General features: G+C 40.2%; 2 protein-coding genes across 4 annotated transcripts in view; both read right to left on the reverse strand.

Annotated features, from left to right (window-relative positions):
- Positions 1-30597: 30597 nt before the first annotated feature.
- Positions 30598-53502, reverse strand: adgrg2a (adhesion G protein-coupled receptor G2a). 2 transcript variants are annotated; one of them, XM_037756206.1, is made up of 35 exons: positions 53430-53502; positions 49998-50323; positions 48717-48978; positions 48316-48366; positions 47782-47823; positions 47614-47673; positions 45947-45994; positions 45791-45864; positions 43847-43939; positions 43703-43740; positions 43478-43617; positions 42102-42216; positions 41951-42015; positions 41815-41862; positions 40932-40999; positions 40806-40849; positions 40651-40684; positions 40510-40544; positions 40127-40254; positions 39917-40034; positions 37825-38471; positions 36789-36901; positions 36540-36676; positions 36289-36445; positions 35434-35589; positions 35106-35228; positions 34823-34868; positions 34635-34735; positions 34280-34401; positions 33917-34185; positions 33734-33833; positions 32112-32398; positions 31849-31950; positions 31594-31713; positions 30598-31503 (listed from the first exon to the last, which is right to left on the reverse strand). In XM_037756206.1, exons 2-35 carry the CDS (start codon positions 50241-50243, stop codon positions 31415-31417), a joined length of 4278 nt encoding a protein of 1425 aa, XP_037612134.1. In that variant the 5' UTR covers positions 50244-50323; positions 53430-53502; the 3' UTR covers positions 30598-31414. The 2 variants fall into 2 exon arrangements, with proteins under 2 accessions (XP_037612134.1, XP_037612133.1); XM_037756205.1 differs by having other exon boundaries at positions 47614-47676.
- A 9989-nt stretch (positions 53503-63491) lies between these two features.
- The window catches only part of ptchd1 (patched domain containing 1), an 18198-nt gene continuing 9600 nt past the window's right edge, over positions 63492-72089 (reverse strand). For both annotated transcript variants that reach the window (XM_037757316.1, XM_037757317.1), the window contains 2 exons: positions 66889-67733; positions 63492-65141 (listed from right to left, as the gene is read on the reverse strand). In XM_037757316.1, the coding sequence (XP_037613244.1) occupies positions 64041-65141; positions 66889-67733 (1946 nt within the window). In that variant the 3' untranslated portion in view covers positions 63492-64040. The remainder of the gene's footprint in view (positions 65142-66888; positions 67734-72089) is intronic.

Here is a 72089-nt window from a genome sequence, read left to right on the forward strand (position 1 = left end):
ATTCACAGCTCTCTGCTGAGGTTTAGTTTACTCGGAGGAATTGAATATTTCCTCACAGCCTCTATGAAATTCCCTGGACTAGTGATAGTGAAGGATGCATATATTGGTGTTGTACTGAAGCCTGTAATGCCTAAAATGAAGTTATTCTCTAGATAAATGGAGACAAAGTGACAAAATTGCCTTACTACATTCTCCTAGAATAAGAAGCCTGGAAATCTTGATAAATGTGATCTATTCATTATAAAGCAATATGATAAGAACAAGTACTAAAGTATACCAATACTATACCTACGATAAGGAATGCACTGTAAATTGTATATATTCCACAAAATAAACTTGTATGAAATCCACGTAATCGTTAATTAGGAATGATGAAAAGCAACAAACGTCACTTTCTGAGTTATTTTAAACCAAATCACAATCTTTTCCTAACTATGTAGTTTTGTTGCCTAAACCTAACCAAGTTGTTTCTGTCAAGACGGAAATTGACGTGTTGCTGGACATTTGTAGGAAAAAACACAAAAAATGAGGATTACTTTTTCATAAGATATCGTGAACAGGTACAATGTTTACCGTATTCACCATCAGTTTAGCATCTTAGCACGCTAACATTTGCAAATAAACACTAAATACAAATTACAGTTTAGGCTAATGGGAATGTCATTAGCTTTGCAGGTATGTGGTCATAAACAAAAGCATTTTGGACCTGATGATGGCACTAGATGAAAAGTTAAGTGATCACCAAGTTACAATTCAACATGAAGGGGACATGGATGTGTGTACCAAATATCATGACAATCAATCCAATAGTTGTTGAGATATTCCAGTCTGGACCAGAGTGGCGGTGGAAGGAAACGTGTTGACTGGATGCACAAACTAGTTCAGCCAGCAAGAAGGTCAAGGTTCATCAGTTGTACAGATCACTAGTCACAAAAGTGCAATACATGCTCTTATTGTAAGTTTACACGTGTTGACGTGTATTACAAATGTAATGCAGTACATGTAAATCCGGATGAGAGTGTCTGCATGAGCCCACAGAAATCTCCCGATGAACTATATCTGTAACTAACCATGTGCTAATGCTGCTGCTGTACCCGCAGCTTTGAGCCCGAGGCAGCGTGCTTTATTTAAAAACAAAAGAGGAAGCCCATAGAAGCCAAAGATAATTGTGGTCTCACTAATTAAACGGCCTCAGCTTGATGTATCGGAAAATGCTCAGCTTTTATACCGCCAGGCCTTGCTCGTTAACTAATCCATACCACAGGAAATGCAAATGCCGTTTCCTGTCTCACGGCTGCAGCGGAGAATTGAACGCTGCGGTGGAAACCTTAGCCAGGGAAAGTAGCAATTACATTACTCACATTATTGTAAACTGATCATGTGTGGGGAAAAAAAAAAAATATGTAGGAGGGTGGGGAGTTCAGCAGGAGAGCGGACCGAAGTTTCAGAGTTCAGTTCGATGTGTTTCATTTTCTCCTCTCTGAAAAGGAGCTCTGGCTGCACGATCCATTTCAGCTACAACTGCTTTTCTATAAGAGGGCAGGCCTGACTTCTTTATGGAACCAGAGATGGTTTCACCGGCACAATCTTACTTATAACTCCATTACATGGAAACTCCCAGGCTATTTATAATGCTTCTCTATAGAACACTTGAAACTTGTGCACAGAGCCTTCTGCTTTTCACTGCACCTCACCCTGGTTTCAGCTATAGGTTTTGTAGTCCTGGAATCAATTTAAGTGCATATTATATTGTTTGTGTGTATATATATATATATACAGTATATATATTTACTGATTTAAAAACTGACCTCAGTGTCAGGTCCATTGTCTAAAAGTGCTGTTGATTTAACCGTCAGACTGTCCATACAAGAAAAACAACAGCAGTGGTCATTTCTTCAAACACTGTTGCAGCAAATGGCGTATCAATGACAGTCATTTTTAAGTAATTTCATGTCCAATAACAACTCCTTTGTTGCTTTTGGCGTGTTGTGTATGCCATGCAGTCTGTACTGACTGTTATTTTGAAGTTAGGTTAGTGACGTGTTGACCCTACTTATGTTACATTGTTTATGTACGTATTTTACTTAGTTTACAACTTATTTTAAGCCCAACCGTGATGTTTTTCCTTAACCTAATTAAGTGGTTTTGTTCAACTGGTAGATGACCGAAAGAAGGTATAAAAGAACACAACAGCGACCTCTAGCAGCTGTAGTAATTATGACAGGAGCAGAAGCGGAAATCACACAGGATTTTCACCCAGGTGGCTGGGGTTTACATCCCATGTGAAACCCACAACATTTTCCCAAGCGTTAACTTTCACTTTTACTTTTGAAACATAGTTATTTTAAGCCAAAACACAATGTTTTCCCCTTTACTCAACTAAGTGTCTTTTTGTTTGTGTTCAAAATGTAACATTTCATTAATTTTTACGTATTAGAACTTTTACGTTTCACTTTAACAACGTAGTAGCCGTAGTAGGCCCCTAATGACATAATGACACGTGGGAATGTTGTGCTATACGCATTCCCATGAGATTGGGCTGGTTATGTAATATCAGGAATATGTGCAACCTCTTGTGTCTATATATGCAAATGACTGCTTTCTGCCACAAGCAAAGGCAGAAGTAGCATGGCATTATAACACACACACACACACACACACACACACACACACACACACAGAAAGAGTGGTATCTACAAGACTCAAAGGGGCTGTGAACTCTATTAATCAGCCTCCTGCTGAGATCAACTGCTGCCAGATGCACGCAGGAGAAAGTGTGTGCATGCTGGTTTGTAAAAAAAAAACAATTAATAACAGTTGTTTTAAATTGATTAGGGCAGAGGTAATCCAAAAGTACTCTGTTGTGCAAATGAACTCCCAGCCCCCATCCTCAACTTGGCAGGGAATGCAGGGGGCATGAATCATAAAGTTAAGCATGAAATAGCTTTCAAAAAAATTATATTCAGAATATCTCATTAAAAAATACTCTTTTCAATGTCCAATTCCATTGTAGTGTACCAAACTACATTATCAGTGTGCAGTATTATCACACACATGCTCCTACAATGATCACCATCAGAATGGACCACAGTCTCTGCAGGTGCAGTACTTTCAACACACTTCACATTTTTGCTTCATTAATTCAGAAAATGCCACAAAAAAGCTGTGCAGAGAAGTTCAGTAATAAGCTCATTATTTGTGCCACCAACACTATAAAAGCACCACATTTAAAACACTGTAATATCTGTATTTTTGTCCTCCGGTGATATTTGCTGCCGAGCTTCCAGCTATTCATCGACCAGAAGCTTTCCTCATGAATTACACATTAAACACAGAAACCGCCATTCAAAAGACCTTGTCTTTTTTTTCTTTTTTTTTTAGGAAGCTATTATGTAAATTTATTTCCAACATTTCTGACCCATTTTAAATTCAGTGTAAGTGAAACTTCTTTGATTGGTCAAATATTGGTTCTAAACTGTGATGTGTTGTTTACCGTCTACCGACTCTGCTGAGCCACTTTGGGAGCCCAGCGCTGGGGTTTTTTTCACAGATAATGAGGCCTGTGATTACCATCTTAATAGGCATTAATAAGAAATGAGTGATGGCACAAGGCACATCTGTAAACAGTACACAGAGAATGGAGTATCAAGGAATTAAGCACACTTGGGAAGGGAGCTATAATCTCATGAAAATTCAATTAGCCCACTTTGGAAATGGATTATGCACAAGAAATAAAATTAGCATGATAGGGTGGAAAACAAGCATTTCATGGAATCAGATAGTAGTTGCTACCCTGACATTTACTCATGCAGTTTAACAATTGCTCATGTTTTTCTCATGAAAAGCAACAAAAAGTCCTGTAGCAGGTTAAAGATGCAACCCCCCACCGTCTTGACAAGGCTTCCATTATTATCTCCTCATAATTAACTAATCAAAGAAGTCCCACTCATTTACAGTAAACGCAACACTTACACAATGTTTCATTAAACTGTATCCAGCTGATGCCATCTAGTTCTGATGAGCATATACAGTAGTACAGTTGAATGAATTCTCTGTAAGGTTCATCAGCTATTGATCATTAATTTGAGAGACACAAATCTAATCTTTCAACATTTACAAAAGTTCAGCCGCCATACTTTGCTTTAATTTAACTTTACTGAAATAAAAAAAAAAAAACTAAGTTTAGTCCACAGCTCTGTGAGGCTGTAATGCTCATTGGTAAAAAAAACCAAATTAAAAGATGGATAAAAGCTGAGGCCCAATGTTTGATTTTAGTCCTTGGTAGTAGTGAGGAAAATGTAAAACTGACTGGAGGTGTAGTGTCAGAGTAAAAGTCTTTGGTAACTATATCAAAAGGGTTTATCATGTTGTGAATATTAAGAGATGTGTGTGGAAGTATTACACCATTTTCTTTTGTGTGTGAGGATGATGCAAGCATAAAAATCTGCATTTTAAGACATTACCATATCATAAGCAAAGTTATAACAATGCATCCAGTGGGGAACATGAATGCAGTTACAAAATCAAATGGCATTTCATCCAATAGATGAAAAAATAAGGGATCACCAAAGTCAGTCTGGTTTATCCTCTGGGGACCATGAATGTCTCTACAAAGTTTTGTGTCAATCCGTCCAGTAGTAGTCAATATATTTTATTGGATAAGTGAAAAGATTGATCTGCTGGTGGTGCTAGATAAAAAAAACAAAAAAACACTAAACTCATTCGGTACATCATCTACGAACTATGAATATTTAGCAGACCAATTTTTGTGCCAGGCCATCAATTATCCATTGAGATATTTCACTGGATAAATAGATGTTTTGATCTGCTGCTGAAAAGTCATCAAAGTCATTAAGGTTCAACCTCTGAAGACCTTGAATATCCGTTGCAAATGTTATGGTAGTCCATGCAACAGTTGTTGACATATTTGACCAAAAACGTCAAACTTATTGTGGCGCTTGAAGAAAAAGGTCAGGGAATGACTAAAGTCATTAGGATGTATCCTCTGGGGAACATGAATGTCTGCACACATTTTGATGGCAATCTATCCCATATTTCTTGAGATATTTTCATCTGGACCAAAGGGGTGGTCCAACCGCCAGACCAACCCTTGGCTAAAAAAGGCACAAAGATGTTCACTACATGTCACCTTCATATCACCCTAAATCATACTATGAAATTACCACCCTCTGCCTTTTATATGCTTATAAGTGTTTTACATATTTCCTGGCGTATTTGGATTATTTTATCTAATACTTCAACTTTTAAAAACACATCTAACAGTTCTCTAACTAATTGCAGCAGGGGGCAATTTTGTCTGAAATAAGTTGAATCATTGACCGGACATTAACCCAGAATAATAATGGCAGAGCAACACGTTCCAACAAGCTTTGTGAGAGAATATAACTGATCAGCTTCAGACTGTGCGATCAGCATGTCCCCTTAAAGCCTCTACTTTGTTCTTATTCATTCAAAGGACGTTAAATTTGAAAATTATTGTCAGTGTAGCCACGAAAGAGCAAGGGCAAAAAGATTCTTTTTTTTTTTTTTTTTAATAATTGAACTAGCAAAAATACCCAACTAGTGCTGACCTGTATGCTACGAAGCTTTGAAGCTTCTACTGCTGCCATGGTAATCGGCCTCCAAATTATTATTCCAATACTTCGTTTTTTTATATATATATAAGTATGTAATACTAATAATAATGGATAAATCCCAAATAGCCCATGAAACAAGGAATAATCCAAAAACATTATTCATCATTCACATGCAACAATAATTATCATTAGTTATTCTCAGATGGATATTGCCGTTTGTTGTGTATAGAGGTGCATGTGTGTACAGTAGTGCGGCAGTACCACTGTACCGGGCAATGAAACGGGGCCACGCCGCGAAGCATTGAATGCCATTAAATGTTTCTCACCCAAGCTTCGAAGCTCGAAAAAAGGCATTTGGGACAGCTCTATACCCAACAGAGTATTTGAAGGAACACACATCTTTTCACCAAAATTATGAAATTACATTAAAATGTCTTTATGTTGCTTCTGTGTTGAGGCTCCATTGATTCTTGTGTTTGCTTATTAAGTGTAATGGAGAGGTTTAGTGAACCCAGAAGTGACCAATCATGCTGGTAGTTTATTGTTTAAACCGCCATATAGACCATGTTGGAAACCAATACGAGGGCATCCAATGACCTAAATGGGCAATATATTACAATCACTTATAAATTATTGAACAACAGCTGTTAGGGCTGGGTAATATGACAATATATATTGTCAAAACAATATAAAAATGTCTATCGTATATATTTTTCTATATTGTTTCTAGCGGGATAAAGGCTAGGCCTATATTTACTCCTTTTTACTCTATAATTTCACTTAAAACTATTTATTGCATTACCAGAAAACATGCTATATTGTGATATACATCGCTATCAAGATATGAAATGACCTATATCGTGATAGAAGGTTTTGGCCATATCGCCCGGCCCTATTGTCTGTCAACAAAGTAAACAAGATAAATATGTGTTTCATTAAATATCTGCAGAGCCTCTTGCAGAATCCAAAAATTATTGACTTGACTCCAAATCACAGCGAGCTGATAATTAGGCCACTCGCGGGTCAATCTTTTCAACTGACACTCTGGAGTCAAAAGAAAAAGTCTCCTGGAACGAAATAAAAACAGACTTCAAAGAAAGCAGTTCAGATTTGTGTGATAATGATGTGAACTGGGCATTTTCCCAAATTAAAGTGGTGCAGTGAACAGCAGGCTTGGCTACAGCAAACAGAGCCGTAAAGAGGGCCGTGGAAAATGACTCGTCATGGTAGAACTCATTGGAATTATGGTGCTAAAAGACGCATGTTTCCCTTAGTCTTATTCATATTCTAGACATTCAGTTGTATTTTGTCTTTTGTTTTGTCTCATCTTTTATCTGTTGTCTACTGTCAGTTTTTTGTATTTTGTCTCTTATTTTTTTCTTTTGTTTTTTTTTGTCTCTTGTATTGTCTTCTAACTTCTGTCTTTATCTTTTGTTTATGTTTTTGTCTTGTCTTTTGTTTTTTTGTCTCATGTATTGTCTTCTAACTTCTGTCTGTTATTCTCTAACTTTTGTCTGTTATGTTTTTGTCTTGTCTTTTGTCTCTTGTCTGTTAACTTCAATTCTGCCTGTTGTCTCTTTTCTGTCCTGTCTTTTTGTTTTTGTATCTCTTGTCTTCTAACTTATGTCTGTTATCTCATCTTTTTTCTTATTCTCTTGTCTTGTCTTTTAACTTGCCTTCTCTCTGTTGTTTCTTGTCATTTGTCTAATGTTTTTTCTCGTCTTATTTTTTGACTGTTGCCTTGCCGTGTGTCTGTTATTTTTGTCTTTTATGTTTTTGTCTTGTCTTTTTGTCTCTTGTCTTTCAACTTATGTCTGTTGTCTCTTGCCTTATTTTCGTGTTGTCTTTTGTTTTTTCTCTTTGTCCTTAAACTTGTTATCTCTCTGTTGTCTCTTGTCGTTTGTATACTGTTTTGTCTCGTCTGTTCTTTTTTGTCTCTTGTCTGTTTCCTTGTCTTATCTTCTCTTGATTTTTGTCTTGTTTTCCTTTTTATCTTTTGTCTCATGTCTTGTCGTTTTGTCTGTTGTTCTCTTGGGACTTTCTGGGTGTTGCCTAGAGGCATGATTGTAATCGTAGTCTACTCTGTGTGTTCTCTGCTGTTTTTAGACGTTCAGTCATCCAAAACATATTTCTCTGTCTTTGTCTCTGTCAAAACTAAAATGATCTGTGTACGTTGATGCAGTATGTCTAGTATCTGCAGTTTTAAAATAGTCTTCTCATTTATAATACAAGCTAACTTATATTTACTTACTGTCCATGGTGACCTGCTCTACTTTCCACTGACCAGCACAAACTCCAATTTAAAAATCAATTTGGTGATTTTGGAGTTATCAGCCATGTAGTGAGTTTCAGACTTTTAGGTTTGGATCTTTATTTCAAAAATCCATATTTTAAACCTGTTTGGCACAAAGAAAGAAAGAAATACCGTCATGGTTTGAGGCAGTACTTTCAGAACAATCTGCCGGAACATCTTCCAAATTGGGATAAATGCAGACTTAGGTCTTTATTGTTTCCTTCAGTGACTTAGAGGCACCAGAGATGCACTGAAATCTCCGGGTCAGTGACCTTACAACCAAGCACTGGCCATTAAAACGTACTTCACCTCTCTGAGGACGGCTCTCGGGAAGCAGCTTCACCTCACAGGATTGCTGTAAAAGTGGAAGGGCAATTTTGAGAGTGAAAGATTTCTTAGAAAAATGCTATGATTTCCAGCAAATACGCTCCAGTTAATGTTGTCGTATAGAGCAAAACATCGGTGAGGAGAGGAGAGGGAGAATTTTGTCCTTGCTGTAGTCTGACAGATCAGGAAGGAAGAAAAGGATGCTAAAATATGTATGGTTTGAACTTTGGTCTGAGACCTATGGAGAGACCATGAATAATAGATGGGCTATAGCTCCTATAGATTTATCTGTTTATGTCAGGTTTCTTGTAAAAAGAAGGTATTGGATGGTATTGTGGAAACAACATCAAACCTATTCTAACAACCTAAACCAGCATCTCTTCGGAACATGCATTTCTCCGTGGTGAATTAATACACCCTTGGGTAAGTCTAACCTATTAAAAGTTGTCATGATTTTAAACAAGTATAGTCTGGAAATGCTTGGGAGCCACAACTATTAAAAGTTATTTAGTTCCTAGCTGCTTTAGTATGAAATTGAACTGCTGTAGCCTCATGTCTCCGTGCACAGCTGAGGGGAAATGGATGTTAATGGCTGACTGCAGTCACGTAAGTTGTCATCAATCATCCTACTATTGGGCCTGACAGCGTTTTCCCCAAAGTCAAATTACAAGCCGTTTTTTCTTTTTTCTTCATTTGCATACCATTACGCAGCACTGCAAATTGCAGAGGTTAAACCGCCAATCAAAGAGATTCCTCAAAGAAGAACCTTTCCCTACAGGAGTGCTACGCGGAAATGGTCACCGTTTCATCTTAGTTGATGCAATTTTAGATGGACTTGCACATTTCTTTATTCATGAGCAACACTTTGGCTTCTCTGTTGCGTTAAAAAATGCCAGTGGCGAGCCGACTGCGGGAGTCTTGTTGTCAGTCATTGGATTTCAAGCTTGCTGAGTCGACAAAATGAGTCTAGTCGGCCGTGATGATGGGTTCGTGGGGAAAACATGAATCAAGAAAATGTGGGTGTGTGAATAAGTGTGTGGTACTGCAACCATTTTCAGGAATGTGTTTCTTTTTCAAATAAAAAGCACTACAAGGCAGACACTGGACTTTTTCCTTTTTGTCACAAAGTCTTTAAGTATTCATAATGGAATAGTTCGACATTTTAGTAAACACAGGAGCAGCTGGCCTGGCTCTGTCTAAGGGTGACAAAATCTGCCTACCAGCACCTCTAGAGCTGATTAGTTAACACGTTATATCTTGTTTATTAATCCGCAAAAAAAACAAAATGTAAAATTTGTGATTTTTACAGCTACTAGGCTGCTACAAGGTCAAAAAAACATGCTAATTAGTGAGCTTCTGAGGGGCTGGTAGACTTTTTCTACCTTTGGACAGAGCTGCTGAAGCTGTTTTCCCCAGTTACCAGTCTTTATGCTAAGCTAAGCTAATGTCCTCTAGCCGTAGGGTGCCATACCATTGCTCCAATCGCCCATTGTTCCGAGTTAAAAAAATGCCCCATTGGATCAAAAGCCTATTTTGTCAACAGCCCGTTATCTCCAAAACAAATGCCCATTGTTCCAAAGGCCCATTATTCCAAAAATACATACTCTCCCTGCAACAAACAGAAACATATGGCTAATTATTATGCAGAATGATGTCATAGGATCTTCCTGGTCACATTTTTTCTTACTGTGGCGAAGGCACAACCTACCTTACTCTGCCTCTGATTGGCTTATCCTGGTATTCTTACCCTAACCCTAGCCAATCTCACTCTTCATGCCTAAAACCTAACCAACCAAACCAACGGAGGCAAAAGGTACCAGCCAATCAGAGGCAGAGTAGGGCTGGTCATGACTTCATCATAGTAGGAAAAAAATCAGGAGGGTCTGATGATGTCATTCTGCATAATAATTAGCCACATGCTTCTGTTTGTAGGAGGGAAAGAGTGTATTTTTGGAACAATGGGCATTTGTTTTCTGGATAACGGGCTGTCGGACAAATGGGTTTTTGGTCCAATGGGACATTTTTCGGAATAATGGGCATTCGCCCGGCCGTAGCTTGACATTTAACCACCAGTCATGAGAGTGGTGTCGATACTCTCATCTAACTCTCAGCAAGAAAGCAAATAAGTTAATTTCCCAAAATGTCAAAGCATTCCTTTGAAGTTGAATTATTGTCAGGGCTCTTTAAAAAATCCGAAGCACTTTTGGGTTCCTATTCGACTTGGCTTGAAAAAATAAAAAAAGACCGCAGCAGGGACACAGACACACAACAAAATAACAGATTGCAAAAGGGTGGCAGTGAGAGCTGAGGTTGGCAAACGAAGCACTATATGTTGGCTGTGACTTTAGAGGAAAGTATTAACAAAATATGTTATCTGAATTTAGGATTCTGTTAATACGACCTCTATTTTCACTTTGTTCTGTTTTTGGCCGCTCATAATTCAGCTGTGGTTTGTCGAATAGATATTGAGCGCACAGACACATCTGGCACTTGAAACTGAATTCTGCTTTTATCTCACGCTGACCTCGTCCACACCTGTACTCTCAGTCCTCTGGCCTTCGCCTGCAGCCTCCCTCAGGGACCTATGATACCTGATGAGACGAAGTGTTACCTTCAGATGAGCTTCAACAGATCTCATACAAGGTACACAGTTCATCTTACTGTACTCAATAACACGGATATCCACACATCCTCCCCCAGTCATCAACGGTATTGACCATAAAAAAAGTAGGAAATGGACAGACATGCCAAGACAGAATGATAAAAACAGTCAGATGGAGAAAAAGATTGAAAGAGTACGTATGGTGTTTTTTTCTGGTTGTCAAGAGTTGAAAAATGTTCAACTTTGGGTAAAACTCCACAATGTCCAACCGTCACATCTTGCATGTAGGCTTCAAGTGCTGAACAACAGCAACAATGGAGGATAAATGAATACACATAGACCGGAGGGTCCGTTCTCTCTCCCTACATGCTTCGACCTTCCCTTCATCCAGAGCAAGTACTCTATTTTGTGGCAACATTTTGATATGCTGTATCATAGCAACCAGACGCAACCAAATCGTCTCAGATGAAAAAAACGCTGCACCTCATTGGTCTTCTTTGTTCTGCATTTGACAATAAACACGTTTTTCATTATCTTTACGACTGTCATCATTGTCATTTAAAAAGCAATAATATACCTTGTAATATCCTAACAATAAAGCTTATTTATATAGCACTAAAATCAGGCTAAATAAATAAAAAAAAGTTGCAATAACACCGGATATCACGCTGTTGAGCCAGTCATTATGACTGCAGGGGAAATTCCTTCACTGTAACAGCCCCAGAACACAAACTTGATTAGAGCTAAAATGTATAGTCAGTCAGATAATAACTTTGTGGAAAGTCTGCCTCAACTTCCAAACCTGTGCTCCGTTCAGACTAAGCATACAGAAATATTCTATCTTCGACTGTAATTTTTTTTATCAAACTTATTTTTTATTCAGTAGGACAAAGCTGTTTACAAAGCAATTTGCCTCTGAAGAGAAGCAGAATCAAACGTCAAGAGCGAGAACCTGTAAATTTCCCCGACTCAAAGAAGCTTCCTCTCCAAATTGCAGGTCAAGTGCTCCTCCAGGAGCTGAATCCATTAATAGTAATGTATTATACAAGAGGCACTCCAAAACACAGGCAAACAACGCAGCTTTGGGGGGGGGGGGGGGGAGGGGGGGGAGTCTTGATATCTAACCTCCAGGACATATTGAATGAAAGCGCTGAGGAAACAATAAACTATTGGGCTGTTTGTGCATGCAAAAAATGAAATTATAGCCAATGGCAAGGTCTGAATGATTAGTACATTTTGGCTTCATTAAACCGAAATTAACCTGGAATGTGCCTTTGGAGATACTCAAGTTAACATGATTACTGTGACATTTTTGCCCTTCATTTCAAATTACCCTGTGCTTTTTACTCAGTAATGACAAAACTTTTGTGCAAGACTGACATTTTGAGGGGAGGATGTCGGGTCTTTCCTCCAAAAATGAGACATATACTATAAACGAAGGAAATATTTCCACTTCCACTGCTGAGACGGAAAATGAAAAGAGCAACTTTCACAACAAACTCCCAGAAGTGAGTTTTTAGAGAACACCCACAGACGTAACACACAACCACTTTAAGCAAAATACCTCCCTTACACTGTAAAATGCAGATGAGGGGGAAAGAATATATCACAGTTTAGTGGAAATGTTAAGTCTTCAGTGGGAGTTTATATGCGCAGTGCTGCAGGTATATAGAATCAAATTGTTTCATCCCCTTGAGCAATGAGCCGACGGAGGCTGACACGTACAAGGTTATTGATTTGAAGGAGCAGCATGCAGTCTGCTGACACGCATCTATTCATGCATTTATGGGTGGGTGGGTGTTGACTGGTTAAACTCTTGGTACTATGGAAAAAAGCCAACAGAAAAACATGAAATCTGGGATGGAAAAGCATCAGAATGCATTAAACATAAAACTAGTTTAAATTCCGACCAACAATTCCATTACAGTATTATATATTAAAATGTTTAAAATATGAACCACTCTTCCATATATTACTGTCACTGCTACTTAGGGTCTATACTGTGGGTAAATTATTTGGTTGAGGACATGGCTAGTGTGTATGCCCTCCACTGAAAGGGCACCTTTGGTGGAGGATTCAGAGAACAAAGTTGGACAGATGCTTTGAACATGCTTTTAAATATTTCAGATAGCACTGATCAGATTAGGAATGAGAGCCAATCTGGGTCATATGGATCTCAGGTTGTAACCTCACACCAAATCAAAGTAACATGAGACAGACTTTGAACCTCGCATAGAGCCATCCGCATGACCTTGGGATCACATTTGAAAAGCTCCATTGTTATTGAACATGCGACAGAGATAGCACAGACGGCGAGCGTTTGTAGTCTAATCAATGGCCGGGCCTTTACCGCTTTCTCCTTTCTTTGACATGACGTTTCGTTAGTGCAGATTTAAAAAAAATAAAAAGGTAGAGCAGACAGCGATGTCTGGCAAATCTCAAAAGGGATTTGAAGCAACAAATAAAAGATGTGCGATGTGTTGTGAGGAGAGAGAGAAGGTCAATGTGTTTGCAGAGCTGGGAACTGAATAGGAACCAGTTTGGAATTAAAACTAGCAAGCATGCATGAAGTAGCTGTTTGTGGAGATGTTCTGCTCTACCTTTGACACGTGAACAACAGGGCAATGCAAATGAGGAACAAAGAGATGCAGCGCATACGTTTTCAGTTGATCAGAATACACAGCTCAAAAAATCGATTTCCCTCCTGAATATTTTTGAGCCTGAGAAGAATATCAGTTCTTCGTTGCTCGATTAAAGATATATGGGCTTCTAACTGTGATGTAAGGTGTAATTTATGGGCATATTTTGTCTTTTCCTGTTTTTTTACAGTCTATCTTCAACTTAGTTTGTTAAACCCTTCCTGCTTAGCAATCATAACTAGTAGGGGTGTGCATCTTTCCCTCTTAAGACGATTTGATACGCGTCTGGATACATACAAAAATGATGACAGTTAACCATGTAACAATCCAATACAGTTTGATATAGCACTACTTCGATACGATCCGGCTCAGCTTCGATTTGATTAGACTCTGATCGAATTCAGTTTAATTTATGATGATAAAACCTAAGGAATCCATTGGTACCAACCATGTCATACTAGCTTGTTTCAAAGGAGGTGAAATAACACTCCAAACTATCATGACCTTTTTCAAAAGGGGTCCCTTGACCTCTGACCTCAAGATATGTGAATGAAAATGGGTTCTATGGGTACCCACGAGTCTCCCCTTTACAGACATGCACACTTTATGATAATCACATGCTGTTTGGGGGCAAGTCATAGTCAAGTCAGCACACTGACACACTGACAGCTGTTGTTGCCTGTTGGGCTGCAGTTTGCCATGTTATGATTCAAGCATATACATTTTTATGCTAAATGCAGTACCTGTGAGGGTTTCTGGACAATATTTGTCATTGTTTTGTGTTGTTAATTGATTTCCAAGAATAAATATATACATACATTTGCATAAAGCAGCATATTGCCCACTCCCATATTGATAAGAGTATTACATACTTGACAAGTCTCCCTTTAAGGTACATTTCGTACCTAGATAGATAAATAGATAGATAGATAGATAGATAGATAGATAGATAGATAGATAGATAGATTTCAATATTTGAGGACTTACTCAAAGACGGATAATGACTTGCTATAATGAACCTGACAGCTAAACAACAAATACGATGTGCCATAATCAACCAGTGATGAGATAATTACTTCCTCTTAATGAACAGTTCCTTGACCTAATTTACCGTCCTGGGAAAACAATCAGACACATCCAGAGCATCTCTACAGCACTGTTCTTTATCTATTATCTGATCAGGAGTTGTGATACGTTTCATATTGTGTAACTGATGAGCCTCTTATCGCAAATCACATGCATCTTCAACATCTCTTATCTACAGTATTTCTGGCCCTGGGAAATCAAATCCGAGGTGACTGCATAACAAGCATGACTGCCCAAAGGTAAAAACTTGCAAGACAGAGTGAGAGGGAGGACTAAAGGAAGGGCCGGCGTTGAACTTGGCAATCTGCTGACCTTGGTTTTTCAGTAAAGACAAGCTGAAACACGAACAGACACTAATGGATAATTGCACAGTAGTAACACTTCACTCTCTCTGTCTATTTCACTCTCACTTACTCTCTTTTTCCCAGTCTTGACTAAAAAAGACATTTCTACCCCTAACACAGAGGGAGATCCCAAGTCTTAGCTTTAATGAGGCCTGAGGGTTTTATGTCAGGGGCCTCTGGAGCACTAGACCTCTCTCTATATGAAGCAGAAAGGACAACCACTGTGTGTACAGTTTCTTGTACCAGATACTAGCAAAGGTGCAAGTGGTGAGTAACACGGTATCAGAAAGTTTTAAGAAAAGTTAATAAAGTAACAAATCTGCTGACTGTCAATTGGAAACAAGGAATGAACAGTGGTCTTCCTGGCGGCAAGTGTCATACAATAACTACAGGGCTTTGTCACTTAAATGTCAACATACGTGGGTTTTTGCCGAGATGACTGATGCTCTTGTTAAATAGTCTTGTCGGTCCCGGTAAATATGAAGCTACAACCAGCAGCCTCTTAGCTTAGCTTAGTCTAGCATAAATATTGGAAAGGTAACAAACGCAGTCACAATTTGTGGTTTTACAAGAGGATTATGACTTTTTTTTGGCCAGCACACAAACCCCCGTAAATTATCACCAGTTTTTTGTTTATTTTGCACGGATTAAACAAACGAGACATAATGTGTTAATTAATGAGCTTTAGAGGTGCTAGTAGGTGGATGTTGTTGTTTTTTCTTTGGACAGAGCCAGGCCAGATGTTTCTATAGTCTTAATGCTAAGCTAAGATAACCAGCAGTCAGCTGAGGCTCTATATTAGACATGAGTATGGTATCGAAGTGTATTTCCAAAAATGTTAAACTTCTTAAACTAAAAAAAAAACAATTGTTCACATATCATAAAAACATATCAAGCATTGCTTGGTGAAGAGAAACTTTTTGTTAAGGTCCAAAATTAAAGCCACTTAGTAAGGTCTACTTTTGAAACGAAACATAAACAACACTGTCATCTGCATAAAGATTGGTCATTTCTTATGTGGAGTGAATTTGCTCGTCTGCTTGAGATGGTGACGTTGAGATGTTTTCTAAAGACAGAGCTGTGACGTGACTGCACATCACCTGCTCTGTGCACAACCCTGTCTCCTACAAAATGATGTTCCCATACTACTAAACTGCATTCTCAATTATGTTTTGAGGGAAAGGTATTTTCTCCCACGTTACAGTCGCAGTTTTAAACATGTGGTTAACATTGTCAATTGAAACAAAACAAAGTATTTGGTTAAGTTTAGGCAACAAAGCTACTTGGTTAGATTTAGTAAAAAAAACAAACTGGTTTGGCTTGAAATAACTATATTTGTTACATTATTAAGCTACGGATGTAAATTAAAATAAGTGAATGTTGACTTTTAGTTTCACACAGGACACGGACAGCGGTCTCCTGGACAAAAGTACGGTGTTTGTCGACCCAACCACCACTCCGTCCTCCATAAGCACAAACGTATTTGTGATACATTAAAAACAAACGTAATCTGTGACAAAATACATTTCCCTCAAAATGTAATTCATAATGCAGTTTCGTTGTATGGAAATGTAATTTTCAGGAGACAAGGCTGCACTGGCTCTGTGCAACATCCTGCTAATTTTGCAAGAGCTGCTCCGAGGAACAAAAGATCGTGACTGTCTACTGCTGTATATGCCGTATAATGACGGCTTCACTTCAACGCCTAGGAAACTACAGTAATGTACCGCGAAATTTAATGAAATGAAATGTTTTAATCAGCTCGAGGCTGTGGAGAAGCCGCTCTTAATCAATAGAGCTCCAGCTAATTATATATTCATTACCGTATTCAGCATTGATTAAAAGTGTCTCGCAGACTTGTCAGGTGTGGATTTTATCGGGGTGACACTTGCCTGTAATGGTGCCCTTTTCTGTGTTTTGAAAATGCCATTAGCTATAATTATGAATCCGACTGTTAACATATTGACTCTCTTCTTAATTAGAGACATTATAAACCCCATAAAGACACAGCTCCCCATTATTTTTTGGCGCAGATATTGCAGATTGAACAGAATAAATCAATGTTTCTCTGAGTGACTTTCATGACAATATGGCATAAGAGGCACAGGAGGGAAAATGAAACACTTGCATCATCCGGAGAAAAGAGTTTTGTCTGTCACATTATGCTGTCTTCTTTGGAAAATAATAAACATATAGATCTTAAAAATCTTTGTAACTCAAAACTGTGATATCGGTAATATAAAGAGAACCAGATTCAATTAAAAACAACCACATTAACTCCCCCCTCTCCTCTCCTGACCATCTCTTTCTGTCTGTCGCTCATCTCTCTGCGTTAAAAAAGTAAGACTGTCTGCTGCTAACTGACATGGTAAGCATGTCAAATTGACGGGCTATTTTTATCCCAAAAGCAAAGCCAAGGGAGGGGACAGAGTCCATTTATAAAAGCCTCGCCTGAAGGTAAGGCTTTCAAGGGACAGATAATGCGACAGTTTCCTATAGGAGAGGTTTAAGCAGCTTTTTATTTATTTTTTATTTATTTCAGCTTCCTCGTGTCAAGAGCTGAACTTGGACTCAAGGTTGGTTTAGAAGTCAACACAGAACTGCAAAGCTGCCTTCAGTTCTTTATTGCAGAGTCAATACTGCTGGTCTTCCAAGATATTGGTTTACCCATGTGTATGCTTTCAAGCTTTGTTATTGATTTTCTCTTTTCAAAAACATGCACTTCCTCTTTGATACATATGGAGGAAAATACATCTCCAAATGAGCAACCGTGTCCATTTTCAGTTTTGGGTTGTGTTCCAAAGATTGGACATTTTTCTTTTTAGCTTCCCACAACGCTCACACTTCAAATTATTGGGCAATTATTATGAAATGTTAAATTGTTTTGCTTTTCAATCAGTTTCAAAATGGACTGGGAGATTTTGAAAACGTGTAATTATATAAATGGGTTAATTTCCCCCCATGCCCCTCAGGTATAATATGTTTCCTCACTAATATGAAATATGGAAATAAACTACCCACACACTCTCCTAGATTTACTTCAGGCGTGAAACTTAAGTACATTATGTGTTATGACTGAAGTTTGGGGTCACCTTGAGACAGGTGCTTCTAGGATAACTAATTTTGTATAGGTTCCAGAACACTTTTTTTACTCACAATGTACAGTTTTGCAGTGAAGTTATCAACTCTTATTTCCATGTCGTCCCTCGTATGACCTTCTGTTTTCCTAAGATGGCGTAATGGGTGTCCGAAGGAGCGGGTCAAATATTCATAAGCCTTCATAGCCGGGCTGAGATGTCAGAGCGATGACAGGAAGAGGCTCTCTTTCATCTAAGTGGGGACGTAAATAATGCTGGAGAAAGGACCATTGACATATTTATCACCACGGGTACTAATACCACACTGTAAAAATAGTCCATTACAAGTAAAAGTACTGCATTGAAAATGTTACTTAAGCAAAAGTATGTAAGTATAATCAGGAAATTGTACTTAAAGTATCAAAAAGTAAAAGTACTCCATGCAGAAAAATGTCCTCTGTGACTGATATATTTATTATCTAGTATATCATTAGGTTGTTATTACCCATGCATTCATGTAATAGCAGGATTTTTAACTATTTTATAAAGTATTAATCTGCTGATTATTTTCTCGGTTAATTGATTGATTGTTTGGTACCCATAGAACCCATTTTCATTCATATATCTTGAAGCTAGTATGACATGGTTGGTACCAATGTATTCTTTAGGTTTTATAGTTTCATATGATGCCAGCATCTTCACTTAAAACTGAGCCCGCTACAACCTAAAGATTGCAAGTTGCGTTAATGTGTTAAAGAAAATAGTGGCGTTAAAACAAATTTGCGTTAACGCGTTATTATTGCGTTAACTTTGACAGCCCTGGTCATTAACATTCATTCAAAATAAAATAAAATACTGTTACCAGAATTTCAGGAAATCTCACAGCTTCTAGACATGATCTGCTTCTATAAACTGATCAAATTGTACCACTTTCTCTGTAGCGTCTCAGCCAAATTTAATTTGGTCTCCATGGAACTCGACTGGGTCTGTTTACAGAGCAGCATTCAGACTGTAATATGCTGGCAAAGCACATCCCCACTGTGTTAAAATGGCACTATCAGTGGGCGCATACAAACCCCACAGATCTATAAAACTGATCAATGCACAAACATGCGGTCGGATTGCATTTGCACACGCGATAGATGCCGTTTTAATATCTGCACTTTAAATGTCTCTTTATCATCCTGCCAATGCGGCACATCCCCTCCCCGGGACGGCTGTCAGCCGGCTCTAAGAAGGGTGTAATTTTCCCCTGGTCTCCCACTCCAGTTTAAATGAGCCTGCTTGTCAGAAAACTAGACACTTTCAAAATATGTCCATTAAAGAATAAACTGTTTTGACTTCTCTGAAATGTCAGAGTGAACTATTAAATTGAGTTTGACTGCGGATACAGTATTTAGTAAAATTCTAGCATAAACAGTTTAGGTAATAAAAACAGTGCTGACAAGCGTACAAGCAAGACTAGTCTGGGTCTTAATTATAAGTTATATAGTTATTCAAGTTGTGTTTTGAGTATGTTGCATGTTCAACCTGCAATAATTGAATAATAAATAAACCCACTCACAAACATTCACTACATTTTTGAATGCAGTGCCCTTAAAAAGGTCAGTCTTTCACTTTGGAAACAGGGAAGAGGACAGACGATAAGACAGCATCTAGAAAGAAGGCACAACTCTGATTTGGCAAAGGCAGGAAAGCCGGTCAGACAGAGACAGGCTCAATATGGACAATCTGGCAACTGGGAGTGGCTGATATTTATACACAGGGGCTTCATGAGGAACAGGTGTGGCTTGGTGAGATAATCGGGGACAGGTGTTCAGGATCAGGTGACTGGCAGGAGTGCAAAACACAACAGAGACAACTGGTGGACAGATGATGAAATGTACCCGTATGATGAGGCCTTATAAGGGAAGGAGGGGACAGGAAATAGCATGGGTAGAGCTGTAAACAACCTGCAGGAGCTAGGATGACTAACAGGCTAACAGCAGCCCATAAAGTTGTACATTAAACAGCATTTTTTCAAACATTTTATTGTCAATAACCTCTGTCATTGTCCTTACACTCATAGCCAAACCACATAATTTATTATCTGCTGCTTGTATTATTTCGTGATGCAGTTATAAAAGAAAAATATAAACAAATACTATTTCCTGAATGACCGGTCAGTCCCACCTCCTCTCTAAAACTGGCTGGACATGGGAGAGTCTCACAATTTCCCATGTCAAAGGTCAATCAGATTGAGCTATGCACGAATGGGAAGCAAATTTCAGTCTGACTGCATTATAAAGCTGAAGGGCGACAATGTAAGATTGGAGAATCAGAGTCTAAGAGCACCGTCACACATATATTCAATTTCTTTTGTATAGTTGCAGAGAAAATGTTCTTGAGTTTGGGTGCAGCGAGTACACAAGTGAACTCTTACATCAGTTTTCATTATTATTATTATCATTATTATGAGTTACAGCATAGCTGATTGTTTCTTCAACCTTTCACGACAATCACATCTCAGACAATGTGATTTAAAAAGAAGAACTACAAAGAGACAGATGAGAAAGGGGGAAAAAAAAAACATAGTTATACAAGACAATACATTAGGAGACAGAAGAAAAGAAGTGTTGCCTAGACACAGAGGAAGTCTTATTCAATACCTATTTGTCCAGAATGTTTCTGGTGAAGGGCAGATGCTCATCACCAAGGAACAAAACTGAGAAAAATAGAGTTAGAGATAACGAATCAAGAAATATGTATCGTTAATAACCATGTGACCAGAGCAGGAAGGACACATGAGTGTGTTTCTAGTGCATCTACAATAAAACATAAGAGGAGGAAATGAATGGTCACATACATGCAGACAAATGGGAGGCCTCTGTTGGTACAAGGCCATCCCAAAGAATTCATCCCTGCACATGGCGCAAGGCCGCAATTATAATATATATTGTGGGGAAAACATCCCCCAACATGAACTAGAATTACCACCTCGCGGTTGTATTCCTCCGGCAACCAGTCAAGTTGCAGTTTACATCCATGTCTGTCCAAAATGTCATCACTACATAGTTCTATCCTGTTCGAAATTAGCATGAAATTGTCAAAATTAGCATATGAATTCTTGAGTTATGGCCAAAAACGTGTTTTGTGAGGTCACAGTAGATAATACATGAATATTTAATCCTATATATGCTATTTTGGAAACCCAATAAATCATTATTATTTAAACTATATATCTGAAGATACATGGTTTTCACTGGGCAGCTACGTAATGATGAATACAGTTTTTGTTAATCATCATAAGGGATGATTAATGCACTGTAAAATATGTATGCATATTAAACTGCTGCATTTCTCTATACACACATTTTACTCATTAATTCGTCATTAAACAAATTACATTTTAATGAGGAATGAATGTGGAAAAATTAAACTGTTTTGCAGGTTTTGTGCTAAACTTAATCTTCAGTTAAAACTCTCCATCATGTAAGGGATGTTTTAGCATTTGAATTAATATTTTTTAATTGAATAAACAGAATATTAATAAAAAAAAGTTGGAACAAACAGCTTCTAAGAACATTTCAAAGTATGTCAGACAAGTAACCTTAAAGTCCAAAATGAAAGCCTCAGCAGGAGGTGTGGACAGTTATATTAGCTCTCCTCATGTACTTCATGTTGTAAGTAAACATGTTGAAGTCTTTTATACCAGCTGATAAAAGGAACTCACTGCGGCTGCACATCTCCCAGACAAGCTGCTGAAAGTTTTAAAAACACACTTGGAAGCACCACTTCGTGTTTAGTCAGAAGGTAAAAGATCAAACTATGTTTTCTTCACAAAAAAAGTGTGACAGTTAAACTTCCAGTGACTCAAGCCAAGCCACGGCAAAACAATCCCTCCAGTAACAGCAAGGAAGCTGCTAGATTGGCACTCTCTCCTCGTGAGAACACAACACTTGTAATCAGTGGATGACATTTAAATCAAGCAGCACACTCAGCAGGGGATGTGATCAATGAACTTAGCAGAAACTTTTGGCACTTGTTATAGGAAATAAAACTTGGACAAGCCGGCGCTAATTTGGAACTGAACTCCCAGAGTTGTCTCCGTTATCTCTAATCTGTACTTTTAATGAGCTGAATCTGAACGGAGAGTGTCTAGATGTCACGCAGCACTCTGATCACAAGCTGCTTCTGTGAGCAAAGCAGACTGCTGCGAATGGTCAAGTGATTGATTATCGGTAAAAAACAAACCACTGCCATTTCAGTGGACTTCAGCTCATCTTTAGTCTCAGCCAGAGAAACTGTGTCTTTGGTGTTGCTTTTTAAAGTTTGGAGCCAACAACTCTAAGATCTATAAGTGTCCTGATACATGCACAAACCTCGCCTTTCAGAGTGCCTCAAAGTAGCAGAGTCTTATAATAATGGAATCAACATAAGAAGCATGTGATTGAGCATCATTTCTATAAGAGCAAACATTTTTTCTCTGTAAGAACAGATGGTTCTTGTGAGCATGATTACATATTCAAACATGTCAAATGGCACAGACAGCTTGTATACAAAAACATTTTATTTCTTTGTACATAACTGATTGAATGCACAGACATATAGATCACAAAGACTTGTTTTGCATTCGCAATAGACTGTACAAAACGGACTGTACAAAATGTTACAATTAACTTTCATGAAGTGAAAACACACTGTGAAAGGGTTAAAGTTGAAAGACGAAAACACAGACAACTCCCAGACTGGACAACGCCATGGTAGCGACCTGTCAATCACAAGGTAGCCACACCCTAAAGCATTCCCTGCTTTATGGTCTATTCCAGTGGTTCTCAATCTTTTTTTTGGACCCCAAATTTGATACACGTGAGGTCACGGACCCCCCTTTGAGAAGATAAGTAAGTAAGATTATGCTTCAGGGAGCTCCATCTGAAAAGTTTTTGGTTGTTAGATATGATTAAGACCAGAATTCTGTTGTTGTCAACTACAGTTGAGGAGAAAACCGTGGTTGAAGTGAAATCTATGATCAGAATAGTCACTCTTGATTCTTATTCACATTGGGCTCCCTTCTAAAGTTAATTAAATAATGAAAATAAAATATTCCCCATTTTTCTAGGGGCCCCCTGGATCTCCCTCAAGGACCCCTAGTTGAGAACCACTGGTCTAATTCACTAAAAATGGGACCATCAATTACTAAATGAACATCATGCTGTATTGAAGAAGACTTGAAACTAGCAATCGAGACCATAAACTGATGTTTACAATGTTTACTGAGGTAATAAATCAAGTTTCTCATAGACTTCTATACAATCAGACTTCTTTTTGCAACCAGGACAATGAGTCGCCCCCTCTCGGCTATTAGAGAGAATGCAAGTTTAAGGCACTTGAGCATTGGCTTCACTTTTCAGAACCAGATGAACACACACTTTTCTGTCTCCCTCTGCAGCCTCAGTGTGCAGTCAGACCAGGTGAAGTTTACCAATGTGATGTCACTGTCCTTGCACTTAGTGCAGCCAAGCAGCAGCTTGTATCATTCCGACATACAAAACAAGAATGTAAACAAACAGTATTTTCTGAATGAGAAGGTCAGTCCCACCCCTTCTCTCAAACTTCCATCCTACTCTTGTAAACAAACCTCGACAAAAAGATGAGAGTTATGCTCAGTCTGAAGTGTTTTCGAAAAGACTTTATGGATGAGGACGAAATGTTTGGTTTTACAAATACATCTGGTTAACCCCACTCCACCTCAGTAACTAGACAGTTTACTGAACTTTACTAACCCTAAATGACCATTAATGATAACCATTAGCACTTTTACTCGCCTATGAATTGCTTATGCTAATTGCTACCAATTAAATTAGTCCTTGAACCGTTAATGCTAATCACTAACACTAATTGCTATTGCTTCCAGCACATACACGTATCCCAGCCTTGTATGTAAACTCCAATTCACAGTAGTTTATCGTGTTTACAAGAGTTTATACTGTATTTTGTCACCATAACAGTCCTTACAGTACACACATACACTTAACATCACACACAAAGAATACAGTAAAATACAGTAAAACTACAAAACTCTCAATTTTAATAATCTAATACGCAATAAGTCTTTTGTAAACCACACTATACTATTCTGTTCATCACAAATCCACAGTGTAATTGGACTGTTAACCCCTTGTAGGCCACACATTTTAATACATGTTCCAAAAAAACTCAATCAGTAAATGAGCTAGTTGGGAATCCTCCTGACATACAAGCTCTGGTTTTTCTTGTTACTGAGCTGCGTGAAACTAAACAACCGTTAAATGCAACCCAACACATGTCAACACACATTTTACATCTCCATGAATTTTAAAAGGCCTGTAATAGCTGGAGGACAACAAGCCTCACATAAGCACGACTTTTAAATTCCCAATTTGCTGAACAATAAAGATCCTGCTGATTCAGAGCCTCCCTTCAATCAGCACTTGATTGAGAGGTTTGCCTCATTGATCTGATGGTTCCCGGAGGAGACTTTTATTTCTGCTGATGCCGAGGACTGCACGTGTTGTTAGCCATTCTGTTTGGTTTCAGACAAAATGTGCACTATTTATGCAGGCTGGGCTACAGTTTACAGCTTTTATATTAAAAATTGGTGGAGATGGAACGACGCTGATTACGGCGTCAATGTGTACTTCAAACTTTCTCAAGGCAGAGAAGGAACAGAGAGTTCAGACCCTGACATATTTAGAAAATTGATATCAAATAAAAGATATTTATGGACACAGAAATGAAAGCTGCTTTGCCTGAGCTCACATTCATTGTGTTTTACTGGATAAGTTTATACAGCCAGTAATTCCCTTTATTATACTGCCTCTATATCTATGATAATAGGGCATGGTTGGGAGACGCACATTAAAACGACTCCTTACTGGAAGCAGTTTTGACCTTTATCAAACATCACTATAGGGCCACTTATCATTCACTACCACTACTGTCTCCTAAGACTGCGTCTGGTGAGTTGCCAAATAACAAGGAAGTATATTAATATATCAGTAAGTTAGACCTCCAATATGGCTGCCGGAAAATCTAGTACAAAGAAGCCCTCCATCAAAATGTGTCTTATGAGGGCAGAATGCCAGTAATATTTCATTTTATTTGTTAATAAATAGACGCAATATCTCCACATATCAGTGTGTCAAGTGAGCCGTGTGATGTAAGCGGAGATATTTTGCAATCGGAGCACTGCAGGTTGCAAAATCTCAGAATTAGTAATGTGAGTTCAGCTAAAAGTTATAAATGTTATGGGGGATGAAAAACAGAACTGATGGCACACTTTCCCATATCTGGAGTTACAATCTACCTGAGGGTGCACTTCTTTAAGTGCATATTTTAGGTGAGGTGCATGCAAGAATGTCTTCATTTCCAACTGTATCACTGGGGCTCAGATTGAACCTTTACCTTAAAGGGATAGTTTGGGTGTTTTGAAGTGGGGTTGTATGAGGTATTTATCCATAGTCGGTGATTTACCTAAAGTAGATGATGGTCGACACGACCCCTGCTTGGAGAAACAGACAGGAGTTACCGCACGGAAGCAAAGCAATGTACTGCTGTGGAAGGGGCAGTCAAACAACCCTTTCCGACGGACAACTGAAGCCGTTGTATCCATCTATATGCTCTCGCCAAAGCCACCAGACTCCATTGAAAAAAACTGTAATTTTACCTCGCAGAGCACGGGGGTGGCTGGTCTAACGCTGCCTCAATCTGCTGGTTTGTTTGTGCTATTGTGTGGCTTTGTTGAATTCAAACTAACAAAAGTCAGACAATAACACAAACAAACTCACGTTTTAAAGTACTGTTTTTTTTCCAATGGAGTCTGGTTGCTTTGACCAGAGAACTGATAACAGCTTCAGTTCCCCATTGGAAACATAGACTGTACAGCTGTCTCATAGCAAGGTGAAGCGTTGAAAATATTCTTAATATAGCGTACACTTGAACTGATATTGATTTTTTTAGGTGGGCTTTTCTTTTAGGTGGCTGAAATATGTTTTCCTGCCGGCCCGTCCACAGCAGTACATTGCTTTGCTTCCATGCGGTAACTCCTGTCTGCTCTTTGAAATTGGGATAGTGCTGACTGTCATCTACTGTAGGTTATACACTGACTATGGATAAGTACCTCATTCACTTAAAAACACCCAAACTATCCCTTTAAAAGGACAGACATCCAGCAGGACATAAACATCTGTAGTAAACTAGGTTGTAATGTGAAGTTTTGTGAGGAGTGAATCTTCAGACCAGATGGGAAATCAGAAGCCAGCGCTCAACAAACAGCTGCTTGTGCCAATGAGCAATGCACTTCAACGGTATACAAGCAGGTTGCCTGTGCTCTTAAACTTTGAAACTACATAAAGTAAAAAAAAATATATCAGATCCTTCAAAACTGTAAACTCTGATAGGATTTTATACACTTTTCTTCAAACAAAATGAAAGACTGGTGTGACTTGCAGGAAAAATGCTGGTCAGGTGTTAACCTACAGAAACAACCCTCAGGGAGAGACAGACCTTTCCATTGACTTGGATTAAATATTGATGACCTGCGATAATAGAGGACGGAGCACAAATGTCACAGCACAGTTTTGTTCTTTTAGAGTAGGGGGGGGCGACACTCATGTATGTTTTCCCACGCCCTGAGATGAGCCGTAAAGCGTCCATTTAGAAATAAAACGTTAATCAATTTTGATGCGTCCGCGTATTCCTTCTCCCTCGCCTCACCCTTCCCACACATCCATCGTTACAGTGAGGTGATAAAAGCACGGAGGCCACACTTGCACAGCCGCACTAAAAGTTAACCTTCAAAACTAATTAACATTCCAGACAAGGAAAAAAATGCAGCTTCCCCCTTCACTGATGTGTGATTAGTTAGTAAGATCTGCAAGAAAATGAGTCAAGTGAAGCAGACACATTTCATCTGCATCTCAAGAAGCCGTGAATCTGACAGGAAAATGATTCACGTGCATATATGAATAATCTACAAGGAAATTAGGGATTAAGGATTATGTGAATCACTTGTTTTGGGTAGCTTTCTGCTTATAACAACTGCATTTTTTAAATTTTAGCGATACCATCTTTTTATATTTGGTGGCAGTAACCACCAATTAAGAGAAGCAGGATTGAGTAGTTTTTCTTGTTAAAAAGTCCTCTGCTCAGTCTTCTTTCCCTGTATGAATATGAGTTACTGTGATGGGATTTAAAAAGGTGTGGGTTTACACTGACATCTGGTGGAAGATGTGTGAGCATGCAGAGTATACAGCATTTAAGACAAATTATCCTCCTGTTAATAATGTCATGGGATCGGCTCAAGCCCAACCCGTGACCCTGAATAGGACAGGTGGTTATGGATAATGAATGAATGAATAATAATGTCATTATTCATACAAGACAGGTTGTATTAGATGCCTGTAATGCTGACATAATTTAACCCAGGTGTTTCATTTTCCTTTAACTGGCTAAAAGTCTCTGTGAGATCAAAATCTGAATAGGGCAGCATGAAAGCATTGCTATGACGATAAATACAAAAAACATAAACAGACAACTGCCTCATGCTAAAAAATAGTATAGATGCAATAAAAAAATATAGAAAATATCCAGTTAAGACGCGTAGACCGGTATGATTTCCCAAAACCATCAAAAGTAAAAACAAATACTGTGGCCAAGAATATAATTGAAAATTGAAAATTGACTTAAATTAACCAGTAATCTTACGTTGCTTCTAATAATAATAATAAATAATACAGTTTATTTAGTGGCGCCTTTCTGGACACCCAAGGACACCTTACAAGGATCAGTTTAGATCTCATATTTAGAAGCACAAACATCTGTAGTATATTGTGAGAATCTAAGCCATATGGGTTTTGATTTCCATATACATACTGTATGTGCACAGGTGAGGAGGAACCAGCACATATAAAAGTCAACCAATGGGTTTAGTGATGGCCATAGTGGTGTACAAGATAACCAGCACAATACAGCATCTTAAGACACTGGATATTCATTGTTTGGGTTCCCACATATCACTGCTGTATGTGTAAAAATCTGAGAACTAGAACATCTCACTCAAGTAAAAGTTACAGTTACTTTAAATACATTTTAGAAAAATATGTATATGATGATATATGATAGACCTATTAATTTAACGAAGACATTTAGGCTACAAAATGTGCAATGAAATGTCAAAGTGTGTATACTTATCACACCACAGAGCCCTGATGTCCAAACCAAACAATAATTTCCATTTATGGAACCACCTTCCTCAGTGTAGCTTCAGAAAAGAGGACAAATATTCAACAAAAATGCCCGAAAGGCCTAAATAAAAAGAGCTGTCGACACCACGGCGGGGGCCTTTTTTATTGAATCAACAGCAGAATAAAACATCCCCGAGACAGACAATAAAAACTTCACAGTGGCTGCAGCCACAAACACACATATTCAAGCAAAAAGAGACTGTACAGTTTTTACACAATGTGTAGTGTAGCCTACACATTGGCACATAACTCTTCATGGTATGAGATTTTCAGGGTACAATAACCTTCTCCTGATGTCTCAGAAAATATCACACAGAAAAAAAGATAAAGAAAATATGACAATATCATGGTATTATTATTATTATTATTATTATCAGTTATAATGACTGAGGAATGAGAACATAATTATAATAATAAACTAAATTAGTTAGTTTACAATGTTAGCAGCACTATAGCATGTTAAAATAACTACAAATGAAAAATAACATCAGCTGTGAGCTTTTAAAATAATGTCTAATGATCATCAACAATTAACATTGTAAGCCTATCTGCTGTAGGTGTGGGACAGTGCAGCCAGAGTGCTCCTGTCTGTACCTTTAACTCACTCACACTCATTTTTTGTCAGTTTTTTTTCAATACCATAAGTTATAAAACAAAATGCAGTAAGATAACCGTTAATTTTAATACCACGGTACTATTACAACCCTACAACCGTCACAGTCAGTGCAGTGTGTTGTTGTACTCACCTGTCATTCTGTGAGTCTTGTGCATCAAGTCCTCCTCAATCTGTTCCACGTTGAACTTCTCAAAGCATAGTATAAAACCAGTCAATTTAGCCTCTATCTGTCCCAGTATAACCAGTGCATTCAGTCACTGTGTCCTACTCCTCAAAGTTTTCACCTACATGCTGAGCTGAATGAAGCTCTGCAGTGACATTTTGTAGAGTCCAAAACAGCAGAAAGTTCCTCACACTGAAGGTAAACTTTCCTCAGTGATGGAGTTAGCAATGTATTTAACACCCAGCATGCACCTGTTGGTCACATGACATAGTGGGTGTGTTTGATTTAGGTCAATTAGCTACCAGCTCAGCGGGGTAAACAAAAGAAATAATGAAAAGAAAAGCAAGTAAAATAAATAATAATAATAATAATAATAATAATAATAATAATAATAATAATAATAATAGCAAAATCAACCTGTGAATATTTTCCTTAAAATGTTTTTTTACTTTCCTTCTGACCAACATGTAGGCTAGTAGCAGTAATAAATCATGTTGAAGTTGAAGTGATAACCCTTCCGTTTGCAACAAACTTAACTTGCACATTGAATGGATGTAATAAAATACAGATATATCCATGCACCAAACAAGGAAATATTTCAGATTTTATATGCTATATATTTGTTACACATGAACAAATCTGACAACAACATTTACGGTATGTTATGCTATTCTCATAAAATGAAATAAAAAGTTATGAAGTGCTGTATCTAGCTGATAAAACAATGTTCAGTATAGTTTTGTTGTGCTTTTAAAGAACATCAGAGTTAACAACACTAGTCACACTGATTATTATTTCAAGAAGAACTCAAAAAGTTGCAGGATTTTTCTCATCTGCATGACCTCTCTGCCGCTCCATTATTCACACAGCGTGCTCTCTTATTTGGTTCACGTTAGAGGTCACGCTGCTCCGAGACTTGAACTCATGTAAAACTTTTAATAGCAAATTGCTGCCAGCCTGCGGGGCCGGCCTTCACCGGCTGTGATTGAACCGGCGCTAGGTGGGCGTGAGGCGCTCTGCTGAAGGTTACACAAGGCGGTGATGAGAGGGGGAGTCTGCCGGGATCATAATTGGTGGGTTTGCGTTGAACAGGTATGATTAAAGATGTAGAGATGTCAAAGTAGATGTGAAACTCTCCGGCTCAAAAAAGACAAACTGGACAGGTGATGAGTAGAGGTTTTATTATTTCCTCTTGTATGCACATGTTCTTGCACAAGGACTTTAGGCAATATGTGTCCTCACTCTTAATCATGCTCCAGTACACTGCATGACCACACTTCATGTCTTTTACGCTTAATAAAATAATCTTTAATATAATATATAAACACTCTAACAACTCTAAAATCAACAATGTACTGTTGGAAAACACAGCAATATCTCACATTAAAGGGGCAATACACCCTCTAACAATGACAGTTCTAACGGGGGGAGGCAATAATATTAAGCCTGACATGTGGCCCCAGCCTGGCCCCCCTATTTGAAATGGTCTAGAACCGCGACTGCCCACAAATCCTCTTACAAAGATGTTTATGATAAACTTTTTCTCAATTAATTCCATGTTTTTGTATTAAGATCAAGCAGTAAAGTTCTGGTGTGTGCACTTTTTTCTTTTAATAAAAATAATGGTGATAGACCCATGTCTATGATAAGACCTACTAGTGGCTGTAGCAGGGCCCTACTGACCCACATCTATGATAACCACTGATAGCAACCCCGTTTAATGGACTGATAACAGCCTAATCGGCTGAAAATATAGAGGCAACGGGCAGTGGAGCATTGCAAACACACTGGAAATATCTTTAAAAAAAATATATATACCAACAAAAAAAAATCACAATAATCTATACAATGTTGACAGCGTTTCTTCTACGCTAATAATTAAATGCAAGTTTGTATCTTTAACATGTCTCAAGCTTTTTCACAGACTATAAATAATGTTACCATCATAGTTATTGATTGCAGTAATACCTCTAATAGCTTTGAAACAAGCTATACGGTGTGCACGAACACTAAGTCACAGCTGTAACACTGAAATAATTAAATGATTCAGTCGGAAACACACCTACTGTTCTCCTCCCACTGCTAACAAGTGTCTTGCATTATTTCTGTATTCATATGTTCTACTGTTAAATGTAGAAAAGGCATCAAGTCACACTTGTTGCATTCAAGCTATAATCAGAATCATCCTCGCTAAAGGTATTTCAGTCTCACTTCTTCTGTCCTTCATTATACCTGTAAACATTCATCTTGTGGAACACTGAGGAGTTCTGTGAGCGTCCACTGCTGTGATTAGTTTCTTTGTTTGCTCAGGAGATCAGTTATCTCTGGCCGTGTCCTCTCGCCTCTCTTAGAGTAGATAATTATTGTAACCACAAATGGACGCTTGACACAGTCGTCAGGCCTTCGCCTCACGGTAGCAGAGTTCGTCTGTGAATCTCGTTGATGGGAGAGTCGCTGGGGGAGCCTTCAGATATTCCGCTGTCCGCAAACACAGATTCTGTGGGGGGCCAACACATAATATATTATAATAAAATAATTCTATATAGGATAAAATTGTATAAAAATGCAGATCAGACTGTGAACATACCACTGCTATTGGTGCTATCGCTGGCGACGGAGATGCTTCGGGTGGTGAACTGGGGACCCGGGGAGGCTGCTGTGATACTCGACAAATGCCTGTTTCTCTGGGTGGCCGTCCGACTCCATTCTGCAGAAAAGTGTATATGTCAAACCTTGTGTCAGTTTGTTTAATTCATGATGTTAATATTCATTAACATTCGCATGAAAGCAGTTGTAAATCTCTCAGTAAATCAGAGGTACAAGAACACAGTTTGGTGCCCACCTGAGTTCTCTGAAAGGCGCAGTTTCCCGCAGCAAAGATGAACTCTCCACTCCCTGCGGACACTCTCCTTCACAGCACAGTGGAAAACAAAGACAAAGAATCCTGTACAGGACAAATGAAATGGGAATAAAAATTTACTCATGGGATACATTAGCATATTATAGTTTGGCTAACAAGGATAAACCCTTATCAGGTTTATCAGAAAAAGAGTCAAATTCTCTACAATGTGGAGTACAAAACTAGTACATTTATGCGAGTCTCACCTTGTAGAGAATTGAATATAGAGAAAAGGTAAACGAAGGGTAAGTAGAGGGGTCCCCAGGCGAACAGGGCGAACCCCCAGGTGAGGCCGAGCAGGACGATGAGGCCAGCGATGCTTCGCATATCCGTCATCACTCCCCTGTTGGGGGCCTGGTTCTGGGGGTTCTGCTTCTTGATCCGGGCCAGCTGGACCATAACGACAATGAAGATCACCACGCACAGAACAAACACCACAAGGAAGTAGGCCACCACGCCCACATAGAAAGCGATGTCATTACGCAGCCAACAGCTACAGGGGGAGACAGATAGAGACACAGAAAAACATATTTAACAACCAAAAATAATGCATGCTTGCTGTCTTCTAGGTGGTTGTTCGTGCCTACTAGGGGGTTGCCAGATTTCTTGGTGGTCAAGTAGGTTAGCAGGGTGTCACTAGTACTAGTGGGTACTATGGTGTTTAACAGGACACGGCAAAGTCATTGCTTGGGTGTTCGATGTGGTTTCTATGGTATTTCCAGGTGGTAGCTAAGTGGTTGCATTTACTTTACATGTGATATGTGTGTTTCTGTGTGCTTTCAGCTGGATAGAGCTTTTTCGTACTGGATATTTTGACTTGAACACTTGAAAAGATTTTCGTTTGAATGTTTCAGCACCATAGACAGAGTGCAGTAAAGCGATTGTTTACCTCTCTCACCTTCCGGTGGCCAAATGTGTTAATGACAGATATAATGAGGGAAAACTGTTCAGATGTGTAATGTTTAGTATTCATCTGAGGAAAATATTTAGAAAATCTGAATTTTAGGTTGACACAGTTCGATTTCTTCTTAATGAAAAGGATTTTGACAAATTAAATATTTTTTTTAATTTAAAGTTACTACAAGGAACTCTCATTTTGTTTTGATTTTGGCGGTCCCTGTAAACAAAAGCGGTATTGTTTCCGAGCACCAGAGTCCCCTTAGAAAACCTCTAATTTTACTGCAGCAGGGTCCGACAGTCTGCCTCGCTTAGTCCTGGTTCTGGTTCTACCATGCCTCCCTTCCCTTCCAGCGGGCCCAGCAATACGGCCTGGGCCTCCAGCAGCGTAGTGTTGGTCTTGGTTCCCAGCAGGGACCGGCAGTCGAAGGTGGCAGCGTAGCCGGATCTAGGTCTGCCCGCGAAGGAGTACTCGCTGGAGTCTGAGCTGAAGGAGTTTCCGGTGAACTGGCATGATTTCATCTAATTTCACGTGGAATCCGACCCGGCGGCACCAATGACAAGCAATAAGAATAACTATGTAGGAATAGCCAGTCTTCTCGCTGATGGTCTTGTTTACTTGTGTAGGCCATATAGAGGCATCAGTATTAAATTGAGACTGTTTCATAACCTCTAAAGGTCCTCGTAGTAACTGTAAGTACTGCATACATTTATAGGATGTCTGGCCCCCGTCTAACCACTGTTTTACCCTTCGACCAAAAAACAACAAGACCTGCGAACAGATATGGTTCAAAATGAATGAACGACGTCATGTGCTGATTGCTCTATTATGGGCTGATTAGAAAAACAAACTACAACAGAAAAAAACACAATCTATGTGAAACGTGAATCTGTACTTAGAGGAGGTTATTAAGATTTAGGTGTAACTTACAAGTCATTTGAAGTGCCATTTGTCAATCTTCCATATGTGACCAGACCATAGTTGTCTTTGTCCACTGCTATTACAATGGTCACCACGATAAGAGGAAGGCCTGCAAAGACCAGGATGTTAATCAGCAGAACCATCTCAGTATGTCCAATTGAAAACGTTTTGAAGTTTAGGAGCGTTACCCACCCCAGCCTATCAGGGACATCTTGAGCATGTATCTGCTGAGGTAGGGAGTGAACACCCGGACGATGCTCAGGTACATGTGCAGGGCCTCAAGCCCCGCCCAGGTGAATGTTGTCAGCAGGAAGTAGTGCAGGAAAAAGGCGGTGCTAATGCACAGGCCGACCGCCGGGTAGAGCGCCAGCCAGCCGTCCAGCAGGAACACCAGGTTGAGGAGGAGGAGGGACGTGCAGAGCTGAACCAGGATCTTGGCCGGAATATCCCGCAGCAGTTTACTGCAGAGAAAGAGTTTGTTAGGATACTTGTACTTTTTTAGCTTTGACATAAAGCTCAGATTCAAGTAGTCTTGGTAAAGACATAGATTCTTACTTAAACAAAAGATATGTCAGCAAGGTGACAGCGAGGAAAATGGAAGAGATTCCACAGCCGATGTAGGTGATGAAAGTAAGAATCAGTGCATTCCTTGGGTCAATCTCCTGTCTGGACAAATCCTGTATTCAAGACACACAAATATACAGTGAATACACATTGTACAACAGCAGGCTTTAAGCTTTAACATTTCTCACTTTAACCATTTACAAAAAGACAGAGTCAGATCACTTTTGTTGCCTCTTTAAGCTGTTATTTTTTGTTGTTCACTTAATTCACTATACATGTTGTAATTGTGATGTGAAGCTCTTATTGTCAATATATGACACACGTTTAAACAAATATGCACACGAACCAGCAGTATTGCAAAGGATGTGAGATGGTTGCAGCTGCAGGTTGTTTCCTCCGGTGAGGTGTCGACAAGAAAGCAGCCGTCAGACCTCCAGCCTCCTCCACCTCCCGAACAAGAAAACAAACAGGGACATTAATACGTGTGGAAATTTAACCAACTTAACCAACTTGATTTGGTGTGCACGCACTCACCATTGTGGGTGAAGTCCCAAAATGCACAGGAGGCCGTGTAGTTTCCCTGCGAAAGAATTAGAAGAGGAAAAAACGTCACAGAGGAACTTTGAGTCATCTTTCAACACTGATTTTTAACCATTTATTTCGAATTTTTTGTCTGACTATTGCATTGCAAATTACTTGTGTCAGGTCAACTTTGTCTCCTACACCGGGCTGGGCCTTTGTGTTATGTGTGATTCCTTTCTAGGTGAATGTGATCATGAGAAAAAATAATAATTTTTATGTGTGTGTGCACACTCACAGTTATGGGCTCGATGTTTCGGATGGTAAACTGAATGTTCTCAGTGAGGTTGCTTATTGACAGATTGGCCACGCTGGCTGCCAGGACTGGACTGATAACGGTTCGGTCACCTAATGCTGCATCCTGCAAAAAAACACAAACATGTCACAGCTGTTTCCTTTTCTATTGAACCACACCTGGCTCAGAATTAAAAACAAATGTTGGACTTAACTGAGAACAGTTAAAAATGCTGCTTATAAATCATTAAATGCACCAATAAATACGTCCAAATTCTGTGAAAAAAATCAGTAAGAGATGACGATGAGGCAATGAGATGATGTGAAAGTACCTGGAAGAGGACAGGTTTGGCGTAGTAGTTGAACTGGACCCTGTTGGCCTGGTGCTGATGCTCAGGACTGAGCCCCGTGGTGAGGGAGGAGGGCAGGAACACAGACCCCATAGCAGACCCTGACCTCCTGAACCGGGATCCGCTGCGGCCACGGAGCTGGGCACAGAAAAAGTTAACAAATGGTTAATGGAAAAGTTTCCTCTTTTCAGTTGTGTCCCATCATCTGATTAAAGTCACTTTATGTCACATTTCAAAACATTGGGGCTCATGCAAAAAACGCTTTTACTTTTTTCTGGGAGTTTTGCTCGTACACGTTTTCCAAATTAGATTCACCAAACTCTGAACTGTACAAACTTTAACTTTAATCGCTCGTTTCAACATGATGAATGCCACTTGTTCATGAGTGGGTGCCTCATCCATGAGATTCCATCATTAATTTACATAATCAAGGTCCCTAAAAACCTGTTCCCTCCGTTTGTGGTAGAGTTTCATTCAAAAACATTTTACCAAATAGCAAAAAAAAATATGAAGAATGATGATATGATGAACAGAATATACATTTTGTTTAAAGGTACTAAATGCGAGATCGTGAGCAGCCAGTTTCTATGGTAGCCCAAAACGGACAAACCAATAGTTGGTTCTAGATAGTCGGCCATCGTAGTTCTCCTACACGCTTGGCACACGGGGGAAGTTTCAGTTGGATGCAATCTGCAACCTCACCGCTAGTTGTCGCCAAATCCTGCACACTGCACCTTTAAATCACTCGTACGTGCCATATAATAACTAATCTGTTCGCAAGAGTTCTTGCATGAGGCCCATTGGGCAGTGAGACCAGATGTCTGAATTGAAATCTACCTGGACATTATCAGTGTTGAGGATGTCAATAGTTGATGTCGGAAAGTTGGTCCCATCGACTTCCTTCACTGCCAGAACCAGCAACTTTGCAGAGAGGATCACTTTTTCACTAGTGACAACCACCTTAATACCCACCTCATCTACCAGTCGAATCAGACTGTAAACAGGACAGAACACAAAACATTTTTTAGAAAAAACAAATGGTTTGTGAAAACGTGTGTCCATGTGGCTGAGGGTTGAGTGAGTTGTACCTGGTAGCAGTTATAGCAAGGACCAGTGAGTTGGCCTCCATCAGGTTGCTGATTATGTTGATGATCTTTTGTGCCACTGCCTCAGAGATAGTGGGGCCGTCCAGAAGCCTCCCTACGTTCACCAACAACCGTCTTATCTGCAACATCCATCAAATGATGAAGTTTGCTTTAAAGTATTCCACAAAAGTCACTGTTTTATGCTGATATTTTTTCCTACTAGTGTATACTTTAATAGTTCAGGAGCTTCACCTGAGGGGCGCCGAGCTGAGGCGCGTTCTGTGTTTGATTCAGCAGCTCATCTGCTTTTTCCTCCAGGACCTCTTGGCTTATAGTTGTCGCTGAGGTGGTTGTGGAGGTAGTTCCTGTACCACGTCATATGAATCAATTAGTCATGTATGGTAGTCATTATATGATGAAATAGATCAACATAGCAATGGATAAAGTTTAATAGTTGAGGCTTTCATCAAAAAGTCCTCCTATTCTGCAACACAGAAAAGCATTATATCCATACAGATTATTAAGGAACTATACCAGTAACAAATCTACGTATCCTCATACTACGGTTCGTATGATATCTTACAAAAAGTTTATTCCTCAATTTTCTGTGCGTTTTCCTACAAATGTCCAGCAACATGTGTCAATTTCCGCTCGTTACATGCGTGCTGTCTTTTCAAAATAAACTTCCATCTTCACGGGAGACAACTTGGTTATGTTTAGGCTACAAAACTACTTGGTTAGTTTTAGGAAAATATTGTGGTTTAGTTTAAAAAAAAAACTACAGACGTGGCATAACTTAAGTACAGAAGTTATGTGACAAACAAATCAATGTTTAAATAAAAACGGTGGATTGCGCCCTCCGGGTTGGCCGTGAGTCACTGCCCCAGTCAAGGTAGTTTAAGTATCTCAGGGTCTTGTTCATGAGTATGGGTAAAATGGAGCGGAAGATGGACAGGCGGTTTGGTGCGGCATCAGCAGTTATGCGGGCGCTGTACCGGACCGTTGTGGCGAAGAGGGAGCTGAACAGAATTGATTTTGTGGGATATATGCGAAATGCAGTGCATTATTTTTAATAGGTATAGCTACGAACGGTGTATGAATACAGCCTGAATAATTATATTGTTATGATGCCTTTATTACTACATCCATGGCCTGCACAGTTCATCTCCTTCATGAGTCATTTAAACTTTAAAAAGCTTTCAAAAAAGCAAGCTTATCAAGCCAATTTGATCCAACGTACTGAAAAGCTTTATTTGTGGCTAAATGTTGAATCCTCAACCATACATACCAGGTGCTGTTGTGGTTGTGCTGGTGAGCGTGGTGGTTTGGAGAGTTTCTGTAGTTGTAAAATTGACTCCTGGTTCGTTGGTTGGCGGGTTGAAGTCCGTGGTCAAACTGCTTGTGGTTGAGCTCACATTGAAGCCAATTCCTGCAGTTTGATTGAGACTGACGCCGGTGGCAGCTGTGGTGAAGTTGTCAGTTCCATTGGTTGTTGTGACGTTGTGGGTCACACTCGCTGTGGTGGGATTTCCAGTCTGGTTGCTCAGTGGAGCTGCTGTCGGTTCAGTGGCGTTGTCGAAAACTGTCGTCACATTGTCCGCAGTTGAGTTGTTTGTGGATGCCGTTGCATTGAGAGTTACATTAACTTGTCCAGCAGTGGTAGACGTTGTGTTATTGAAGTCTGTGTCTGTTTGGTTTTGAGATACAGTAGTCGTGGTGATATTTGTGCTTGTTGTTGTGTTACTTGTTGTAATTGTGCCATTGTTTAAATTCCTATCGCTGTCATCTGTTGTGTTATTGGTAGTGTTGTTGGTCACAAATGGTGTTGAGGCTTCGGGAGTTGTAGTGATGTTGCTGTTGGTCATATTGGAAGACTGCGTTGGCTCCGGAGGGCAGCCGTCAGTCAGAAGTACAGCAAGGCTCTCATTTGCCTCACTGAAAAAGAACACATGGCAAAATATTGTATGAACTGAAATACTTTATTAAAGAGTAACTTCAGTATTTTCCCATGATTTTGTGTCTAACTGACTAATAGCGACAACAGTTTGTGAAATTGGTCCAGTATTTAGGGAGAGCGCTGTAGATGGCAGCTGCTCACGGGCTGTAATATGGTGCTATTGGGGCAAGCTGGCGTCGTCATTTACATCCACTAAAAGTGCTTGTTTTTGCCATGATTGTTATTATAAGTGTCTGACATTATGGAAAGAGTCTCACTCAAGGAGAAGTATCGTTCTGAAATCTGGCTAGGTGGCGCGTTGCCGGAAGACAACGGTGGAATAGAGGAATACATCCATGGTGGAAACGTGAGTGTTTGTTGTGTTGGAGTATAGAAAGCGTAGTTTTGTGTTATCTAAAAGATTTTTAATGTCATGGCTGAATATTTAGACGATTTCCACAATGTGGATGAGGTCTTTGAATTTGATGGTATTTATTGAGCCATATTATACAGATATTCAGATTTCACAACGAGACTTCTCCTTGAATGGGACATGGACACAATAACAAACAGACCGGATCAAGCAAAAGGTAAGAAAAAGGTTTTATTTCTCTGTAGGGTCCTTTCCATAATGTTGTCAGACACTTACAATAACAATCTGAGCCTGTCAGTGGCAAAAACAAGCAGTTTTAGTGAACGTAACGTTACATTGACGTTGCTCACTTGCCCTCACGCTTGTTTCGCACCTGTCGGTTTCAGCGTTATCCCTGAATACTGGACCAATTGTTTTTAAATTCCGCTTTTAGTGGACGTAAATGACGGGGCCAGCTTGCCCCATTAGGATTACATTGCAGCCCATGAGGTACTGCCATCTACAGCACTATCCCTCAATACTGGACCAATTAAAAAAATTGTTGTCCCAATAAGTCACTTAGACACAAAAACATGGGAAAAAAGGGTTAAGATTGAAAAATACTGAAGTTACCCTTTAACTTTTTTTGTATGAGGCCAGTGCCTTACGTTTTAGAGATGCTCAATGAACAAAGAAGCTATTTTCCTCAAGAATAGTTTAATTTATCAGTCAGTAAACAATAAAATGTATCCTTCAGTCAGTCAATGTATTTGTGTTCAATAGAACTGTAGTTGTGTTCAGTTTATTTGTTGTGAGTCCAGTATGGATTTTTGATTCTGCAGACTACAGATATGCTGCTTACAATGTTAGGTAACATCCATCTGTTGTTGCATGCATACTAGCAGCTATTTTGTTTTGTGATTTACATCTCCCCTCAGCCTCACTATTCCATAAACAGTTCAGTATGCAAATTCCTGCATTCCCTAGAATTACTAACATATCATCAGAGACATCCTTTGTTTCCCTTCTGCCTAACATGCATGACTGTAAACCCCAAAAAGCCAGCACCACGGGAATATTTTATTAATTTACCATCGAAGCAGAGTTGGGTCAGGTTGGCACACATCAGAGGTCTGTTGGTCACTTTCAACCCAGGTCAGGTTGGATGCCAACAGAGTAGGGACAGTCAAACCAGGAGGACCACACACCACTGAGGACACACCGTCAATAATAAGTTTACACAACAGACTTTTATATATAATAGAGGTTTCATAGGAAAAAAACACAAAGCTGCAGACTAACCCATGCGTGTCAGTGGGCTTTCGGTTGTTATTCCACTGTTGCTGTCGATGAGTTGTTGCACAAATTTACTCAGGGAGCAACCATTGACTGGTCCAGACATCTCCAGTATCACCACGCAGCTGTACAACCTAAAGACCAGCAGGGAAAGAGGTTAAACAATCCCCCTTCAGATACTGATATTTATCATCAATACATTATCATCAGTGGTGCAATATCCTGTATTGAAAGGTCATGATTTTCTGTATCAGTCTTTGTACTTTCTCTTTCTTAATGGGCATAGGAATTATGTTATAAATATGTGTTTTCAGCATGGTTTGTCTGAAAAGCTCTTTTTTATATGCAGATAAGATAATGTAAAAGACAACAGGAAGAAACACATCTACCTCTGTTGTGTCCCATGGCAGTCCAGATGAACACGCTGGATAAAGACAAAAAAAATAGATGAAGTATATTGAACAGCTGTAGATCGATGTGAGTAGAAGGTTTTGAGTTGGTACCAAACTATTATCTGCAGTCAGATTTACCTGGTAGCGCCTTAAAATATCTTGGCAAACTGACCTGGAAACAAAGAAATGTGTGAATTATCACTGCCAAAAACCTTTTCACATTCAGTATTAAGGTAAACTGTTCAATAACTTCCCAACATGTATGAACTGAAAGTGATTCCATAGAGACTTACCCTGACATTGTGTTACACGCGCGGGCTGCATTAGCTCCAGACAACTGTTAAATAAGTTTCGAAAGTCAGTACATAGCATGTATATATGATAGGAAGTATTGTTAAATCATACTGTGCTGTACGTACCAATCCTTGTAGGACGCTAACATTAACAGAGGAATTGTTAATATTGATTGTTGTAGCAAAAAACTGGCCTGAAGAGGAAAAAAAACAAAGGAAAAGTTGTCAGGGCAGTTTAGGACATACTTCTAACAAAGAAGTGAAACTTGTATGTTTCAGTTAAAAGAGTTAAATATTTTGGGAAATACGCTTGTTCACTTTCTTGCAGAGAGAAGATCGATATTATTCCCATGTCTGTCAATGAAATATGCAGCAACAGCTAGGAGACGGTTAGCTTAGCACAAAGACTGGAAACAGGGGGAAACAGCTAACCTGGTTCTGTACAAAAGTAAAAAAAAAAGATCGACCTAGCAGCACCTCTAAAAACTCAGAGTTTACAACTTGTGACGTGTTTGTTGATGTTGTCAGAAATGGCGGAGGCCATGGAAGTTTTTTGGTGCATAATAAGTTGAAATTTTAGTCGTAGCCTAAAAGTTTTTCTTCGTCATTGTATAATATTTCTGAGGGAAATATTGATAAAAAGTTGATTTCCTGCATTACATCACCCGCTTGCTAGCTTGCTAAATTGTTAGCCTCTGTGGCTTCTAGACGGCGACAGTAACGTTAATATTTTCGTTGCCTAGCAACGGTGTTCTCACGACTTAACCACTTGGATGCCAAGCATATTGTGTACACGACTACCCATGTTGTAACCACGAGCTACAAGTTTTTTTGAAGGCAGCATAAGTTTGGTTTCAACCTTTGCATCTAAATCTGGGAGAAAAAGCCAATAAGTGTATTTCCCAAAAATGTCAGACTGTTCCTTTAAAGTCTGTATAACATCCCATACAGTCAAAGTACACACATGCAGTACAATATATGCAGATAGGCAGGAAGACTGTTTTCTTACTTGTAGAATTACAGAAAGCGCTGCAGTCACAAAAGCGAGGCGCTTCTCCTGATACACAGAAAAACACGGTTACAGCAGCAGAAGCAACAGTGAATTCTGCTTCAATATAATGGGAGTCTGTGTTTGTGATACTCACTGGGACTGCTGCAGGATTCTGGGTTACGTCGTGGAGTTGGGTTGGAGTTGGGCTCTATGAGAGAGCTACGTGAAGAAACACTGATAAGATACAAAGTGTGCATGTATACAGATATTCACACTCCATCAGAAGAACAGAAGGTATTTCTCACCATGTAAGCCTGGAGGGTCTGTTTGCTCCACAGATATCTTCCAGGGAGGATGTGGATGTGCAACTCACAAACCCGCCACTGGAAGGTGCCATATCCCCACAAAAATCTCGCCCTGCTGTGGACAAAAATCAACATGAGTAAGCTAAATACACTGTTATACTGTGTGCTTTTCAGGGTTTATGTTAAGGTTAGGCTTCTAGTTATGAGTCATGGTTTGGGGCAAGGGGAATGAATCATGTCGATGAGGGTCCTCACAAGGAAAGAAAAACTAATGTTCTGTGTTTTTGTGGTCTTGTACTTCTGTCTTTGCGAGGGCCATTTTAACATTTTTGGAAACAAACATTTAAACTTATTAAATATGTATGCATCTATGAACAATATGCGTGTGTATTCCTGTTGGTGTTTTGCATGTCTGCACAGGTACAAGCGTGGGTACATTTTGCATGTTTGCAAAATACTGTACAGATATAGATACAGCCACCGCCAGACCATTTAGCCTCCCAGCCTAGTTAGTACTGGCAGGATCCCAGCTAGTTCCAAGCAAAGTTCCAGCTGGGAACTTAGAGTCCCTACTGTTTCTTGACAGGGCGTGTGTAGATTCCACTGTAAACACGCCCATTCATTCAACTGCAGGGTGTCATCATGAGACGGCACTTCCTTCACAGAAACACATATAGCCTATACACCACTGAAGTACACTGAAGATTCCTTTGTTTAGGCCATGGTTTGCGCTGTATGTTTCTTAGATGGGTACCCACGAGTCTCCCCTTTACAGACATGCCCACTTTATGATAATCACATGCAGTTCTGGGGCAAGTCATAGTCAAGTCAGCACACTGACACACTGACAGCTGTTGTTGCCTGTTGGGCTTGTGTTTGCCATGTTATGATTTGAGCATATTTTTTTATGCTAAATGCAGTACCTGTGAGGGTTTCTGGAAATATTTGTCATTGTTTTGTGTTGTTAATTGAGTTCCAATAATAAATATATACATACATTTGCATATGTGCCCACTCCCATGTTGATAAGAGTATTAAATACTTGACAAATCTCCCTTTAAGGTACATTTTGATAAGATAAAAAAATGTGCGATTCATTTGCGATTAATCACGATTAACTATTTTAATCGATTGACAGCCCTATTTAAAACATAAACTAACACTAAACTAATTTAACGTTTTAGATTCTTTACATATATAAACGCAGGCTTATCATTTTAATTATGATCAGTTGAGAAACACAACATGTTTAATTATAAAGGTGGATATAGCTGTAATTTATAGGTTCAAAAGAAGACAAAATGGGTCTTTAAACTGTAATGTGTGTCTTTTTGTGTATGATCATCAGGTGAATTAACTGATTGAACAACGCTCACCGACTCTCTCCACATCTCCAGTGATTCTGGCTTGTATTTGTTGGTCTCCGGCTTGCTGCAGTGCAGAGACTCCAGCACGCTGCACCTCACACGCTGAGACAGCGCGTCTGAGCTGCAACAGCACCTCGCACGTCATTTGACTGGAAACAAAGCATCAACACCATAGTGAGGAGGGGAAATCTGAAGTACATGTAGAAGCTAACAAAAAACCTGACATGATTTTACCTTATGTTACTTTTTGCACTGCAGTTCACCTGTACTGCCTGCAACAACAGAGAGAGAAAAGTTGAAGTCATCTGCCTGCATTGTAGGAGATATTGTATTCTGAAGCGTGAAAAAGGGTGTTGCCTGTTTCTGGGACAGACTGACCTGAAGTTGTATGCCACCTTGACAGAAATCTATAGAGCCGTTTACTCGTGCTGCATCACCTCCGTCACTACGGCAACGAAATGCATTTGACACCTGAGTGAGAGATGGAGAGACAGAGGCAGACACATGCTGATAATGTGTTTGGAGGAGATGGGACATACAGTTCAGTTCAGATCAGATCCACATCAGATGAACGTTGTAGAAAGCATCGCCCTGTTTACAGGCAGTTCAACTCATCTTAGAGGACCAGAAAGTATCTGACAAATTAAATTAATAAAAGAAATCACTCTGATGAGTTATTGTTTGTATAAAAAGAGACAACCCCAGGGGAAGTCGGCGCTGTCTTTGTTTTGATTTCAGCTAATTATTCTCAGCTATTCAGTTAATGAAAGACATTGTCAGCTCAGGTATGCTACTGTACTTCTTTGAGTACAGAGTCAGCCGAAGCGAAAGAGAAATCCTAAGCCAATAAATGTTAATAGGTGGTTGCTAAAGAATACCACAACCTTAATTAACCTTAAAAACAGTGGTCATGCAGATACTGAAACTGTTCAGACAAACAGACTGAACTTCAGGTACTCTGAATCCAAGACTGAACTGAGGACAGACAGAAGCAGCACTTCAGATGATATGAACAATTATATGGTCGCTTTATTGTGATTTATGGAAGTCTAGTCCCTATTTGTAGTAAAATAAATAGATAAATAATAAATGAAAAAAAAAGATAATAATAAATGCTCCTGGTAAGCCAAACTCAAGTGACTTAGTAGGTCAAAATGTTGATTTACCGTGATCTATTTTTTTCTTTTCTTGACAGAAATGGGCTTCCATAGTATGACATCACTTAGCTTAAAAAAATTAACTTAATCGTGACTATGAATCTTTGTACTGAACTAAACAAAAATTATTGTAAATCTGCAACTACTTTGAGTAATTTTATAAGAGGAAAATGACAACATTTTATAGTTCCATCTTAGCCAATGGGAGGATTTGGTGGTTTCCTTTAGTCCTCTACAATCGTTTGTGTTTTAGACTGTTGGTTGGACAAAACAAGACATTTGAAGACATCAACTTTTTCACTACAGTATTTTCTTACATTTTACAGACAGAGCGATTCATTGATTAAATCGAGAAAATAATTGCCAGATTGGAATCAGAAAAGTGAATTTTCACCTCTAGTTCAGCCTTAAGAATGTCTGTATTTAAAAGCGCTTCTACATTATCCTAAAATTATATAATAAAATACAAAAATATCCTTAAATTCATTGTTTAATTTTAAAAGGAGCAGTGTGTAGCATTTAGGGGGATCTACTGGTAGAAATGGAGTATAATGTTAATTTTCTTTAGCGTATAATCACCTGAAAATAAGAATCTTGTTTTTGTTACCTCAGAATGAGCCGTTTATATTTATATATGGAGCGGGTCTTCTTCACGGAGTCAGCCGCCATGTTTCTACAGTAGCCCAGAATGGACAAACCGAACACTGGCTCTAGATAGAGCCATTTTCATGTTTTCGCGTTGGCCATTATAGTTCTCCTACATGCTTGACACACGGGAGGAGTTTCAGTTGGTTGCAATCTGCAACCTCACCACTAGATGTTACCAAATTCTACACACTGCACCTTTAAAACCAATGTGCTGAAGTACAGAGTGCAAAACACATACATACACATACTATGGAAAAACATAGGATGCACAGTTTTAATACTGGAAACCCAGGGAGGGACAGGTTATAGAAGGTCAGTGACTCCAAATGTGAATTAATTTCATGTGCATCACTGGGTTGGAATGTTCTGCTCCTGCAACCTGATCCTGTGCCAGCAAGACTTGTTCGTGACAAGGTGACATTTAAAGCCATTAAGCACATGACGCGATGAAGGAGTGGGAACTGAAAGGTACAGGAGAAACCCAACTAAGTGGATGAGGAGAGATTGTCACTCTCACCAGGTTCTGGACATCTTGTTCAGTCTTATTGCCGCCTATGACCTCCACACTTATGGGCATCCAAAAGTAAGCATCTGCAGAGAGAAATTAAGTTGTAAGGCCTAAAACATGCCTGAATAAAACACTCTGATTGGACGAAAGGTTGATGTTTCTTACTGTTATTGGAGCAGAGTTGGCTGATGTTACAATTTACTGATTGGGATCCTAAGACAATAGAGGAAACAGATGTTTAAAAGCATTAGGTTCAGGTATTGTTTTCTCTACGAAAGTAACACAATGTTATACTAGGTCTCTAATTATACACCCACACAAGTATGCAGCAAATGTGCCAGACTAACTCGATGTAAGTGTTCTTCCAGGCGTGGTTTGGTTGACACGCAGAGATGTGATTAGAGAACTTTGGGTACTGGCTGATGTCTGAATGGACAAGGCGTCAGACGCAGGAACAATAGTGTGACGGGCAGGACTGTGGTGTGAGATGTTGAACGGGAAGCTGTGGTTGGTGTCGTTAGTGGGGTCAAATTTGTTGAGGGTGTAGTGGGTGAATTCTGGAGATTGGATGTTGTGACCGATAGAGGCTCTGTTTGACTGTTGACTGTGGCGCTACCAGTAGATGTTGAAACTAAAAGTAAAATACAGACAGTAGCCACGTCTTCAATTGTATTCAGGTATAATAGTTTCCAAGAAATCATTTAAAGGACAATTCTGGTTTTGAATTGAAATGATCTTTAAATTTCTGTTGCTTTTTTTTATAATTTACTGAAATAATGTTATCATAGTCAACAGAAATTAATGAACAAAACTATTAAAGATAGGCCCAAATATAAATTATCCTTAATTTTCAGTTTTTTAGTTTTTTTTTATCATTTACAGACATTCAAATGTGATAATAATATGATAATCATCACTTATGACCCACTAGAAGTGTGTATCAGCAGAGACCCTGTCCTCTGCCTATATTTTCTTATTTTGCTGTGTTTGGGGTGTTTCTGGGCGTCAACCTCCTAAAATACATATAGCGACCAGGTGCCAGATCGTAAGCACGCATCTAAGCTACGAAAACGGCAGACACAGTGGCGAAAAAACGCAAACACAGCGAGGCGAAACACCAAGCTGATAAAGCTTGTTCCACAACGAGAGTGAATCTGGGGTTGGCTTTCTGGCGAGCCTCTTAAACGCAACCATAGACTGTATATAAGAAAATGGACGTAGTCACCGTGACGTCACCCTTTGGTTAATGGACTGCCATTTTGAAGCCTTAAATTCGGCATTTTGGCCGTTGCCATCTTTGTTTTTGGTTGTCGCCATCTTGGTTATTTGCAACCAGACATTTTTTAGGCAACAGAAATGTTACAATTAACTTTCATGAACAGAAAACACACTGTGAAAGGGTTAAAGTTGTAAGATAAAAACACAGACAACTCCACGACCGGACAACGCCGTGGTAGCGACCTGTCAATCACAAGGTAGCCACGCCCTAAAGCATCCCCTGCTTTATGGTCTATTTGACTCTAAATGGGACCATAATTTACTAAATGAACATCATGCTGTATTGAAGAAGACTTGAAACTAGCGATTGAGACCATAAACTCATGTTTACAATGTTTACTGAGGTAATAAATCAAGTGAGAAGTAGGCTCATTTTCTCATAAACTTCTATACAATCAGACTTCTTTTTGCAACCAGAGGAGTCGCCCCCTGCTGGCTATTAGAAAGAATGCAGGTTTAAAACACTTTAAAAAGGCTCTTCAAAAAGGCACTGTCAAAAAGTAGTACTTTTTATAATTTTCCGACTTGGGACAGTTATTGTCAGCACCACCCACCTCTGACCTGAGTGACAGATCTTGCTATTGCAGGACTTGAGGTAGTTGCAGTTGTCGACACTTCTGGTAAAAGAGAGAAGGTTGTTAAGTTGGCTGATAATCAGAGGGAAGCACAGTTAATGAGATAAATAGAGGTATTTTTTCATTGGATATTATTGTCTTGCTCACCAAGTGGAGTTGAGAATGACCGTGAAACTCCAGTTGTGGTTGCTGAAACAGTAAATGTAAATTAAGCGCTTCAAGAGTATGGTGTACTTCTACCTTCAAATCGATCCCTCTCGTTGTCTATATCTATCTGTTACACTGACGTTTTGTACAGTTGTGTCTATTAGAAGCATTATGGTCAAATTACGGTCAAGTATTTCACCCTTTATTTCTTCCTAACTCTCAACTGTGCTGATAATATTAGCTATGACTTTCTTGAAAATCAGGTTTAAATGTCTGGTATTCTTATTGGTGAAATAAATGAACATTAAAAAGTGTTTTGTTTGTTTTGCAAGATGATCTATTATTAATGTTCTTATGATTTTTAGATGAGCACAAACACAATTTTACAGTCTTGAAAGCCCAATAAAGCTATTCTATTCCCTTTGTGTGTACTTCTTTCTGTCCTCTCTACTTACAGGAACATTCAAACACATATTCAGACGAATACCCACAACGTGCATGTACTGTAAGTGTGCAAGTCACATGAATACACACCATTAGTTACGCTTCTTTTAGGACGTGCCCCACGTCTCAACCGTCTGTGGTCTACAAGACACATGAAAACATGCAACATTCAACATCCAACATGCTCTAAAAACATGCAAAACTACTGAGCGTTAGGAATTAAGACACTTAAAATGTTAAATTGTATGAATAAAATGCATGCTCAAGGACTTCCATTATGACAAATGATAAACATGCCGTACTATGTTTTAGCTAGAATTAGTCTTTTGTATTCATGAATCATGAATTATATAATAAAAAGATAGAAAAGATTACGTTGTGTTATAGATGCAATTAGTTAGGAAAGTCATTCATGCACAAGATCCCAGCTTGACCAACATTTACAAGCAGGATAAAGTAGGTAAAGAAGAGCTTATGCTTGTCTGTCTCACCAGCACACTGAAGGTTGGGGTCTCTCTGTCTGGCCCTGGCATGGGTCACGCCCCAGTACTGAGCGTTCCAGCCAATCACAGTGCCGTCCTCGCAGTGGCCATGGTCGCCCAGGTCTGCCCACATGCGGAACATGTACAACTCCACCTCCCCGAGCGCGGCCTGCCGGGGTCGGTCTCTGGGACGGCAGCCCAGCCACAGGGAGCCGTGGGGGGGGATGGCCTGAGCGATGACTCTCCTCTCTGCCACCATTTCCCCATCAACCTGAAACATTTACGCAGCCTGTGTTGCTAACATCGCAAATAAAGAGAGTTCAGATTTACTGGGCGCACACTGCCACCAAATTTTTGTTTCTAGCTTAAAAGGCTCAGTCTGGTTATGGTTAGTTTGGGCCATCATTTCTGCCGGTAATAATAAGATCATATTCACTAAGTGAATTGCTAAGATCTGGGAAGGTGGTGACATTGCTGAAAATTAATTTGAGGGGGCAAGAAACACGTTGCACTCAGATGATCATACAGGTTTTAAATAAACACTCGGGTAAGCCAAACTTCAGGCTCTATAATGACGATGAAAATACTTTTGATGAGTACAATGTTATCATAACTGATAGAAATTATGGCCAAAACTATAAGAATAAGACCAAAGTTGTAATAAACTGGAGGTGTCCTTCAAGTTGTTGTGATTAGCTTTAGCTTAATGCCCAAAAGGACATGGTAGTACAGGTAGCTGTCAAAATTAGCATTATTTGACTAGCTTTGATTAGTACAATAGGAGCAGCAACAGGTTTAATTAGAGCAGGACTGTATCTGTTTTCATGCAGGCTATGGTACTCTGCGGTGTAAATCAAAAGTGAGATGAACTTCACGAACTTCAGTGAACCGGTCAGAACAGTTTGTTTTTACAGTGCATTGTTTTGTCTTTCATTCCAAACCCCACCCACAATATGTGGTATCTACGCAAGATAAACTGGGTTGTGTAAACAATCTATTCTTGCCAACACTATTTGACTTCGTTTTGTGTAGAGCTCGTGGCATACTCAGTGGTGGAAAATAACTAAGTATATTTATAAGTACTCAACTTAAGTACACATTTGAGGTACTTGTAGTGTTATTTTGCTAATAATACTTATGTACTTTTACCTCAGTAACATTGTTGATGCAGGACTTTTACTTGTAGGCCTAATGGAGTATTTTCTTAGTGTGGTTTTGTTACTTTTACTTTATTTAAGGATCAGAATACTTCCTCCACCACTGAGCATACTAGTACACTAGAAGTATTACCTCCAGGCTAAAGGTCTTGCGTTGTACATCCATCCTCAGACAAATCCTATGCCAGTGTGTTGAAGACAGCCGGATAGGAAATCTGTGTCGGACCTTTAGCAGCCACCCATACAGCGCCTCATCGTCTCCCTCCAGACCCAGCTCGGGCCTGGGTGCGTGGACCGAGCTGTAAGAGAAGGCCACCCAGGATCCGGGGGCGACCACACGAATGTCGACACACAAAGTCATCTGAAAGAGAAGCGGCATGGCGGCCCTGTCCTGCAGGGTCCAGTGGTCCTCACAGCCATTTAATACTGCCTTAGTGTCTCCCAGGAAATGGCCTGATGCTGGAATGGGTGAAAGAAATGCAAAGTTTAAAGTTTTAATCGCACCGTAGAGCTGCACTGGAAGCAGAAGTAATCTCAATGGTTTAGTTAAACCTGAGAGCCAAAGAACTTTTAATGTAAAAACACAACACTGAATATTATCACCTTCAGCTGATGTGGAGTTGCCTATTTTATACATTCAGCCTATATGGAGCAACATTATCATTCGTAGTGTTTCTGGCCACCTGGTAAATTTAAGTCCAATATTCACTCTCGCTTTTTGCTCTGTTTTTGGTCTCCACCATCTCCCCCATTCTTGCCCCAAAAAAATGTTTTGGTAATGTCTGTTGTTTTTTGGTTGGTTTGGCTCATGCAAATATGGATTAACCTGCAAAAAAGAAAAGACTGTGAATAGGGAGCAAAACAGACGTGGTTTAAGCCCGTCAGTGGTGACTCGATGAAAGCTTTTCTGTACTTTATGCCGTCGGCAATTCTCAATAGACTCTTTTCACCGCAGACATTTTGACTTGTCATAGCAGAAAAAGCACAGGTGAAACTGATAACATTAATGACGATAAACTATTCCAGTGAATCAGCATGCACAATAGCAGAACCTCCCTTAAGTGGAATGCAGCCATCATTAATGTTATTAATTATTACACCTTGTGCTTTTCCTGCTGTGACATAAATGTCTGCTGCGAAAAAGGTCTATTGAGGAGAGGATGACATAACTCAGCATGCTTCCACAGATATGCACAAGAAGGCCACATCAGCTAAAGGTGAAAGCAATATCGATGCATTCTTCGTGACATCTACAGCAGAAACTGACTGAATCGCAGCAAGGGAGGCTTCATACTCTATGTGTACTATACGGTTAAACACAGACTCAGCTACAACAGCACCGACTGTTTTGTTAAACTCAACGGTGCTTAGTTTCATGACTCAAATGTTGTGAAGAAAATGCACTGAAAGCTGAGATGATAACAATGAATGTTTTATGACCAAAGACTGTGCGGGATATTTTGGATGATGAGCCCGTGTATTTCTCAGTTGCCACTGCGATGCCAAAAAACAAGGGAAAATGTTCCCAGTGTACGTGAGATATTTCTCTGCGTCTGATGGAGAGCAGTGCAAGTTACTTGACTTGACAATGAAGAAACTGCAAATGGCAAACACCAAGCTCTGATGAACCGTCTGGAAAAGCCTGCAGTGAATATTAGACACATCACAGCATGCAGCAGATAATGCCACTGTCAACTTTGGAAAACACCACTCTGTTTATTGAGCAGTGCCAACAATCGCTTTCTGAAAGCTCACATCATAATAACTGCAAGAACGCCTGCCACCAGCTGTCAGTGGATATACAGTCACTTGTTTTAAAGCTCTACAGCCAACTTGATCAACATGTTCAGGCTTGTCTCTTTTGTCTTCAGAGTGCCATTTTCTCTCTGATGACCATTTAATGGTCGGACTCAAGAAACAGACGCAGCACAGAGCGGATCAAAAATGAACTTCAAGTATCTGTGAACTGTGACTTGGCATGTAAGGACTTCTTTCTCTGGCTGTGCAAAAGAACAAAGAACTGCTTAAATCAGTCGAGTACCAAAAAATATCGAGCTCCAGCCAGCGCTTGTTTGACCAATCCACCACTTCTCCCGCCTGCCCTGAGTGGACTCTTATGCTATTAATTCTACGTCAGTTGCTCCAACCATTGAATAACACCGCGGGTGGGTTTACATCAGAGATAGTTGAAAGCCCAGTTCATCACATACTGTTGCTAAAGGGTGCTGCTGTGCTTCCGACGCCGAGGGGCTCTTACCAAACGGCGGTATTTGAGACTGAGAACAGGTTTCCTGGGCAGACTGCGCAGACCCCACCCTTTGAGAAGTGTCCAAATATTTTCGTTTCATTATGAAAGTGTGACGGACCTACGGTTATTAATAGGAAACACTAATTGCCTACAAACAATACTAATTAAAATGCAAGTGTTCTCAACATGTTTTGATAACTCATCCCCGAAAGCTTAATTAAAGGGTGGATCCATCCACATTCTGTTAAGTTTTTATCAAATGGAAACTCAGCCATCAGCAGTGACGTAGGTTACAAACGTAAGCTAATTAATAAGGAAATGGATAATATGAACGCTAGCACTAGCTGCGTCAACGTTAGCTGTGCCAAGTTTGGAAATAACTGAAAGGGTTAGTTCGGATTTTTTTGAAGTGGGGTTGTATTTATACTCCCGCGTTCGGTGAGGTAAAATTACTGCATTTGTGAACGTAGTCTGGTGGCTTTGAAGAGAGCGATATAACGGCGGTCTGACGGCGAGGTAAAGCAGCTGTGGATGGGAGCAGCAGAAATACATATTTTAGTCACCTAAAAAAAGTCCCACCTAAATAAAAAAATCACTACATTTAGAATGTTTTCACAGCTTTACCTCGCCATCAGACAGTGCTTTCCAACTGAAGTTATATAACTGTCTTCAAAGCCACCAGACTCCATTGACAAAAAAAGTCATTTTACCTCGCAGAACACGGGAGTTGCTCGTCTACCACTGCATATATAGGTTAGTTAGTGTGTGTTATTGTGCGACTTTCAAACTAACATGGCGTCCACACAGCAGTACATTGCTTAGATTCCTTTCTGCTTCTCAAAACTGGCAGCATGCCGACCGCCATCTCAGTTAATGTATGTGACATTAATGCACTGACTATATAATGCACATGCAGCAGTGTCATCATGCAGAAACCTACACAGAAAACGTTTATAGAAGGGTTTGGGAAAAAAAGCATTTTGATGCTAAAACATACGTACTTTGTCGAAATTTGAATATTCAGCTGGGAAGCTACACAATGATATAAAAACCTTAAAAAACAAACAAACATGGACCCGCCCTTTGTCTCTATCCATAGCCATACAACAAAAGACAACTGCAAGCACATGGTGGCTGGACTGAATGTCTTGGCCTTGTGCACTGCCCAAATTAGCCTATTTAGCCTAATTCTTAAATTCGTGCCAACAAATTAATCAAAGAGTTGGAACGATTTCATTATATTGAGGTAACAAATTATATCTTGTGCGGATGGTTTGTAGGCTAAATATTGGCCTTAATAGTTAAGAGTTAACTTACCTTTGGTTGGTGTGGCAGCCAACAGTGAAAGCCAGATGACAAGAAGGAACTGATGTGTCCATCTCCACCATCCTCCATCAAAGCAAAGGTCATGCATCCTCCTGGGAACATAAGGTCACACAAATTCACAATAAATGACACATCCTCCTCTTGTTATGGTTATATTTTGGGTGTATTTGGCTTTGCATTGTTGTTTGTGTCCTACTTCTCCATCACTCATTCATGGATGTCCCAAATTACATTTTAAGCTTTGTGAGTGAGAACAACAACAACGTCCCAAATTTCTGAAATCGTCCCCCCTTCCGTGCAGGCTGTGTTTCTAGGTTGTAAAACTGATCACAGCGTCATTGTTCCGTCGGGAGATTATACCAAAATTTTCCTCAGCTGGTAAACTAAAACGATCCAATAATATCTGTGGCTTTGTCTACACTCACGCATTGACTGCAGGGCAGGAGTCGACGCAGCTGACTGGGTTACACCACAACGCATTCACACCTTCATAAATTACAGGATGTCATTGCTGCATTGTGGTGTTTTTATGATATTGATAGGCTGCACGTCACGTTACGCTTGTAAAATATAGATAATAGATCAAGTACTTTATTACATGATGGCTCAAAGATGCAAATACATACCACGAGAAGAAAATACTAACATATTTGTCTTTATTATGTACCCTCATTCATAAAGCAGCTTTATTTAATTTTATTTTTAGTCATATAAAATTGATATGGAGAACTTGTTAGCAAACAGCTGTTATTTACACATCCAGCAGGACAGAAAGCCACATTCACTCATTTAGAGTCTTGTTTCTGTCCACTAGGCAAATGTAAGTCCAATATTCACTCTCCTTTTAGCTCTGTTTGGGTCTCCACCAACTCCTGAGCGAAATATCTGGCTTTTTAGCTCCTAAATGTTCCACTATGTTCACCAGCTAGTTGATAACTTTAACATTTGCCATTTAGTACTGGAAAGGTATCAAAACGCTTCAAATTTGTGGGCTGGAAAACCAAAATAATGAGCTTAAAGAAGCTAAAACGTTAAAGCCGAGGGGAACGATAGAGTCGGGTGATAGTTGTTGAGACATTTTGGCGCCTTTCACGTCGCACATTATCTTTTGATGTATTGTTCGTGTAAACATACTGTATGATTAGCGCAGCTTTGATACTATAATTTAACCTGTTCAACAAGTGCATGTAGTCCATACTAAAGCTGGAAGCCCGGGAGCGACCTACAGGGAACATCAGAGGTGTGGACTCCAGAACATTGACTTGAACTTGAGTCAGACTCGTGTCACAAAGTTGATGACGTGCAACATGACTTGACAAAAGCAGAAAAAGACTTGCAACTTGACTCAGACTTTTAACACAAATGACTCGTGACATCACTTGGACTTCAGCTTTTTGACTTGAAAATACTTGATACCTTCCCCCCCAAACAAGCCTAAAGATTAAAAAGTATGTTCTATAAAATGTGCTGCGAATCAATTAATTTCCCTTCATTTTCCTGAATCAACTAACGTTAACACTATTCATTCCCAGCAGGTCAACACTTAATTCCTGTCACACTTGTTTTAACAAAGGTGTTTTAACAAATAAATAAAAATTAAACAAATCTAATCGCTGCTCATTATGTAAATAAGTCATCAGAGCCGTGATGTAAATCTTTACCCATGCATCCACGCAAACCCAGACATACTGTATTACATACTTAAATCACCCCATCGCCTCCCACTGCTATACAAAATTAACTTCAACTACTATTCTGATCTCTAAGTTAAAAGTTTGACTTAGTGAGACAAAGTTAGGAAATTTGCACTTTTTTGTATTTTATCATATTTTTTGTACTTGTTACTTGTTGCTGTATGTATTTTATTAGATAGCAGATTGAGTTTACCTGCAATAAATTGTGCTATTTAAATAAAATCATCTTCCTTGTTGACGTGTTGAATTAGCAATTCAGATTTTTTAAACAATATTTAAATTTGGATAACATTTTTCAGATTGTCGATACACTAAGACATAGTTCCCAGTCCTTTACTCTCTTCCTTTTTAAAAAAACAAATTATAAAAAAAAGTGAATAAAACCAAGCAGCTACTGTATAACTCTCATGTACTCACAGTATTATCATATCCTCAACTGTCCCTTCAGATATAAAAACAGTTGGCTCAGTGGTAATTATAATTATGAGATGCTTTCGCTATAACATACTGTTCTTTTCCTGCGAGGGCCTATTTTTAAACCTGCACAGTAATAAATATTACAACACACGCACGCATTTATGCACGTAAACGTTGCGGTGCATGACTGATTGTACTGTTATACAGGGAGTGTCTGTAATTACACCTCATTAATTATGTTGACATGCAGGGTTTGCCCTTTGAAGTATGTACCATGAGTGTAATTGGGTTAAAAGTTACGCACGGATGCAATCATATCATTTGCTTTCTTTTTGTAATTGTATCTAATAATGTTGATTCTTCACTCCACCGCTGTGTTGCTTTGTTTTGTTGCCAGACTGATCTGATCTGCACTTAACTGAAACCTTTGATACAAAATGGATTAAGAGATTAAAGCTTTTAGTGGGGATACATTGTTTACTCTGACTTACTCTTACTAATACATGTTTATTCTTGGGGTAAAACGAGTGTAATTTAAAAATTAAAATTGTACAGTGCTGTTTAAGGAAACCTAAAGTGTCTCATCATACATGTGAAACTACATATTCGTCTGTTAGGATGTGATTATCATATATTCTGTGTGTCAGAAAAAGAAACCGCACCTGTTGAAGCCTCAAGGCTACACAGAAGCAGTTATTGTTATCCCAAATCTCAAGTTCCCACAGTCTGACTTTCTAAAATTTCAACTCAAAACAGTGAAACAAAACAGTGTCGAGACACTTCGAGAATTGTTTGTATCAAACCTCTTTTTGTATGCATCATCCAAAAACTATGTGGATGATGCATATAAAAAGAGGTTTATTCACATTTTCAGACAACATATTAAAATTACTATCAAGTTCTTTCTTGGTGTCCAAAGTTTGCAGAATATTTTAACAATTTGAGTAAGGAATCTTTAATATTGCTTACCTGATGCTTTTCAAGTGCATGTGCAGAGTCTGTGTAAGGATTACTGGTTTGAATGCATGTTTGTATGCATGAGTCTCTCCATCATTCCCATAATGTCATTCATCTGTCGCTCATGAGTCCAAAAACTGCCACTGTTAAAGTCCAAAGTGTCTTCTTCTCTTGTGTTGCTTCTTCTTCTTCTTCTCTGTCCTCAATGGCGCTCCCAGTTATGTTCAGTATCCACCTGTTGCTTACACAAGAGCATCATCTGTGGCATTAGGTGTGTGTGCGAGTGTGTCGAGGTGTGTTCAGGAAATCTTAATTTTTGAAATGCGAGGAGACAGTAGATCAAATAATAATGACACACCCCTACAGAGGAGAAGGAGGAGGGAAGAGAGGGATAGAGATAATAAACAGTGTTGAACAGTGTTTGAACCATCTATCTACTGTATATCCGTGTGTTTTTCCTAATCCCAGTATGACTGGAGGGCAGCAGCTGGTATTACAGGATGCAGGTCCAGACAGTTCCTGGACAGGGTATTAACCTTTATCTGGTGTGTGCGTGCGTGTGAGTGTGTGTGCGTCAGTAGAAAATGAGGTGTGTTTGCAGCAAATTGCAAAAACAGGCAAAAATTACACGGTAGGCTTAAGTATAAAATGTTAGATTCAGGTTGACAAACCGGTCGAACATCTTCCCTCTCTCTCACACACACACACACACACACACACACACACACACACACGCACTGACGGCTGGGCCGTGAATTTAAGGAATGGCATCTGACGTCAGGCGTAAAATGAATCCAAACAACACAAGAGCAGCCTCAGGGTGTCACGGATCTACCAATCTCAGTGTCTGTACTGTCTCTGTCTCTGTGTGTGTGTGTGTGTGTGTGTGTGTGTGTGTGTGTGTGTGTGTGTGTTTTGTGGTGAGGAGGCATCTAGATAATTAAGTAGTTGCCCATTGGCCACAAGGGGGCAATAAAGACTATGGCAATTCTTTTTTTTTTTCCACTACAGATCAGGTGTCAGCCTTTGTTCATTTCTACAAAACAGCATCAGATCAGTGGAGCAGAGCAGAACTGCAGCACGTTACCGCTCTTCTTCAGTGACACAGCACTTTTTAGTGTGAGTTAGTTGTCAGTGTGCGTGTGTGTGTGTGTGTGAGTGTGAGAGCACAGTTCTAGCTCAAATCCCACCGGCAAGCTTTTCCCATCTCTTCTCTTTTCTGCAATTATTCAAACTGAAAACTCCTCGCAGCTACTCCAAGGGGGAGTTTAGAGCATCTGGACTGTCTTGTCGGAGTATATTAGAGAGCTTTAAATATGTATATGTGATAATATATTCCCTCTACCTGTCTCTAGGGCCCTGTTTACAAATGGCATTAACATACGTCTTGGATGATCCAGTCACAAGTGGACAGCTCTAAGTACGTCAGTCCACCACCTGGCGTTAGAATGCGTCTCGAGTAACCCCTTGTGATCGGATCTCATATCACCGCTCTATATGCAAATAAACACGTGCATCATTTCTGTCTGCAAAGACCAAAATGCGTCAGGAGGCAGCAATGCACTTCCCGTGCGTAGTCTGCCGGAAATTGAAAGAAAAAGAATCAGAAATCAAAACAATACAGACTGGGTCTATTTCTTTGGCGTGTTCCAGGCCAGGCTGGTTTCATACACTGTTCGTAGCTATACCTACGATAAGTAATGCACTTTAATTTGTGTACATCCCAATAAATCAATTTGTATGTAAGCCACGTAATTGTCAACCAGTAAATATAAAGAGCGGCAAACACCATATAGGGAGGAGGTAGGGGTGGATGGGTGCGTCTGAAAATACTAGACTTTCACCCAGGAGACCGGCGTTCGTGTCCAGTGTGAAATCAGAAGTCAACATTGATTTATTTTTTACGTAACTTCCTTAAGTAACACCACTTTCTTTGTTGCTTTAATCCAAACCACGATCTTTTCCTAAGCCTAAGTAGTTTTGTTGCCTAATCCTAACCAAGTTGATCTTTTCCTAAACCTAACTAAGTAGTTTTATTACGTAAGGTGCTGTAGTTGTTTTCTGGGAAGACGCAAGTTTATTTTGAAAAGACTGTATGCATGTAATGAGCGTAAATTGACACAAGTTGCTGGATATTCGTAGGAAAACAAACAAAAAAGGAGGAATAACTTTCGTGAGATATCATACAAACCGTTACGTTGTCCAGACAAGATGTTTGGCGCACCCGTAATATATCTCTGTAGGATTTTTGAAACGTTCAGACATCGTGGACAAAGCCAGCTTACGTAATTTGAGAACCAACTGGAGCTGAGAAAAAGGAGGAACAAAGGAGAGCCACAGCTTTGATGACCTATTTTCCTGTTACGTCCCTCTCAGGGACGCATCAGGATGCATTAGTGTTGACACTATGAACGATATGTGGTCAAATGTGTCCCAGACCACCTCGGCAAGTGGTTTGAGTGACCGGATCACAATGCATCTTGGTGGTTGTTTAGCGTTGTCCCCTTGTGGTCCAATCGCCTAAGACGCATTTTTTAAAACACTTTAAAAAGTTTAAATAAGGTCTAGGAATAGGCGAGGAATTAGTAGCCAGACAGTCCCATGCAGAAACTTCACCTCTTGGATACATTGCGTTTCAGAATGACCTGAGTGTCCTGCCAAAAATCAAGAGTGAGATCCATTAAGTGCGCTGGCATTTTCTGCTGCATAAGTCCGAGAACAATCGGAAGAAATTTTACAACCAGTGAACCTACAAAAAAAGTTTTGTCTAAAGGCTGAAAGAGAAAACTATGGTTGAGTTTTAGTTAAATGAGGTCAGAACTAAATAAAAACAAAAATGATCATTATCTAAATTGGGCCCTAAAAGAGGTCAACAAAGTAGGACTGAACTCGAAATACAGCAAACTGACCCCAGAAAGACTAAACTAACCTCCCTGAACGACAAATGGGGGGGGAGCATATATTCTGGCTGGCCAAACCAATCAACTAAAATAGGGGTGGACAAAACACAATAACTACAAATAAACACTTGACAGACAGTTTGCTACTAACTCAATATTAATTATGACAAAAACAAACTAAAGAACTTTAAACTAAACTTGCAAAATTAATTGCAAAAACAAAAAGCGTCTCTCCCCTAACCCCCCTTTGCTGTTGCAGGTGTTTGGTATAGTCCAGGGCCCAGGTGTAGGCATTTCACACTGCTCACTGCTTCATAGACACCTTTTAGACTGAAAATGTTTACACAATTAGAGAGATTAGGATTATCAGAGATCAGTATGGAAAGTATTTTAGTGTATGAAGGTAGTGGGGAGGGCGGAAGATACTGACTAATTAAACAAATATAGAACAAAGGGACATTGACGAGGACTAAAGGAGACAGTAATGTAACCTGAGGGATGCCAGCTGCAATAAACCCCAAAGGTCCCCAAGACCAGCAGCACTCAAAGTAACTCAAGAAAATTATATTAATGCAATTCATGAATGGCAGAACTTAAGCACTGAAAATTGACTAAATGTGTGTACTTCATCTAGAAACAAGTGTGAATTTGCAATAGCTGTGACCACATACTGTATGTGAATGCATCCACACACAACATCACAAACCAAACCCAATCTCATGGGCAGGCATATAAATAGCACGACATTATAAGGACATTCCTTGTGTCATGAGAATGCATTTTAGCCTTTATGAGTGTCATTTGTACGCCACGCAACAGCACTATGATAGCCGCAGTTAGGTTTAGGCAACAAAACAACTTAGTTAGGTTTAGGAAAAACGTTATGGTTTGGCTCAAAATAAGTATGTGAACTAAGTAAAATACGCACAGAAACACATCACAAACATCACTAAAAACCACGTCCTTCCTTAGCCTCATAAGAAATAACCAGAAAAGAGACAAAACTCAGACAATTAAACAAAAATGTTCTACGATAAATAAAACAAACTGCCTGAAACTTCTTTAACAATCAACAGTAGAATAAAACATCAAGTAGACCACGTGGACATGTAGGCTAAACAATCTTTTTACAATTCAATTGAAGCGCGCACACACAACTACGTTACGCTGCAATCAGACTACCTCACTTTTCTCCACAATTTCTCACTGCAACTCATTCTCTCTCCCAACTCGTCAAATACCGCCGCTTGGTCAGCGCCCCTCAGCATCAGAGACCGACGCACGGGGCACCCCTCTTGCGTTACTTTTGGACGCACCAAGGACAGCGTGTCAATATCTGCTTATTACATGCATAGTGTCCTTTCAAAATATACTTGGGTTTTCACAGGATGTTAGGTTTAGGCAACACAACCACTTGGATAGGGTTAGGAAACGGCCATAGTTGACGTTAACTTTACTGACTAATGACTCACGGGACCGACGGTACCAACGAGTTACGAAACTAACGAGTGACGTGACAAAATAAGTCAACGTTACTGTTAGTTTCACACAAGACATGAACAGCGGTCTCCTAATTTAAGGTCTTGTGTTTGTTTGACCCATCACCTCCCCTCGCTAACAGCCTTAAACGGACTCTCAATCTATTAATACTACGTCATTTGCTACGACTGTCGATTAACGCAGCAGGTGAGTTTACATTGGAGTTAGTTGAAAGCCCAGTTCGTCACAAACTGTAGCTAAAGGGTACCTCCGTGCGTCGGTTTCCGATGCCGAGGGGCGCTGCTGTTTGACAAGTTGGGAGTGAGAAGACCTAACGCATTTGCAGAAGCCTTACGTGCTTGTAGATTTATTGTACATACTGTAAATGTCAATTGTAGCCCATTATTTTACATCGGACATGCAACTCCACAGCTCTTTCATTGCTCTACCGTACCTGCGAACCTAAACAGCAATCACAGAGGAAGCAGCAGTAAACTGGATTTGGATTGACAGCATGATTGAGCGTGGGAGGTGTTGGTGGTTTCTGGCGCCCTCGTCATGTCCTGCGTTTCTACCCTGAGGGCTCAATCTGAGGTGTGAACCAATGGGCTGTTGGTTATGGAGAGAAAAGCAGTTTTATTTTGTAGGACGGGACTGTTGAACACCTCCTAGTGCAGCATTTCAAGAAGAAAGTTCACGCTTTCCAACAATCTACCCGAACATGCACCAGAGCAGTGCACCTTTATGTGTGGATTATATTTAGAGAGAACTGTATTCAGCCCTGTAATTGTTAAACTACCATGTTGTTACAAAAAATGACGCAGCCAACAGTTAGCAGTACCTCCAGCTCGGAGGTCGTGCATGCGGTCTTAAGAAAAACCAATTGGCGGTGCTCCTGGAAGGGAAGTTGGTGAAGGATCGTGCCGTTGTCTTACTGATGCTTGTGGCGCCTGCACACAGAGCCTCAACAATACTTTCATTCAGGCGAGTGTCAGAGAGGAGCATGGATTAACAATAGGAGGCACTCCCACACACGCAGACCTTCAACCACCGAGATGAATTCAGGAATAAAAGAGTAAAAAGGCAACAGGCTTCTTTCACTTCAGGGGGGGGAAGAATCGCAGGAGGTTGAAAGAGAACAATCCTTTCATTCAAAGCGATTTACGGATAGAAGGAGGACAGAAGGAGAAACGGTAGCTTGGGTTTCCGACATCATTTCCTGATGAATACATTTCATCTCAGGCCACATTATTCATCATCACTTAAAGCTCTGACTGATCGGACATTTACAGTGAATACAACTCTGTATCCAGATTTTATGCAACAGTATGGTGCATATTAAGTGTGCATTTTTACAGTAATGTGCTTTATATTATTGTGTTTTTCTCATGAGGAGAGGTTTGAGGATTTACCACATGCAGTGGTTGGCGAAGGGCTGACTAATACATGTTGACAGTTAATACTATTTTTGGCTTAATGTTGACTGTTTCATCATGATGTTAAGGCCTACTGTACATAGCACCGGGGTAAGCCATGTTTGAATTGCATTATTGTACTGAAAAGAGGGAGATCTGACTGGCTTCAGGTTGGGACAAATATTATACTCGTCTGTCTTTGTGAGGGCTGGAATGAAACCTGGTCAGGCTAGGGGGAAAATGTCAGGCCCACACAGTACTAAGTTACTTTTGTGGTCCAATAGAGGAGTGACAAAATCATGCTAGTCAGGTTAAAGCCTCGGTTATACTTGCTGCAAGGACGGTCGCACAGACATGAGCTGACGTGGAATCGTGATGAGGAAACGTTTGGATATTTTATATAAATTCTCAAAGCTCCACAAAGCTCTCCATTTTCTCCGCCCATCTACGTAGTAAATGTTAGATGTGTGAACGAACAGCCAAAAATCTGCCGCACGGAAACCCCGCAAAGGGCCATCTCATGGTGTGATGTCACTCTGGCCTTACAGACACTCTCGACCCTCGTGGATGCAGCAAGCATAAATCGAGCTTAACCCAGCCCAAACGGTAAGCATCATTAGCGTCAGGAACTGAGAGCGTGAAGACTCGGGTGTTTTGGAAGCATTGATTTGAGCATTATGGGTAATGAGCAAAAAGGGTCCAGAACGCACTGAATTCTCTCAAAACCTCGGCATATAACAACCACAAGGATCTGCATGCCGCATAGATACCACGTAGGAGGATGTGAGAGAGATATTTGTCTCTGAAATTTAAATGAGCTGACCCTTTCATTCCTACAGCAAGAATTGTGGTTTATGATTAACTAATTAAAAATTAATGAAAAGAAATGTAATGTTTTGTTTGCCCTTTGCACTGAAGACATACTGATCCATGATCCCCAATATAATGGTATGTATCAACATAGTTGCGTCCTTAACTTTAGTATCTGATGTGGCAAATACTAAATATCTTTTTTCAGATGTGCTACGAGGGCTTAAATGGTAAAAAATGCAATTTATGATTCATGATATTTAAGTTAACTCAAGTAACTCAAGGCAAATGTTGTAAAGTGTTCCATCTAAAGGTATGTATATTTCCCCCATTACTATATTAAAACAACCTGCATCAAAGCCAAAACCACTTACAAGCATGTTTTTCTTGATTTGACTTTATTTGTTCGGCATTAAAGTAGAAATACTCGAGTCATACAGATGATTGCCTCATGTCATTGTAGCTGTATTTGTGCAACTTGATATGGCGAACAGATAGCAGTAGCCAAACAGTGTGATCAGATCTAAAGCAACTTTTGGACACGTGAAAAAATGTGGCACTTCCTGTGTAATAACCCGTCACAGCCTGACAGGCCTGACCTCAGCTGATCCTCGACTTCGGATTGGCTGTTTGGGAAAGAGCTCATTCACATGCCACACAGCAACTAGCAACAAGCAGGTAACCATGGATACACTGCATTGGAAACCCCTCTTTCTTTTCTTCAGTAGCCTCCTACTCTCCTTTACTGTTTCCTCTTGACCCTTTACCTCTATTTTTCATCTTATCTTTCTCTCGGTGACACTTTTCTTTTCACAAGGATCGCCATTCATGTCTGCAGAAGCATAGCGACTGGTCAGACTACAATGAAGCAATTCCCAGCCGGCAGTCACCATGGCAACCAAGGGGGCAAAAAACAACATCATCCCATGCTCAGACGGTGGTGATCTGGTCGACCACTCGAGTGCTGTCGTTCATTTCGACGCACTCCACCTCCTGCCTCTGCCCCTCCCCGTCAGGCCGGTTACCCCGGGTCTTGGAGGGGGGCAGGAAGGTGAGGAGGGTGGGCAGGAACGCGAGCGTGTGCAGGGCCGAGCAGGCGGCCGTGAGGGTGAGGCAGCGAAACAGTGTGCGTGTGAGGTTGGAGCGTACGGTGCTAACGGGCACCAGGGCGGCGCTGTAGCAGATGAGCGTCTGTAGGGAGGGAACCCCGTGTCTCTCCAGCGCCACTCTCACCCAGCGAGTCCTGCTGTCGCCCCGACCCGAGGCAAAACCGCAGAGGAGGGGGCCGCTGCAGTCCGCAGAGTGCCCCAAGGCCGAGATCAGACACAACACAGACATGCAGTCCAGCTCCACACCCCATAAGGTCATGAAGCCCAGCACCCCGAACTGGACAGAGAGCAGGGTGAGGCCCAGCCACACGGACACCAGCGGCTCCACGACGGCCAGCGAGGACAGACCCAACAGGAAGAGCACCGCCAGCAGTGAGTGTCTGAGGGGGGAGCTGACCGCCGCGGCGTAGCGGTCCAGGTAGACGAAGGAAGGGTTGAAGATGAGGAAGCGGACGCGCGAGGTCAGCGACAGGCGCCGCAGCGTGTCCAGCAGTACTGACATCTCTTCGCGCTTGTTCTCCGTCGTCTTGGCCACCAGGAAGATTCGGGACGCCGCCACATCGGGCTCTTCGCCCTGACCGCGCTCCGCAAATATGATGTCGTCGGCGAAGTGGGCGTACTGCGGCTCTCGGAGGAAGGAGTGTCGGAGCGTGTGGGTGAAGTTTTCCCGCGGCTGGCTGGTGGACTGGTTGCGATCCGACAGGTAGTTCAGGTACGCTTCCAGCCAGCTGATTCGCTGGAAGCCTTTGGCGTACTCCAGCAGGTCCCGCTGCACCGAGGCGTTCCAGTAGGGGGCGCTTTCATAAATGTAAAATCCAATGACGGGGGAGTACGAGCTGAAGTAACGCTGCTGGGCACGGGTGTACAATACTGTCGCTGTATCCATGGCAACCAGTGCACTGGGGTCTGAACCCTGGGTCACCTGTGGACAACAGAAACACATTAGTAACAGGTTAAACAGTGTGATAATGCTTTTATTAGTATGTAAATATCATGAGTATGCTCTGGCATCTCTTTTTCACATGATACTACCCCCTCAGCTGCCACATAGTGACCAAACAAACTGAGAAAAACAAACAATATCTTTAAAAAAATATTGAAAAAATACACTCAAAACTAGCTGCAGAGAAGGGTGACTGTTGCGTCGCCTCACGTCGCCTGGGTCTTAGCCAAGAAGATGCACTTCAACACACAACAAAGACTACAGACAACAGTTAACTAGCTTGTACGTTCTGCGCCTACATGAGAGGAAATAAAACTAGCAGGTGATGGTAGTCTGTATTCGTCATTCAAAAAGGGAAACCAGAAGGCCGAGGACAGCGGGATATACAAGCCGTTGTTATGATAAGTAATGAAACAAAGTGGCATTTGCTGGCCATTTTCACACCACTCTCACTCACCACTTCATTCCAGACAGTCATGTTGTTGTGAAAATATTTGTGAATTGGAATGATCAGATGAGATGAAGATGAAAAATGAGAAGAGCCTTCTGTGTTTTTCAGTTTGACTTTACTCGTTTGCTTGCTTTCCTCACATCCGTTTCTCTTCTTGTGCACTGATTTCTTTAAGCTGAACAGCCAATCAGAGTGATTACTTTCACCGACAAAAGCCGCTGACGCGGGCAGACTAGAGCCGACAGTGCGGGACGCAAAAAACTAGGCTGACAGACGCTCACCGACAGCCGGACATTGGCTGATGGTGGTGTTTCAGCAATCTGTATGATGTACCGGTAAATAAGCTGTCTCCTAAAATTTGGATAGGTAGTGAGTTTTATGACACAAATATGAAGATATGGTATTAGTAAGTTGTTATGATATAAACTTATGTACCAACCATTTTAACCATAGGAGCTACAGGTACACATGATCATCTGACAGTCCGTCAGTGTCTAAATTACATACAATGCAACTGTTGTTTCACAAATTATAAAAATATATTTTAAAATGCTACAACGCCTTTATACACCGGCAGTGTTTTTTTGAGCGATTAATTCACACGTAAATATATTTTTTCAAAGTGATGCGTTTGTCATGAGTAATTTCTCACAGAACACAAATGTTACGTGGCGATAAAGAATGGAACGTCAATTTGCCGAGCTTTTTGCACCACAAATAAAGACATGAACCAATCACGTTGTGTGGAACGGGTTGAGTTGCGCCTACAATAAATTTGTGAAACAACAACAACAACACGGAGGCTCCGTAGTCTAAACCAGGACGGCAAGCTATATTACCTTTCAACCTTAACAAAGGCAGCGCAGACCAGATCCACTCTTTCCATCCTTACCTCTCACAATAAAAGCCCAGAGACTTATAATATTCGCAGGCGAGTATTTAGCATTTTCGTGTCGTTTATTCGTCACGCCCTTGGTGTGTAAAGGCCTTTAGTCACTTTACATTTATGGACATGAAGCTTTTATTCTGAAGGATTAATGCTGACTCATGCATGTTTCGTTCAGAAAATTGTGTCTTTGATTAGTCAGCCCCTTAAGTTATGGTCACATTAGCCTTTAATCGAATGAAATTGTCCTGCACTGTCCCAAGACAAGGATATGATGTCATGAATGTGGGTGATAAACAGATATGGAGCTGTACTTTGTCTAAATGAGGGTGATGGTGCTGTTTGCTATAACAAAATGGCAGTTGTTGTATTTTTGTTTGATGCCTCACCTGCAGGAAGCCCATCAATCCAAAGGAGATGTAAACCAGATACAGCAGAACCACAAAGGGTTTGACATAGGTGTTAGTGATCCAGTCTCCATAGCAACGCCTCACACACCCCAGCAAAAGGTGAGAGTCCTGAGGATTAGGGTCCGTGCTCGATGTGGAATGTGGGTGTGGGTGTGGGTGTGGGTGTGGGTGTGGATGTGCGTGTGCGTGTGGATGTTCATGTGCGTTTGGATGTTCATGTGCGTGTGGATGTTCATGTGCGTGTGTGGAGTTAGCCACATGTTCATGACCGTGTTCGTGCTCGGCAGGGTTGTTCGCCGTGTGCGGGTGCGTGTGCGGGTGCGTGTGCGGGTGCGTGTGCGCATGTGTGTGAGTGAGGTTAGAGTTCGGCGTGTGAGCGTGATCAGGACCGTGACTGTGATCGACCCCGTGTGGCGGGTTGGTAGTTTGAGCCTCGTCTTGGTAGCGGGTGTACATGAGACACCTGTACCAGGCCGGTTTAGAGTCCAGACGGTCCGGTTTGGGGACCCGCCGGCAGAAGCAGCCGTGTCTGTACCCAGTCTCTAAGTATCCCGTGAACACCAGACAGGAACTGTAGAAGGACAGCATGTAAACATAGCCGATGGTGACCGCCAGGGCGGCGGTGCGGCAGAAGAGCCGGACGGCCTCCATGTTGGTGAGCGGCGAGGCGGCCAGGCCCAGAGTCATCAGGTGGAGCATGGTGGAGGCGGAGAAACGCAGCATGACGTCCTCGAAGACGCTCGCCACGCGCTCCTTCACATGCTGGTCCTCCCGGGTTCGCCTCCATGACGACAGCATCTCAAAGGAACCGAAGAGCCCATGACCTGACGGGAAAAAAATAGAAATGTAAGTTATCGCGTTATAAATGCCTAAAGCTGCACTACTTGATATTTTTAGAATAAAAACTGATCAAATGACTAAATACAAAATATATAAGAAGTTGCTCGTAATGATAAACTTACAGATAATTATTAATCCTGCCTTTTTAGCTTCTTTCAGCCCCTTGTTTGGATTTTCTAGCCCACAAATTTAGCGTTTAGCTAGTTTTTATGTTTAGAGACTGAGCCAATTTTCAACCACCCGGTTTTTCTTTCCCTAGAATGCTTTGATTGCTCCCCGCTTTCCTTCAATTTATTCATTTTGAGGAATCACAACGTTGCACAAGGAAGTGCAATAACTCAGCCTGGCTGCTTTTGAACAGTCCTCGCTGCATAATGTCGCACCTCAACTCCCTTTTGAACGAGAAATATGTGAAATGACTGATGTAACACACCGTGGGAATGCAGTTTTCTTGTGCCTAGTTGAGAAATTGGAACTTTTGCAGCAGCAGGAAGAGAAAATCTAACTTCTAACCAGTCAAACAAATATTTAGAGATAACAGATGCATAAAAGCAAAGACTCCTTAATGAGTATATTTATAGCTTAAAACATGAGTGATATCATGTAAAGAATATAGTTTTGATGCTGTATTCACTGATTCACATCAACGTCTATTTGAGGTGATTTAAAGCTTCAGTAGGCAGAATGTTTTTGGCGTCATTTGGCAAAAATTCCATAATAACCTTTCAGCATATTGTAATTGAAGTGTTCTGAGAGAAAACTAGACTTCTGCTCCTCCTGATGACTCTGTTTTCAGTCTTTAAAAAAATCTAGTCTGTGACGGGAGACTTTGGCCAATCACAGGTCATTTCAGAGAGAGAGAGAGCGTTCCTATTGGCTGTGCTCCGGCTGGTGGGCGGTGCTTTGTATTTCCTCCACAGATCTCAACATGGCTGCCGGGTCACAAACTTTCTCATTTTACAGTTAAACAGTACACTACAAGATGATTCTGAAAACATTTGAGGTGAGAAATAGTCATTACAGTAACATAATATTGATTCAAATTTGATCAGCGCTGCCTAGTTTGACCGTTTGGTCGGAGTTTGCGAGTGATTGACAGCCGGCTCATTGACGACAGCTGGACGGCAGACTCCAGCTCGGCTCTGATTGGTTGTTTTCCTCCGGTCTTTGAAATCTTGCAGATGCCGTTAGGAGCACCGGAGGACACAGAGGCACATGATTTTTTTAAATTACCTGTCTCATGTATTTCAGTCAGGATATAGTTACCGTTTTATAAAAATATTTGTTTTAATCATATTTGCTCCAATCTCACCTACTGCTGCTTTAATTAATAGATTTATAGCTTCAAACATGATTACTATCATGTAAAGAATACAGTTTTGATGCTGTATTCAAGTGAGGTGATTTAAATGCACCGCCTCCATGTGCATGTCCAGTCTCATGTGCATGGACATACATACATGTTTATATACATGCATCAGATGTTTTTTTAATGGTTTCCTCTACCGTGGTTGCCATGGCATCCATGAGTCACCAGTGACACACTTACATCCCCCTCCCCTCTCTCTCTCTCTCTCCAGTGACCTCGCCATGGCGAAACACTTAACACCTTAGCAGAGGCGTAACGTACAGACACTTTAGGCGTGGGTGCAACTGAGAAAGTCTGCTGATTATGAATGACGGTGGAAGAGGTGCGGAGGTTAATGTTGCAGAGAGAAGACGCGAGCGAAACGAGAGGCTGGGGACGGCACTTGTCCAAGGATTTTGATATTTACCTGAGCTTGAGACAGACTAATGTGCACTCATGGACAAACACACACATGGACACACTCACTCAGGTGCTAATAATACCAATAAAAATACCATAGACGGTATATATAGATAGACGAAAGGTCTCCACTTCCTCCCACTGTACAGAAGTGAAGCCGACATATTCCGGATACAGGAGCTACCATCTTGAGATTTTGACATCATTTGGAGCCAGAGTCTACGCGGTATTGATCGGGCGATGGAGCCGCGGTATCGAGGTCACCCGCCCGAACCAATCGCGAGCCGAGCACGGCTGCAGCTTGTCAGCGAGAGAGACTCACAGCTGTCAATCATGACGTCTCAGCCCATTTTTATAGCATAAAATAACTAATTAAAACCAAACTCATGATAAGAACTACCTAAAATGACCCAAACCATTTTTGGGGAACATTTATTAGACGTGTACTTTGACTTTTTAGTTTGGCCCATCCACTATCATGGAGGGGGCGGGACTTATGACCTTTACTGCAGCCAGCCAGCAGGGGGCGATTGAGACGTTTTGGCTTCATGATGTCCATCTTTATATACAGTCTATGGAAAATACCCATATGATAAGGGTGTGTCCATTTGCCAGAACCCTTTCAGACCGTTTCAGATATTACTGTTGAGTCATAAAATGGATTTCAGATACTGAAAACTCAGTTTAAACTGTTGGTTATGGCCAAAAGTTTCATACACACAAACATGCAGCTAGGCTGGCTATAGTTTGTACATTGTCAATATCGGTATTATGATTATACCTGATTTGATACCAACACATTACTATTTTTTCAGTACCTCACATTAAGGAATATAAACTTGTTTTTAAAAAAATAACTTGCTTCTCTATTTAACAAATTTTTCTTTTTCAAAAATACTTAAAATGATTGATCGATTATCAAAGTTGCAGATAACTTTTCTGACATTCGACAATTCAACAGATTAATTGGCTTTTTGTCTGGCAACCAGACTACAAATCTGGCCAAGCATTGATGCCAGTTTTCTGTACTTGATCATTTCAGTCCTTAATGCTGCTGGCACACTTTCAATACCACAGAAACTTGGATCACTATAATGTTTTGAAAATGATCGTAAAAGTAAATGGACGCACATATGATTGAGATATATTACAATGATATTCCAAAACCTTTTACATAATCTATTTACCTCCCTTTGTACACAAACACACTCTTCTTTGTCAAAAATGAGTTCAAGGAACAGGCTATTTATCAACACATCAGTTTGTCTTTTGTGCCAGCTTTGCAAGTTAATAAGCCTCTTTGTGAAACGGTGTCTGAAGGAGAAAGATGCAAAATGTTCTCACAAATCCACATTTTTTAAACATTAAATAATAACTGTATTTTCTCCCTCTTCCTCTCTTTTATGCTATCTCTTTCTGTACTATGTAATCACATCCTTCTTTCTCTCCTCACGTCCTCCCACCGTTTTCTGTCTGCCTACTTGATTCTGAAAAACCCTCCCTGCCTGCCTGCCTGCCTGCCTGCCTTCCTTCTAACTACAGTTTAACTTCATTTTCCGCTCAGAGAATCCTTATCTCAACCCCCCATTTGGAGTGATATTTCATCGAGCCCCCTCTCTGTCTCTATTCCCCCGTCTCTCTTCTGTTCTCGCTACGGTTATTTTAAGCCTAACAGCAGCCTTTCCTCCTCCACATTACAGAGTAATTATGGTATAGACTACATGTGTGTGGTAGTGGTTACATACAGCACGTCATTCAGTATTTAGTATGCATGCGAGTACGCCTTCACACAGATGGTGCGCATTTCTTTGCCCCTAGTTTGTTACATTATTACTGAATTTAAACTGATTTCTGATTGCTTTCTATCCATTTTCTTCATAATAGCAAATTAATTTAATCACTAAATTCACTTATTAAATAAATAAATAAATGTTTTCGTCCCTATTGTCATGCAAGCTGCTGCATAATTAGCATTGCAGAGTCGGTCACACTGAAATGCTGAAACAATCGCTGTCACTTCAAGAGCAGATGGTTTGTTAACCTGCTGTCTTAATTACAAAAGTGAATTCCCAAACCATTATATATTTGGGAATAGAAAAATAATATCTACCTCAAGTGTATCATCTCTTTAATAACACTGCTGCAGTCTGTATAAGACTTACTTTCTCATTAAAAGTATTTTATTTCCATTAACAAATTAAAAATGATTTGGGTTTGACTTTGGTCACGAGCACTGTGACATGGTCACCGGCATCATGGCAAGTCTGCAATATTTCTATGAATTATGGTTAATCTTCAGAACAAAGTCTGCGTCCCACATGGACTATACTGACCTTATTAAGGAGGATTTATTAAGGATGATCAATCCACATTAAATACAGTTTCTTCACTGCTTCATGAAATTCAGTGTTTCTGCTATAATTTACATCCGTTGAGTCAAACTTGGCATCAAAATGAATCGGAAAAGAGAGCACTGGTATCGGATCAGTATTTGTTTTGGCAGAGACCTTGAATTAAGGTATCTGAATTGGTATCGGGTGAGAAAACGTTGGATTTGTGCATCCCCTGCTTT

This window comes from Sebastes umbrosus, chromosome 21 (genome assembly GCF_015220745.1).
Source record: "Sebastes umbrosus isolate fSebUmb1 chromosome 21, fSebUmb1.pri, whole genome shotgun sequence".
Lineage (NCBI taxonomy): Eukaryota > Metazoa > Chordata > Actinopteri > Perciformes > Sebastidae > Sebastes > Sebastes umbrosus.

Bases quoted from the DNA above. Each gene is read 5' to 3' on its own strand.
- adgrg2a (XM_037756205.1), bottom strand. From the start codon at position 50,243: ATGCCGCTTCTCTTTCAGATGACTTTGTGTGTCGACATTCGTGTGGTC. The intron at 45,865-45,946 runs GTAAGAAACATC...TTCTCTCTGCAG, and splicing joins CCAACTCTGCTCCAATAACA to ATGCTTACTTTTGGATGCCC. The intron at 40,255-40,509 runs GTAGATGTGTTT...GCTGGTCTTTAG, and splicing joins TGCCATGGGACACAACAGAG to GTTGTACAGCTGCGTGGTGA.